Below are 72,089 nucleotides of genomic sequence, written 5' to 3'. Positions count from 1 at the left end.
CCCATGCATTCACTAGATGCGCCTTTATTCATGCTGGAACCTTGAGCCTTTTCAGCAGTGACGCCGAAAGGCGGACGAATCTGCCGACGCGTCTGTCGACACGGCTGCCGACGCGTCTGTCGACACTACTGCCGACGCGTCTGTTGACACGGCTGCCGACGCGTATGTCGACACTCCTGCCGACGCGTCTGTCGACACGGCTGCCGACGCGTCTGCTAACGACAGTATGAGGCATTAAAGGCTTTCGCCTTAATAAATTTGGTCCTGCACACGGGTAAACTCGAAACCGCGCGGCCGGACAGCGCACGTTGCAATCTCGCGTCACCCAGCGGCACGCGGGATGAATTGGGCCAAACGCGACGACAGAGTTGACAAAGCATCCACACATTGTGCAGAAGTCAACTCCTCCGCATCGTGTAGCACGACTCCTGCTCACAGTCCACTGGTACACCCACTAATATCGCGCTTTAATTTCATCGAGTCCGAGTATACATGTCTATTAAAACCATGTTTTCAAATTAAAACACTCCATTTTTCGACATGTGCTGGCGAATTATTAAAAAGAAAGCGCTTGTGACTTGTGACATTTATAACAGATGGCGCAACCTGCACACAGGGCCAATATTTTGTTAGTACCTGGTTGAAATACGTCTCTGTGCAGTCCTCATGTCACTAGCAAGCTGTGTCATTCACTGCAACATCATTCTGGCTAGAATAATGCAAGAATAATGCGATTTACAATAATTAACTGCTTCTTCAGAATTTATTTCTTTCTGTTATACGCCAAAACTCGAGAATTTCGACGCTTAGTTCTCCCACTATGCGACACCGTCCTCAGTGAGCCCTTCGACCTCTATGACGACGGCGGCATTCCTGGGAGACACTGCCGCTCTTTGTATAACCTCCGCGATCTCTTTCACAGAAGTCGATGCTACGCTTCAGTGGACGTCGTTTCTATCGGGAGGTGACTTCCGCATTCCAAATCACGCTCGGAAGAGCACCGGCTTTCTGGCCTCGCATAGCACGACACGTCTCTCATTTTGTAGAACCTTTAAATTGAACTTCGCCATCCCAGACTCCTCCGTAACGCACCAGGGATTCTTGAGAACCGAGACGTCGGTCGTCGTGAGTAAAATGTTTCACTCATACACTGACAAGACTTAGCACACCTGATAAAAAGTTCGGTAGAGTCGCCCTTTCTTCCAAGTGTCCGCAATGACTGCACTTTGAACGTTACTCTTCATATGCAGCCAGTCCTCTGAAAATCACATCCTTCTGACAAATAGGTACCACTTTTTGGCAACAATTAACGTTACTTTTTTTCTTAACTCACCCGAATATTGTGCTCTATGAATTCTCGTGTCCATTTAAAGTAAAGAAAAAATAGTGTCCGGAATTTATTACCATCTCTCCCTCCAATAAAAGGAAATGCGTAATACACAGGTTACTCCATCTGTTTCGAGCCGCCGCGGTGGCGCAGTGGTTATGGTGCTCGGCTGCTGACCCGATAGACGCGGGTTCTATACCGGCCGCGGTGGTCGAATTTATATGGAGGCGAAATTCTAGAGGCCCGTGTACTGTGCGATGTCAGTGCACGTTAAAGAACCCCAGGTGGTCGAAATTTCCGGAGCCCTTCACTACGGCGTCTCTCATAGCCTTAGTCGCTTTGGGACGTTAAACCCCATAGACCAACCAACCAACCATCTGTTTCCTAGGCCTAAAAAATTACATCACCCATCAATGGCCCGTGGGTGGCAGAAAAGAAACTGAGATCAGTGCGGCGACCCGCATTGGAGCAACGCGAAAGCAAAACGTCCGCACACTATGTCGACGTCCGTGGCTGTTCTGACGTCCATTTACTATATCGACGTCCGTGGCTATTTTGACATCTAAGTGTCTTTTTTCGCGTTTAAATAATTGACTATTGCACCTCATCAACGAAATTTTTCCCACGGAAACATTTTATCCCACACTACCTTTCACAATCCCACTTTCACACATTTATCTTCAGAGAACGACGTAACCGTGCGGACAAATTTGCGGGCACTTCTTGCTGACGAGACAGAGCCATATAATGCTGTCGCGTTGATAACATTTGTCCGTCTTCGAATGATCGAGCGTTGGTGGCGCGTCAACGAATCCACGCCGACAAAAAAGAGGCTTCTCTTGGGATGCATGTGTCGGAGACGGTGGCGATTCTGAACCACTGCACGCACGTCTTCCCATGCGATCGGAATAACGCTGATAGGAAGTTTATGCGCCGCAGCGTACGCTAAAGAACCTCAGGCTTCCTAACTAAACAGATTAAACTAAACAGAACGTTCCTAAAGAGGAGAGAAAAGAACATAATTGAGTAGAACTGAATTGAAGAGAATGTCACAGAACTGATGGGGACAAAACTAAGCAGAACAAAGCAGTAATTAGCAGAATACAACTAAACCGAGCACAGCAAAAGAGATAACACCTTAATAAAACTGAACCGAAGGAAACAAAAGAACTGAATGGTATTGAAGTAAAGTGAATTCAACTGGAGGGAAGTGAGCTGAACTGGACTGAACAAAATACAGTCATTTTACACCATCATGGTGTAACCGCAGAGCTTGCCTTAAAGTCTTGGGAATGATCATGAAGGGCACTTTTTTCAATAATCAAGGATGGACTCAGATTAGTTTGAATGAACAGCTCACACTGAGGCGTGAGGAGCGTTGGCTTGATTGAATGAGTATAGTGAGCATTGCCTCCTCGGGTCCCATCACCAAGCACACGAACCACTTAGCCTGCGCACACAACAGAACGTAGCACTGCTATTCGCAGCGTATTTTCGCTCGCCTTTGTACTACTTGGTGTAATAACACGTGTCGACGCTAAACGCGGAAGCATGCCGGACGTTAATCACTCTGTCAGCAAGGCTCCTTCCCAAATGATCCGTTTAGTGTGGGCAGCAGCTTACGCGTATCAGGGGCCACTGCTGAGCAAGTTTACAACTTTCCTGCACTCCTCCTCTCCCTTTCCCCTTCCCCCCGTTGCATCCTCTTCCTGCCACTGCTTATGCTTACCAGAGCAGTAGTGGGCCTCGGTCGCCTTCGGTCGCGATATCTCGGCACTTGCCGTCCATTTAAGGGCGGAGAGGGCCGGATGAGAGAGGAGGCGGCCTGCAGATGTGCACGCATGTGAGCTTTAGCTGAAAGGAGGTGCCGTACGTGCAGAGCGCGTGGAGTTAATGAGAGCAGCGCAGTTAGAGACGACTGCGGCGCCCAGTCGGCCGTCCCTGTTCACTGCGTGGTATGAGGTTATTGTGTTGACTCCGTTGGCCGTAGGCTGCTAAACACTGTTTCTTTAATCCCGGGAGGAAAAAAAACACGAAATAAAATACAGAACATTGTATACATAGTTTACGCAGTGGGTTACGTATTTGCAAAAAAAAAGAAAAGAAATGGCATGTCGTTCAAGCCGTGTCAAGCATGTAGCTTAAACGGTGCGAGCGCTACAGGGCGGCACTGTAAGCTAATGCGCATAGTTGGGCCACTTTGTTGCTCGACATCAGAGACCTCCTAACTAGAGCAAAAGACAGCGGACGTATACGTCCTGTCGTACTTGTCTCTATTTAATTCCCATTTTTTCGTGCAGCTGCGTTTTTTCAAGGTGGATCAATACCAACTGGCCCAAACTTCGACGCTTTTGCACAGCATTTCTTCTACACTCGGCTATTTCGTATCTCACCACACAAGACAGAGTCCTATTGTAACGTGTGTGAATTTAATCGCAGGGACCACTTGCCAGTGCCGGAATCTTTCTTTCTGCAGCAAGCAAGGAGTCGTTCCCCTCGAAGTTCAAGCACTGCTGGGACTTGTGTCGCCGTCTCTGGGCCATTCAAGAAGACTTTGTAAGATAATGAAGTCCTAAGCATGGCGTCAAGTTCGACTTTAGGAGGATTGGCTTCGTGTAGCAGCATACGTCCTGTCGTACTTTTGTCTATTTCGCCCCCGTTTTATCGTGCTGCTACGTGTTTTCAAGATGAATCAATACCAACTGCCCAAACTTCGGTGCTTTTGCGAAGTATTTCTGTCACCCATGAGCGGCAGTCTTGTCGGAAAACAAAAGAATATAAAACAAAAGGATTAGTGCGGTCATACAAACTGCGAGCTAAGAGAAAACTATAAGCTCTCTTGGCATCAAAGATCACATGGCACGTGATACACGAATAAAGCGGTGAGAGAAAAAAAAAGAAACAACGACCGTAGATGGATTTTAAGATACGATAAACAAGAATTAATGATAGAAGTGTTAAAATCAGGTTGAAAAAAGCACTTGAACTAAAAGCACGAATTGGTCTATAAAGCAGCAAAAATGCAATTAGTTAAAAGCATGACAAAGGTATTTTCTTTTTTTTGCAATCTTTTCAACCATTAGGCTTGTACATGTTTTAAAGAGGTACAGACACAGAATTTCGAACGCAAACAAACGGCATGATTTTTTTTTTCATGGGAGTTAAGAGATGCCTTGTAGCAAGTGTCAGTTGCAGGCGTTGAGTGGAACATATTTGAATATCATACTGAATGTTGTCCGAGCAGCCGCTCGAAATTTCTCCCTGAGTGGAGTGACGTCAACGTGAACTTGCCCCAATTATTGTGACGTCTACGAACCCAGCGGCTGTCTAAAGGAGCAACCAGTCCTAGCCGGCGACGCCGACGTCAACAAAAGTGGTAACCCAGGTTGGTGGTTCGACTGCGACGTCAAGGTGCACTCCAGAGCTGGCTTCAAGCGAAACCGAAACTGCAAGCGCAGAATCAACTGCAATGAATTATGCACGCAGCGCGCTGGTGTTTTGAGCCCATTTCCATGATTACTAGGCCCGTAGGCGTCTTTCATAGCCAGGTAAACATCTCAACAAATTACGTCTTTACCCGCTAAATTAAAGCCCTTTTAGTGCTACTACTAGGCGCAAGCAGCAATTTCAGCCGTACGTACAGGGTTGGTCAAAAGTTCACAGGCCACAGGGTCTGCTTTTCATCTGTATATCCTGGCACTTAAGATGCCGATAAAGCCATGAAGGTTCTCAGAGGTTAGAACAATACTTCTACCGTTTACAGATGTTTCGTGCTTAGGGAAAGTTTTAACTCCCAGACTATACAGCTCGAAAACAGATCCTGTGGCCTGGGAACTTTTGACCAACCCGGTACATAGGTACGTACAGTCTTTGTCAAAAGTAACCAGGCTGCACGTTTTTGCTTCTCAGGTGTATATTAAAGCTATTATGCCAGCCCTCAAGCCCTAAATCTGTGTATGGTAAGAAGAACCCCTGTCCTCACCTTCAAAGAACTTTTTGATCTTTATGGAAGCCATGAGGGCTCTGTTATACGAATGAGAAGCAAACGATGGAGCCTGGTTACTTTTGAAAAAGACTGTACGTGCCTGAAGCCTACTTCGTGGCAGGTGGCCCACCTGCCCACCGGGTTGTGGACAACTGGCCTTATGTGTACACCTGGCAGTCCTTTAACCAAGTTGTTACCCAAAGGCCTTTAAGGAAAGGTCTTTAAGCAAAGGTTTCATGGGTTTGTGGAGGAATTAACGTCCCAAAGTGACTTAGGCTATGAGAGATGCCGTAGTGAAGTGTTCCGAAAATTTCCACCACCTGGGGTTCTTTAACGTGCACTGACATCGCACAGCACACGGGCCTCTAGAAATTCGCCTCCATCGAAGTTCGACCGCCGCGGCCAGGATCGAACCTGCGTCTTTTGGGTCAGCAGCCGAGCGCCATATCCACTGAGCCACCGCGGTGGCGTTTAGGCAAAGGCCTTTAGGCTGAAAGCCTTCATGATAAGTGTCTTCTGGGGTAAAGACCTTTATGTATAATTCCTTTAGGCCTTTATTATACAGGCATGTAGGTCAAATGCCTTTAGCATGTAAGAACTTTAAGTGCCCACTCTTACACTGCTACCGCACGACGGTTCTGCGCTTAGCCATGCTAAACTGTCTGCTATTTTTTGTTTGTTTCTAAATTCTTTGTGTACATTTAGTTTCTTGATTGTAAAACATTTTATTCGCCGGGAAGAGCTTGGTAAGAGGTCGCGTTAAGTGGTCGAGAGTACATAGCCCTCGACGACTTTGTCAGCCCACTCCACCGCCAAAACTTGCGTTCTGGGGTCAGAGCTAGCCAGCACGGTCTCCCACCGCTCGAGAGAAGGAGCTGTAACTAGATCACCCGGAGGTGGCTCTATTTTGCAGTCCCACAGGATGTGATCGTAGGTAGCACGTTGGCCACAGTGTTTGCAGTTTGGGTTGTAAAGATCTGGATAAATGCGCGCGAGGAGTGATGGGGTGCGTATCGATCTCGTCTGTAGACGACGCCACGTAACCTCTTGTTCTTTACTAAGTCTTTTGTCTGGAGGGGGGAAAATTCTCCTCTCTAGTTTAAAATGATTGGTGAGATCATGATATGTGATCATGAAATCCTTCGTGAAATTCAGGGAGCCAGACTCATCCACTGCCCGGTCGACGAAACCTCGGGCTTAATTGTGGGCTGCCTCGTTCCCCGGATTCCCCGAATGGGCTGGGACCCATATCAATTCGGAATAATTTGGTGAGAATTTGGTTGCGTTAAGGATTCTAAGGGAGGTGTTTGTAATTCGCCCTTTAGCGAAATTATTGATACCCATTTTGGAATCGCTGAAGATGATGCTTCCTTGGGTATGCGCTAGGGCGAGGGCTATAGCCGCCTCTTCTGCCGTTTCAGAGGATTTCGTTTTGATTGTCGCCGAGACGATGTGGTCACCATTCTCGTTCACAACCACAATTGCAAAGGCGTTGGTATTTTTGTATTCTGCTGCATCTACATAAAGTGTTCCAGCGCACTGTCTGTATTTGTTATGTAAGGCTTTGGCTCTTGCTTGTCTTCTACCCTCATGGTGTAAGGGGTGCATGTTTTTGGGGAGTGGTTTGATTAGTAGGGCCGTCCTATAGTCGCGGGGTAAGTCTACTTTAGCATCGTTATTCGTAGGTTGAAAGTTAATTCCGAGCCTGGTAAGAATACTCCTGCCAGTTCTGGAATTGGCTAATCGCGCTGTTTGAGCCATTAAATGGGCTTCTTTCAGTTCATTGTAGGTGTTATGTATTCCTAACCTCATAAGCCTTTCAGTTGAGGCATTTAGTGGGAGTCCTAACGCAGCCTTATAGGCCTGCCGTATCATACTATCCAATTTATGCTCCCTTTCAGCCTCTCTTTATAGCCCGCGCTATTCATGCATGTCGAATCGTGCCCTCAACTCGTGCCATCAACGTCTTCATCAACTACTATCACCCTGATATTCGAGCTTTGAGCTATGCGGCGGTTTCGGCAGAAACACGACTTTAGAGCAATACGCATTGACGTTGACAACTTTGCCTCAGAAGCGCGGGAGGGGAGCATACAATGTGAAAAAAAAAAATTGCACCCTTAAAGGGACAGTGAGGAGAGCTGTATTAATATTTTTTTTTTGTATAGCAAAATCCAATAGTTCGGCATTTCGTGGCTTTGTTGCCACTTGGCCGGCAGCGAAAGATGCATTTATTTTTAATAAATTTGGATTCGAAGTTGGAAAAGTTTTTCCCGCCGCTCTGATTCAAACTTGGGACTGTTTTAAGACGACGCAGGACTAATTGACGTGAAACATGACGTGAACATGACGTAACGCAGACTCCGTGATTTCTGACTGCAGGCAGTGCGGCCTAGCAGCAGCCAAAAAGAAAGCTAACGCCGGCCGCACTTTGAAGGTATCTATCGGCTATTGTGGCCGTCGCTACCGTTGCTTCGTTTACGTTTGCACCGGTGTTTTGCCAGCGTTACGATGGATCCCGTTCTCGAAGTTGTCAACGAAGTTCTCTCAAATAAACACCTTTAGCATACCGTGTACCTTAGCGCAATACCGGGAGACCGCCTATACCGCCGATGAGCAGGCGCTGATTGGTCCCGATGCTGCAGGCGCGCGCTTAGCTGTCGGGTACGTGGCGCCATCTGGCGACGTAAAGGAGATTTTCGCATGCATTGGCTGCGCCTCAGTGATTTGTGGCCTCTCGTGTCAAAGTGTTGTAGAAGCATTGGTTCTAGCAACACAGTCTTGTCTTATGACGTCATCACGCTTGTACTGGCGAGTTTGGCCTGTGGCGGCGATACCTGTATTTTGGTTCTTGCTCTTATCTACGTTACAAGAGCTTTGTTGTCAGTAAGAGTGGCGTTTTTGTAATCAGGAGCTGGTATTCTGTCGATACAAGCCGATTTCAATTTCTCCTCTTAAAGGGCCACTGCCCAGGGTCCGGACATTTTTGAAAAACAAGCCCACTGCATAGATGAGGCATCGAAGATAACCTCTGCAAAATACTAGAGCCATGCGCGCCCCGAAAAGCTGCGAAAATTCAAATCAAAGCCCGCTCGTTCTTTCCTTCAACAAAAACGGGCCCGGCCCACTACTCTGAACCCCGCTGACGTCATGGGGGGCTACTTTCGCTAAAGGCACTCCATTGGTGCATCGTTCTGACTGACGGGAGAAGGTTGGGCGTAGCCTTGGCGTCGCGTCGTCTGCACAACGCTTTCCGCAGCGCCTTCTGTTCTGGCTCATGCCTACAAACCCGCATGAAGGAACAAAAAAAAACTGCGGAGGGAGCGTGCGGCGACAGCCTTGAACCCTTGCCATAAAAAGTAAAAAATAGTAAAACTGAGGGAGTTGGTTCGCCCCCCCCCCTCCCCCCGCCGTGATCACCTCACGAGACGCTCTGCGTACGCGCTCCCTTCTCAGATTTTTTTCTTCTATGCAAGCCCCCCAAAACAAGGTTTTAATTACTAGTGCAGCAGAGCCTTTCCCTCGCTCGCCCACTTGACCGCTCCGCACACACACCGCTTATCTTTCGTGCATCTTGCGTACTCCTTGACTCCAATGAATGACATATGCTTTGGAGCGGAGAAAAGACACAAACACGCATGGAGAAAAGCAAACGGGCGGTTGCCGGGTCCGCGCTTCGCCGTGTGTTTCGAACACAACCGACTTCCGCCCCTCCGCTCGTGAAACGGTGGGGAGGCCTAAAAGAAAATGAAAAGGTGGCTCGTTAACTGGGAATGACAAACAGATGTATGAAAGGATGCGCTTGCTAACAAGTCTAGGTGGTCGAGCCGATCGCGCCTCTCGATCGTTCAGTGTGCGGAGAAAATGCAAAAACCAAGCAAAAAATTCTATTGAAGGCGGGGCGATGACGTCGCCCTGTGACGCACTCCACAGACACCACGCCTCCGGCTTACACCGGAGAAGGAAGGGGTGATTTTGCCTTGCCGAGCCTACTCGACGAGGAGGGGGAGAGAAAAATTTCGAGGAGGGAATGGAAGGAGAGGAGGCTCGCTCAAAGTGAGGTAGAGAGTGTTTGGGACGATGGGGTGGGCAGGGGCCCTTTAAGGGTGCATTTCCGTGTCTATAACTCGCACCCTTGCACCCTCCCAAGAGAGTGCAAAGTATGCTTGTCACAACCATATTAAGAATGGGAACTTTACAGTTGCACTCTTTTTTCGGCTGCTTTATTTTCATAGGTTTTGACTGCTTTAAAAGACGCTGATCTTTTTATTTTTATGGGTGCACTCTTAGAGGGAAGCTAAACATACGAAAAGCTGCCGACGACCTGCGTTGCACTACAGTTACGGTATCCGGAACTCTAATTATGATACCCATATGTGTTTTTCACGGTGTTTCTGAAACTGTTAGCTGTGTATTCTCATTTTGATGTCCGCATGATATTCCTGGCGTAATTTTTTGGAGTATATTAAAAAAGGAAGCTTGGTAAAGAAGGCTATACTTCCACGCATGGGCGTCCGGAGGGGGGGGCAAGGGGGGGCGGCTGCACCCCCCTGGAAAATCACTCACTCGAACCGTGAGTGATGGCCGCACACCAGGGGCCGTGGTGCGCTCAGCCAAAAGGGTAAAAGCAGCCCCGCTTCCACGCTTTGGGTCACATCTGCGAAATGCCGCGTCCGGGCGGGCGTCGTTCCGCCGTTTTCAAACCACGCCATCGTTAGCTCTACTAAAAGGCGACCTGTTGCAGACATACAGCGGCACCGGCGAGCATGTGTTTGAGCCTTCTTACGATCGGTGTCTGTTTCTTTGATCTCTAGAGAGATAGCGGCACGGAGGCAGACAGTGCACAGAGCATCTTGTTTTCGCCTTCGTCGCTCGCTATAATCAGGATACGTTCGTACGCCGGCCACCGATTAATTCTTCAGGAGGGAAGGACAAATCAGCCGTATCCACCCCCGCTTTGTCGGGCTGCTCAGGGTCAAGCGGGCGGTGGGTTGGCGCCGCAGCCGCCGCTCGCTGTCTCCTCCGATCCACGGGAGAGCGCAGTTCGGTAGAAGCGCCGCTTTCAGAATCTTCGGCAAAGGGGATTAGCTGCTTTTGTTCACGGCGACGCAGTCTCCAGAGGCGCCCCCACACCAGCGTTTCTTGCGTCTTCTCCGAAAACCAGCGCCTTTGGTCAACGCAGACCGATGGCGCCTGCCTGGCTCGCCTGTAACCTCTGGCTGGGTCTCAAATCACAACAGCGCCCATGTACTGTGCGTGTCAGTGCACGGTAAAGAGACTGTTAAGGTCCTAGTACATGGGCCTGGAAAGACTACTTCCCGACGTGTGTCATCGGGAAGCAAGATGCGGTGTCAGGATCGAAGAACGCAGGTCTGGGAGAAATTACCACCAAACGTGGGTCGTCGTTAAGCAAGATGCGGCGAAGGCTAAGCAGCGGCGGAGGCAGCTGGCACACATATGTCTCCTGGGTGCCTGAGAGTACCTGCTTTCTACTCGGCGACCGTTGCCCCAAGCCTGCCGTCATGGACCACACAGGGGACCCAGGTGACAGCTGATTCCATTCACCGAGCCCTTCCCGGTCGGAGTACAGAACCATAAATAAGGGGTTGAAGTTTTAGCAAAAACAGACCGCCTTTCCGAAGTCTCTTCAAGTGTCGCCGCCGCCGCCGCGGGGAGACCGACGTTATCTTCCCTAATTGCTGCGAGCGTGCACGGGGACAAAGGGCTTGCTCTTTGGCGTGCCAAGCACCGCGACGAGCTGGCGGGCACCATTTTGAACATCTGCAAGGACAAAGGACCACTTTCCGGCCTTTTCCTGACCTCTTTGTTCCGGCCTCGAGCGGCGGATGCCATCTGAGGAACAACAGATGTCGGTGACCCGCGGGACTTTCAGCTGGCCAGAAACCACCACCTACCGCATCAACGCCTCGACGGCGGCCTTCTTTCCTTCGGAATCAACACGTGACAGGGGCGTGACCCTAGGTGCGGTGTTGTGTTTGTGCGCAGAGGTGAAAGTTATAGGCCCCTCCCAATCCGGCGTGGGCGTCCTCAACCTAGGGAATTTGGGGACGAAGAAGGGTATAAAAGTCGACAACGAATGCGGCAGAATAGTCTCCCACTTCGGTCTCTCACTCAGGTCTCTCACTTCTCTTACGCTTGTAAATATGTGAATAAACCTTCCGTACACTTTCCTCCTAAATGGAGTTCGCCATCTTCCTTTGGAGCCGGGACCTGCTGCCCTGAACGACCCTCCACAACTCGCTGGGCCCCTCCGTCCACAACAAGACCCAGACCCAGGTGGTCGACATTATCCGGAACTCTGTACTACTCCGTCCCTCATAGCCTGATGCGTTTTGGGGCTCTGAACCCCATAAAAACACAACAACAAATTTTCCGACCGGAGTGGTGAGTGTTCCTTCCCCTCGGAAGTCGCGCGGCGTTCCTTTCACCCCCCAAAGTGCGCATTCGGGGATATTGCGGCAAGTAAGCCCTTGCACGTGTGCGCGCCTCTGTGTTTGTGCTTCGGTGTTTTTAGTGGCCGGTTGTCAACGAAGGTCAGAACAACCAAGACAGCGGACGAGAAAACGACGAGCGGCGAGCAGTGTGTGTGCGGTTGCTCGACTGTGCGGATGCGCGAGCAAGATGGAGCGAGGTGTATGAAGGGGCGAGCGTGCATTTATCTTGTATAGAAGTTTTTGTTGTATATATAGTTGTCTTTTGTTTTCAACGTACGCGTTCAACCGTTTTTCCATTCAATGTGTATGATGAGTATGCACCGAGAGCGTGTAGTGAAGCACAGAAATGAATTTATCACCCGTGTAATTACACAATTCGCCCAGAAAAATCCGAGGCGCCTACAGTTGCTGTTCAAGGAAGACTGACTGAGTGACTGTAGTTGCGTGTTTGTGAACATATTGTGCTGTGTGCTGGTCATCAATCCGGATGAGTCGAGAACCCGTATGCAGCAAGACTGAGCACTCTTCTCCACGAAGTGATAGTATCTTTTTGTATTTTTTATTAATTTTAATTGTTTTTTCGTTGATAAACTTTAATGTATCTCTCCTAGCCGCGCTTTAATTTGCTCTTTGTAATTTTTCTTACATGTGCGTATTTTACTTATTTTTTTATTTATATATAAATAAATAAATTTACTCCGCAAATAGTGCCTTTTTGCTACGAATATACCCCCCCCCCCCCTCCGGCGCCAACAACCAATGGGGCCCCCCCCCTGCAAAAAATTTTGCGGACGCCCTTGCTTCCACGAAACCTGCTCGCACAGTAACAAGATGCTATTACATGCCCCGTAATTAAGCAAGAGGAGCACAAACAGGTATAAACGTGACTGCAATGACTCATACAAAGCCACTTAGGTGACATGCAGAGTACAATACAGAAGACACCACTACTGCGCGCAATTCTTAATTACCATGACGCGCATACTTTCTGCAAGTTTATATATGCCATTTCAGCGAGCCCCTATTTAGGGTCTGTGACGCTTAGCACTTAAGGTAAAATAATTCATTTGATATTATATTAAGGGGGTGCAAATCACAGCCATAGCTGTTCGCATCAAGAATGCAGCTGTAATTTAATGGAAAGCTCAAGTAGCTCTAAACACGTTAAAAGTGCGCTGGATTCAACTGCTTTAAAGGTGTTCAAAAAGTCAGAGAACACCTACACAGTTTTACGCACCTTGGCACCCAAAGGAGCTACAACACCCTTGCACCTTTGAATGGTGCATGGGGGCATTAATTGTGCTAACATGCCGAAAGGACCCTTCTTCAAAAAAAAACAACAAAAAACAAGGGCGCGGAAAAGTGCCTTCATTACTGTCACACATTTAAGGGTACACAATTTTTTTTTACTGAGCAGTAGGCAGCTGGACTACTTCGGAAAAACTCGCTCTGATGAAGAAAAAGATGAACACGCGCATAACTGTCTCCCTAGATCAGTGTACACCGCAGTCGCGCTTTCGGGTACGTGGCTATGGTTTCCCTTTGCGTGCTTAGCGATGCTAAGCGTCCATCCATTTTTTTCCCGTCATATATCTGCGAGGCTTCGCGGCAAATAAAACGTGACACACTTTGACCAGATCACCATTATTTTCACGAGCGGAGCGGTAAGAGCAGCTCAATTATTTTTGCTCTTTCTTCTGCTTTTGTTTAGTCCAGCAATGAGGGCTCCAATTCGTGTTTCAGAATGTCTACACCCGAGTGGTAAACATATCTAATGAAGACGAATCCCATTCAGAATGCAGTTGGCTGCGAGACTGCTTTCCCGCTTTTACGGGGCCGCTCAAAAGCCCTGCAAGCGCTCGTTCCTCTAAATGCACCTCGTAACTATGAATCACATATGAGTGCTCTCCTCGGGCATGCAGGCATTAGGCTCGCTCCAGAGAGCGCAGCGTAGTCCTGCAACTTGTAGAAAAAAACTTTAAAATTAAGGGAAATATTTTATCTTTAATTTGGTTTTTACTTTTATGTGCCTGAGTGCAATCACTCATTTTTCCCCAATGTGAGTGCTCTTTGCATGCGAGCATTCATCTCCGCACGGAATGGGATACCCTTGAGCTTCGAAGCTTGGCAGTAATTGCTAGCGCTACCCAAAGAAGGCCAGGCGGGACGCATTAGCGAGCGCGATGCGCTGTTTTGTCGCTTCCGAAGGTATAGTATGGCTTTTGTAATATACGCTCATTAAAATCTAGGAGGCATCTTTCATTCAGTTTGCACTCATTGTTTCTTCTTTGTCCATCTTTTTCTAGAGCAATTAAGATTTCATTGCTTCCCCTCAATACGACTCAGGAAATGAAGAAAGTACAGGATTGACGCACGAAAATCTGTGTCCGCAAACTTGAAAAAAGCATCACCACTGGTGACATTTTCGCAACTGAGGCAATCGACAGAACAGCGGTCTGGGCGTGGTTTAGCGGACGAACATGGTAGTGATAGATGAGTGCCGTGGTTGGTATTCCGTGTAGGTTGCTCTTTAATTATCTGGGATGCATAACCAGAACTAACTTGAAGAGCGAATGGCAGCGGGGTCTCTATGCAGAGGTCCTCGACATCTACACTATAGAAGGTGTTCAAAGTTGGACTTTCAGGATTTTTAAAACAATTACAAACAGGCGATGCGAACGCAAACTTTAAGGATAATTGTCATCACAATATCAGTAATTAATTAAACGCAATAATTAACTTTTTTTATTCACTGCAGATAGCATGCATGTTTGTACTGAAAACTTCGAGATAGTGGCATTTGTTGACTGTTCTGTTTTGCACACCTTAGTAAAGAGCCAGTGATCTGAGATACGCACATCTAAATATTCAGCCTACCGGCCGCGACAGTCGAATTGCGATGGAGGCGAAATTTTAGAGGCCCGTATACTGTGCGCAGATATGCGAGAACTAGGTGTGGGATTCCTCATAAATCAGGATATAGCTGGCAACATCAAGGAGTTTTACAGTATTAACGAGAGAGGGGCAGCTATCGTAATTAGGCTTAATAAGAGGTACAAGCTGAAGGTGGTGCAGGCCTACGCGCCTACATCAAGCCATGATGACCAGATAGTTGAAAGCCTCTATGAGGATGTGGAATCGGCAATGACCAAAGTAAAATCACAGTACACTGTACTGATCGGCGACTTTAATGCAAAGGTAGGTAAAAAGCAGGCTGGAGACAAGGCGGCAGGTGGCTATGGCATAGGTTCTAGAAACAGTAGGGGAGAGTTATTAGTAGAGTTCGCAGATAGAAATAATTTACGGATTATGAATACCTTCTTCCGCAAACGAGCAAACAGGAAGTGGACGGGGAAGAGCCCCAATGGTGAGACTAAAAATGAAATAGACTTCATACTGTGCGCTCACCCTGGCATCGTAGAGGATGTGGAGGTCCTTGGTAAGGTCCGTTGTAGCGACCACAGAATGGTAAGGTCTCGTATTAGCTTAGATTCGAAGAGGGAACGGAGGAAACTGGTGAAGCGAAAGGCTATTAACGAGTTAGCATTAAGAGGGAAGAAAGAGAAATTCAGAATGTCGCTGCAGAACAGATTTTCCGCTTTAACTGAAGAAGACGACCGTAGTGTTGAAACAATGAATGATAATTTCACAGCTATCGTTACAGAGTGCGCCGCAGAAGTGGGTGGTAGGATGGTTCGACAGGATACCAGCAAGCTATCTCAGGAGACTAAAGATCTCATTAAGAAACGCCAAAGCATCAGGACGTCTAACTCCACAGACAGGATAGAACTAGCAGAGCTATCGAAGTTAATAAATAAGCGCAAGGTAGCCGACATAAGAAAGTTTAACATGGAGAAAATCGAGCATGCTCTCAGGAACGGAGGTAGCCTAAAATCAGTGAGGAGAAAACTGGCCGTAGGAAAAAACCAGATGTATGCGCTAAAAGACAAACAGGCAATGTCATCAGCAATATGGATAAGATAGTTGAATTAGCCGAAGAGTTCTACACAAATCTATACAGTAGCGAATGTAATCGTCAAGTTACTGAGGGAGGCAGTCGAGCACAGCAATGGGACATCCCGCCAGTAACGAAGGAGGAAGTAAAGAAAGCCTTAGGAGCAATGCAAAGAGGGAAAGCAGTGTGTGAGGATCAGGTAACAGCAGATTTGTTGAAGGACGGAGGAGACATTGTGCTACAAAAACTAGTCACCCTGTATACGCAATGCCTTGTGACCTCGAGAGTAACAGAAGCTTGGAAGAACGCTAACATTACCTTAATTAATAAGAAAGGAGACGTCAGGGACTTGAAGAACTACAGACCGATCAGCTTACTGTCCGTTGCCTACAAGGTATTTACTAAGGTAATCGCTAATAGAGTCAGGACAACCTTGGACAAATGATCAGGCAGGCTTTCGTAAAGGATACTCGACAATAGACCACATTAACACTATCAATCAGGTGATAGAGAAATGCGCAGAATATAACCAACCCCTATATATAGCCTTCATTTATTACGAGAAAGCACTTGACTCAGTGGAAACCTCAGCTGTCATGCAGGCATTGCGGAATCAGGGTGTGGAAGAGTGTTATGTGAAAATATTGGAAGATATTTATAACGATTTCACAGCTACTATAGTTCTCAATAAAGTCAGCAATAAAATTCCAATACGGAAAGGTGTCAGGCAGGGAGACACGATCTCGCCAATGCTCTTCACTGCCTGCTTACTGGAGGTATTCTAGGGACTGGAATGGGAAGAGTTGGGGATAAGATTTAATGGAGAATACCTGAGTAATTTGCGATTCGTTGATGACATTGCCTTGCTAAGCCACTCAGGACAAGAACTGCAAAGCATGATCAATCAGTTAGACAGGCAGAGCAGAACGGTGGGGCTAAGAATTAACATGCAGAAAACCAAAGTAATGTTCAACAGGCTAGCAAGGGAACAGCAGTTCGCAATTGCTTCTTTAAGTGATTGCTATTAGAGTGGGTGATAAGACGTGGTGCCGCTCTAGCCTTCGCATGCAGTCAAGCGCATCGATGACGCATTGCTGGCCAAGAGCGAAAAGTAATCACCGTCGCCTGCCACTCCATAGCTACGTCACACCAGGGAGCAGCTTCATGCCGAGAGCAGCGGTCTCAAATGCGTAATTAAACGGACTGAGCTGAAATTTCAGACTGCCACATCTCAGGACACAAGCACGCTGCTAAAATTGTACAAAATGGAATATTCAGCATATGCCGCTATCTCTACGTTGTCAATATAAACACGCATGCTAACTGCACTGAACAGAGTGTTTGTGGTTTATTAGAGTATTCCTTTTATTTCTCTTCACACTGCAATATTGCATAGTGATGAAGCCGATTTTGCATTCTTAAGCGTTATTTTTAATGATCTTGATTCCATTTATGAATTGTTCTTGCCAATTGCATTGTCGTTGGTTGATGCAGTTGCGACTGTTTCTAAACAACTTAAACCTTGTGATACCACGGCTTGTACCTCCCTGTTTCTCTCCCTAATATCTTTATTGTGCAACACATATTTTTATTGCAATGTGTAATGGTAGTTTTCTTTGTCCCGTAATGGTGTGGCGATATGTTGATCTAGACGCGTTGATTATTATTGAGAGAGAGAGAGAGAGAGAGACTCTTCAATGAAATACAGAGAATTTAGCCGGCGTTTAAAAATCGCTGGCATGCTACTCTGCGTAGGGAGGGGAATTTGGCAGATAAAGACAGAAGGAGAGCAGCGTGGAGAAGGTAAAAAAAAAACGAAGATAAAATGCGGCCATGAAATGGGTACTAAGGATGCAATGGCGAGTATTGATGCAACCTATGGAATGATGGAGTGCATAGTCCGACAAATGGGCTGACGAAGTTCACTGCGTGAAGAATGCATGATGGTAACGTGCAAGTGAATTTAAAGCTTATCGAGATGTCCAATGTCTTTTAAATATGTAAATAGAAATTACTGGAAAAACGTATTCGGCATTGTTCTTGTGTATCACTTTGCAACCGCTCACTCCCATCTCTAATTCCCTCCGCATGGGCCAGAGGCAACTTGAAATAAATAAATAAATAAATAAGTCTTGCATTTATCTCATTGTTGATATTGCGATGAAAATTATCTTCACAGTATGCTCCCGCCTGGCCGCCTGGCTGCATATTCCATGTACAAAAACAACTAGGTGTGGTGTTATTTGTATTTAAAAAAAAAACTCGAAAACGTAACTTTGGACTGAATTAGTTTTTTTTTTATGGGGTTATTATTAGTACAAGTATTTATGCATCACGAGGCATACTATTGCCGATCGGATGGTCCGCTCGCCGCAAAGCACGGAGCAGAAAGTATGCGGGTGGCCTGGAACTATTTTAAGGATTTTTATCAGCGTTACAACTAGGAGATCTAACTAACTACATCGAAGGGCAGTACAGTGATGCGCACTGTGTGTACGTATGAAACTTTGAAGAAGTAAAAAACAGCGCAGCGACGACGGACAAGACAGAAGAAAGAAGAAGGACAAGCGCTGACTAACAACTGAGGTTTCTTGGAAAAAACATGTATTAACACCCTCCAAAAAACCAACCAGGACGCATGCTACTACGCAAACACTTGTTTTGGAGGGTATTAATACATGTGTTTTTTTCCAATAAACCTCAGTTGTTATTCAGCGCTTGTCCTTCTTCCTTCTTCTGTCTTGTCCGTCGTCACTGCGCTGTTTTTTACTTCTTCAATATATGCCCCGCCGCGGTGGCTCAGTGGTTACGGCGCTCGGATGCTGACCCGAAAGACGCGGGTTCGATCCCGGCCGCGGCGGCCGAATTTCGATGACGGCGAAATTCTAGAGGCCCGTGTACTGTGCGATTTCAGTGCGCGTTAAAGAACCCCAGGTGGTCGAAATTTCCGGAGCCATTCACTCCGGCGTCCCTCATAGACTGAGTTGCTTCGGGACGTTAAATCCCAATAAACCAATAAACTTCTTCAATATGCACCAACTCGCTCAGTTTTCGGTTCTTCTGTATGACACTTTCGGTCCGGCTTCAGAGAAATCAGCCTAGGGTTCTAAGAACTGATTCTTACTGACATCTGCACTGACATCTCCTCTGCATTTAATCCACACATCTTTAATTGTTTCAATGAAAAGCTGTATGTTCACGCCCTTCAACCTGCCAAATATAGGGGCAGCAACCTTCGTCAAGCTGCTAATCAGCAGCTTTTTTTGCTTGCCCTCGCATTTTTGAACTGTTGTAAAAAATGCGAAATAAACTGAATTGAATTGAATTGAATTCATGCCCTCTCTCTTAGTGCAACCTTCTTTGCAGCTAATATCAAACAGAAAGCAAAACACAAATTCGTCGATGTTGGTTACTACACAGCCGGTAATTGATTACATATTTGTAAAGTGGGAACGGTCTAGCGTAAGGTCACAACCCGGGACAGCAAAAAATAAATAGCACGCTCATTGCGCAGTTTTAAGCACATGCTACTTAAATTTCCACCAACTTATGCGCAAGGAAAAAACAGTCCCCCACCTGCCAACTGTGCCAAGTGACTCTTCCGTTAAAGGGGTAGAGACACCACATTTTTGTGTAGTACCTCTGGGTTGTAAATAATGCGTAGCGATTCAATGAGCATGAAACACCATGTTAGAAGCATGAACTTGCATTATATAATTAATAATCGTATTATTTGTACCCAGCAGTTTCGGTTTCGGTTCGTAGTTGCCAGGTTTTGCCAGGCTCTTGCATGACGTCAAAAACCAGACAATGCGTTGTCACGTGCGTCCGGAAAGCCGAGACGTCGTTGTCGGCATGTCGTCTGCTTTACACGCACGTGGTGCGCGCGTAAACATGGAGAGCCGGGCGGAGGGCAAGTCGCAATGCCGAATAGCTCCGAGTCGGACGCTGAAGAAGAGTTTTATTTCGGCGCAGACACCGATTATGAGGAATCGTGGGATGCCCCAGAAGAGGAAGAAGACGCCGCGGTTCGAACCCTGACAACCACTTCATTTTTGATCCGCTGGCCAGCGATTCCGAAGAGGAGGCAGGCGTCAGGCCCGACTCAGCTCAGATTGAGTCAGCGAACGCCGATCGTTTAGGCAACGTCAACTGGTAAAGGCGCGTTCACACCAGGCCGACGGTCGGCCGATTTCAGTCTGGCGATGGTCGGCGGCAGCGATTTTCGTGCCGTCGGCGCGTTTGTCACACTGCGCAGACGCCGACCGAGCGCCGATCGTCGCCCGACGAGCGCATCGCCGTCGCGTCGCCGAGATAGCAGCCGTCGGCCGACCCGTGTGTCACACTCTGCCGACAACAGCGCCGACCTCACGCCGACGTTGTCCTATCCCGACAGCTCGACGCTGCTGCTTCGTGCGCGCTGCTCGTCTGCTAGCTCCGTTGCTGAAGGCGTCGTGGAAATCGAACTTATCTTTTATTATGGGACGAGTTCGCACTAAAGCGATGTGAAGAGTAGGCCTTTTATTATAGCACAGTCGACTTCCAAAGCGCCGTCAACTGCGGCCGACCAAAAGCAAGTAGTGAGCTCAGAGTGCGAAGTGCAATCATTATTTAGACAAATAATGCACGCGCAGCAACATTCATCAAGCCATATGGCCACTTGGCCGACGCGCCGCACCGATCGTCGCTTGCGAACTGCCGCCCCACTGCAACATGCACTGCAAGCAGGGACACACGGAGCGGTGAGCATCGCTGCGCCACACTACCCAAGCTCCGCCCACAACCGGTGTCGCACTTCGCCGCCGTGCAGCAGTGCCTGAGCGCTGCTTGGGATGGTGTACAAATATCTCATAAGAAAAGACAAGATCGCCTTGTTATCAGAAAGACTGCTCGAGCAGCGACAAAGCATGCCTGCTTATGTTTCGAGCTTTCGGCAACGGCATCGCTCGCGGGCGCTCCGGGCGACGAGCTCTTCTGCTACCTGGCTGCCGTGGTCGTCGCTAGGCCTATAGCCTCTTTCGCGTCGAAGCCGCAGCGGCCGGCGCTTCGGAAGTCGCCTGCGCTATAATAAAAGGCCTACTCTACACATCGCTTTACTGTCCGCAGCATCATCTCACAATAAATAATAGTATGGTAAATCTCCGCGACGCCTTCAGCAGCGAAGCGAGCGGGCGCCAGGCAAGCCGGACCCCAACGTCGTGCCAGCGGCAGCTGCGAGGCGGTTGTGGCAAGAAGTTTGCTCGTATCACAGTCGTTACCTTTGCCAGCACCTCAGTATTGGTCAGCGATTCTCAAAAATGACACATTTTTCACATTTCTTATCCCAGGGTTTATTATTTACTTCAAGAACACACTTTAGCTCGTTTTTATGACGCCGGCAGACGGGATCCAGGCTGGCCGGCCGGCATGCTCGGCGTACTTCACGTTCGCACAAGAAAATACATAACATCCATGATACCAGAGAATGCTTCCTAGATTAGGGCACCGGCAATATGACTGTGCAAAAGTGGATCTTTCGGCAACGACACCGCCTGCGGCAACGGCGGGCGTAAAGCACCGTCGCACTCGCGAGCGTGCAGAAAAAAAAAAAAGACTCGTGAGCACTCGTAACCAAGGTTGCTAGGCCGCGAAACCGCAAAACTTGGTCCCGTACGTCAGCGAACTGTGCAATGCCGTAGGAAATACTTGCTTGTGTTTTCTTCTCTGTTCCTACGTCACATTGATGCACTAGCGATGGCTCAGACTTCAAGAGTGAGCATTTTCACAAACTTTAAAATGAGATTAAAATATGTTCTAGACCTCCCTTAAATTTAATACTTCGCTCTTATGGTCCTCACATACAAAGGAAACGTATGGCAGTCTTTTGTACAACCTTGGAATTTGATGTCTCTACCCCTTTATTTAACACCCCGATACGAAGGCTATTCTGCTAGTGAGGCACTTAGTGCAAATGAGAGTTGGTTGCGCAAGCACTTCGTTTTTCAGCACGGTTTCGGTTCTTAGATTCATTGCGTACGGATGCAAGTTGATTAAGGCCGTGGCGTGCATAGCACAGCTCGAGAGACTTTCAGTTTTAGCGCGAGAGATGTTCGGCTGCGGTGATATTCAAGAGTTAGATATCCTGACTCCCGTCGCAGCGATGGCGCTGTGATCTGATAAGCGCCTAAGTGATAAGTGGATAAATGATAAGCGGCAAAATGGATCTGTTCGCGGCGTCGTCGTTTCGGAACCCACTCGCGGTGGTAAAATAATTTTTTTTTACGTTATTAGTGCTCCGGGGCTTCATCCCCAGAAAAGATGTCTTTTTCGCCAACAAGACGTTTAGTGATGGTGCACTAAAAGCGTAGGGAGATTGCGCGGGGTGCCTCTAACTGTCATTCCCTATAGTGGGTAGCACCGGCACATCGAATAGAGTATCAGTACAAGCACGTTAAAAAATGGGCCCTTCGTTTTCGAATTTGATTTTTTGCGCGATTCGGAGGAAGAAAATCGGTCGATATTCTTCGAGCTGAACGAAATTCGGGTACAAATCGTGTATTCGGGAATACTTTGCGTAGTTGTTTTTTTTTTTTTTGGGGGGGGGGGTCATTTATTGCAGCAGAAGGGAGTTCGATATGACATTCCGTTTTCCTGTTGGACATAAGTTTGTCAAGCTTTCGCTCATTTTTTCATCAACAGCATTTAAATCGCGGGTTTCACAAAAAAAATATTTAAATATTAAGGTCTTTTTTTCTTCACATCTATTACCAATGTTTTTTTTTTTTTTTTTGCGTACGTTACTAATCTTCTCCAGAGCACTCCCGCGTCTGAGGAAGACCGCCTTTCCTTCGCACACTGATAAAACATTCAACATCACAGCAACCATTTTCAACCAGCAAGGTTTTTTGATCAGGTTGTCATTAGCGTTGTTGGGGTTTAAAACTGTGATTCCTACAAGACATCTGGTCGGTAGTACTATGGTTGCCTCTAACTTCTAAATCGCCCTTTTCGGAAGTGTCTTCAAAATCATTCATTAACCTAATGAAAACAAGCGTTGAAGAGGTAAAAACCCCACTTGACTAGATATCCACAATTTCTCTCTTGCGGTGTGTACAGTCTTGTGCACTGAAAAACCAACACTGCCGAAGAGGTTCATTTTCAGGAAATACCGGGTTTAATCTGATTTTCAAGAAATGCGTTCGGGCTGCAAAAATCAGGTGAAATCGGATGTTAGCTTAAAATAATGATAAAGCACTAAGCGTTGTACTGTGCTTACTGGTAAACATTGCCGTATATTTGACAGGGGAGGGGGGGGGGGGGGGCTGCGTTTTTTCTTACAGCACTCAAGGCGGTAATTGAAGAATTCACCACTGTTCCCAGTCCTGGCATGCGATCCGCGCTTAAAGCATAAAAAGCACCCATATCAATGGACGCGAGAATATGGGCCAGTAAAAAGTCAACCAACAAACTTCCCAGTCACATTTTATATATAAGCAACCTGTCACACCTGGGAGCAAAAAGAAGAGCGCGTGGAGGAAAATTAACAGGCACTTAAAAACAGCCGCACTTTCAGCATGCGTATGGGGTTCCTTAAAGAACACTTTCAGTGGTGAGTTATCGGTGACACGTGACAAGCGCGTCACAGAACTTCCACAATTATGCTTATTTGCCACGTCTAACGCATTCAGAAACAGTAAGCAACGCGCCTCGTATGCTGCAAACACGCACACAAGGTCGGTCACGAAAGTGTTCCTAATCCAAAGTTCCGCACATGCGCAACAATTCTGGACAAAAGTATTGTTTAGCGAGAAACCATTGATGATCGAACGCGATTTTTCATACAAGATTTCACTATAACAATCAATATATCTGCAGATCGCCCGACGGCAGTCTTGTATTTTTTTGTATTCACTTGTTTACTATTGTCAAAAGTGTTCCTCATAGGTTTTCTATGGGAGTCTTAACTGTTCGATGCGATTGATGGAAACACTTCAAAAGAAAGATTTTCCTACATATGAGAAGAATGGACCATTACCTTCAATATTTCCATCAACAGTGCCTGGTTGACTCATTGCCACAATCAGTCCAGATCTCAATATACGCCGATGATATCTGTATTTGGGCATCAAGCGTGACCCGTCCCCAAGTTCGTGCGAGACTACAAAAGGCGGCAACGATACTGACGTTATACCTTCGTCAGCAGGGCCTAAATATTTCAACCGAGAAATGTTCCCTCGTGGCGTTCACGCGAAAAAAATGACAAGTTACCTGATTTTTACCGGCCATTATGTTTATGAAAACCGCTTCCCCATTCTTGTTATCTGTGAACCGAATCTACCCAACATTTTGCGATTATCCGGTTATGAAGCTTTTACTTCCCCCACGCGCAACAGAACCAGCAAAGTCATCGTCTACATTCGACGTGAACTTACATATGTGCATCATTCGGTTCCCCCACACAATGACAACCAGTATGTTTGCCTCACAGTGAAGAGCCGTGACCTCACGTTTACGCTTTTGGCTGAGTACATGGCGCCGTCAAGCCGCTTTGACGAAAAAAGGTTGAGTGATTTGATGCAAGCCACCTCCGGTCCATGGGTGATTATAGGTGACTTCAATGCTCACCACACCATGTGGGGAGGCGTTAGGATGAACCTTAGTGGAAGGAAACTCGTCTCCTTCGCCTCTGACCACGGCCTCCAGTGCCTAAATGACGGAACCCCGACGTATATTCGAGGGGTGACCTATAGCAGCTGCCTAGATTTGACTTTCGTTTCGCGATGCCTAACCAACAACGTCCAATGGTTTTCGGATGTAGAAACCCATGGCAGTGACCACATCCCAACCTACCTGATTTTTACCGGCCATTGTACGTCCCGTTCTGCCACACGTATGCAGCGCATTGATTGGACAGTTTTTAAAGCGCGTATGGAGGATGCATGCATGGAAGGATTCTCGACAGGTCTTGAACAAAAAATTAAGGAGGTCATGGAGAGCGCAACGTGTTGCTACAACCCCGTCGCAAAGTACTCCGACTTTGATATTGAATTACAACGACTGCGGGCACTACGGCGCAGGGCAGAGCGCAGATACCGACGCACAAAGTCGCGCTTAGACCTCAGAGATGCAAGACGCCTGCAGAAGAAAATCCAGCGCAGAATTCAAGCCCTGCAGAAACAACGTTGGAGAACATTTTGTGAGACACTTGACCCACGAAAGCCTTTGTCACGCGTTTGGAATGTGATCCGTGGCCTTCGTACGTCCCCTCAACAGCGCCACCCGTTTAAATCCCTCGCGCTCCACCAAAAACGCAGCGAGGTCGCGGTAGCCGAAGAATTTTGCGCAAGGATAACAGGCCAACCGAACCCATCCACAACGCTGCACTGCAGTGATGTTCCACCCTCGCGGGATTCACGAATGGATAACTTGTTCTCTATGGAGGAACTTGACGCTGCGCTGGCTTGTTGCAGAAGGTCGTCATCGCCGGGGCCCGATGGTGTGACATACTCCGCGCTCGCCAACCTTGGCCAAGAGGCTCGACGGGCTCTTCAGGACTCATACAACAAGTCATGGTGCGAGAGCATAGTTCCTAATGCATGGAAGACCAGTCGTCTCGTACCACTCCTTAAACCGGGAAATGCGCCACTCGACATTTCAGCATACCGACCAATTGCACTCTCCAGCAGTGTCGGGAAAGTCATGGAAAGAATGTTGTTAACACGCGTGGAATGGTACCTAGAGCGATACCAAATTTACCCTGCATTTATGTCTGGGTTTCGACGTGGCCGCTCTTCCATTGACAATGTGGTTGACCTTGTATCGTCCGTCCAGCACCAAAAAAACTTGAAAAGATTGACTGCGGCACTATTCTTGGACATAAAGGGCGCCTACAACAACGTAACGCATCAGGCCATTTTGGACGCATTAGAAGCTGCTCAGATTGGAGGCCGCATGTTCAGCTGGATACGCAGCTATTTGTCAGGGAGGTCGTGTTTTGTCCAGACTGAAGACGGACCAACCTCTTCGCATCTAAATTCGCGCGGAGTCCCGCAGGGTGGAGTGCTGAGCCCAACTCTTTTCAACATAGCTCTCGTCGGCCTGGTTGACTCATTGCCACAATCAGTCCAGATCTCAATATACGCCGATGATATCTGTATTTGGGCATCAAGCGTGACCCGTCCCCAAGTTCGTGCGAGACTACAAAAGGCGGCAACGATACTGACGTTATACCTTCGTCAGCAGGGCCTAAATATTTCAACCGAGAAATGTTCCCTCGTGGCGTTCACGCGAAAAAAAATGACAAGTTACCCCATATATATTAATGGCAACGCCATTCCCTATGAGAAAAACCATCGCTTCCTTGGCGTTGTTATTGATAGGAACCTCTCGTGGAGTCCCCATCTTTACGACATGCGAAAGAAACTGACAGCGATTGTTCATACTCTCTCCTTCCTCGGGGGAAAGTCCTGGGGTGCATCTGTACGCTCGATGCTTCAACTGTACTGTTCGCTGTTCCTGGGATACATGCGGTATAGCTTTCCCATTTTAAACAATATCAGAAAGACAAACCTTCAGACACTTCAAAGTGTTCAAGCGCAAGCTCTACGAATCTGCCTTGGGCTACCTAAATGTGCCTCAACGGCAGCCACTATTCTTGTCGCTGGGGAGCATCCTGTTACTTCACACATTGCTGTTGAAACCATGAGAACACACATTCGGCACCTGACGCGAGTTCCGAGTCATCATCTTGCAGCTCTTCCCGTACTCAGACCACATACTGCATTTGCAAATGTAATTCAAGCTCACCGTGCCTATCTTCCTTCGCAGTTCGCCCACCCATCAAGATCATGCTCACCCATATGGAGTCTCCATGAACCCCGGGTGCACCTATCTATTCCTGGAATTAATAAGAAATCTGATTTATCATTGCCTGCTCTCAAGCAACTGGCACTGCATCATTTGCATTTTAACCATACACACCGCATACATGTCTACACAGATGGCTCAGTGACTTCAACAAGCTCTGCTGGGTCTGTGGTGATACCGGCCAGGTCTATTTTAATGAAGGTGAGGACTACCTATCTCACCTCTTCAACTGGTGCAGAACTAGCTGCCCTACGGGCTGCAGTTCAGTTCATTAGTCAGGAATCTGCACATGACTGGACAGTTTTCACCGACTCTAAAGCAGCCCTTCAAGGCCTGCAAACTGCACTACGCCGTGGGTCACACGAACGACTCGTTGCCGAAATCCGCAAGCTCTACCATGACGCCACATTGAAAGGACATAACATAATTTTCCAGTGGCTGCCGGGCCACTGCGGCATTCATGGCAATCACCAGGCTGACGAAGCTGCCCGTTCTGCCCACAATGACGGAATCCCCGTAAATATTCCCGTAACGAGAGCTGACGCAGCGTGTGGGCTTCGTTCCTTGAGGCTGGAGCTCACACTTTCAGCGTGGAACTCTGGTGTGTTGTGCAACCGTCGCCTCAGGACTTTGGACCCTGGACTGCGCCTCCGTCTTCCGTGTAATGTAGCGCGTCGTGAAGCAACACTACTGTGTCGTCTATGGCTCGGTGTTGCCTTCACGAATAAGTATGCCTTCCGGATCGCGATGGCCGACAGCCCCTCTTGTGTGAACTGCGCCTGTGATGAGACAATCACCCATATCTTGTGCGAGTGCCCTGCCTTTGTAGCCGAAAGACATAAGCTGCGATGTGCTCTGGACCGCCTGGACCCTCGCCCTTTCACAGAGGCCAAGATCCTCGGTCCGTGGCCACAACAGTCAACAGCCATCAAGGCTTACAAGGCACTCTTTCGCTTTTTGAGAGCGACTGCCTTAATTGACAGACTGTGATTATTTCCCGTTACTTCTCTCTTTCCTCTTTAATTCCCCTCATTCCCTTCCCCTGTGCAGGGTAGCCAACCGGAATCCTTCTGGTTAACATCCCTGCCTTTCCCTCTCTCTCTCTCTCTCTCTCTCTCTCTCTCAAAATTTCTGCCCGAAAATGCTTGACATGTCTCCTTCTTTCGTTATGTCGTTGGCAGAGCTTCACTTCAGCAACCTACAAGTCAGGGACTTAGCTTGAAAGCCGGTAAAATTGTGCTGTTACGAACAAACGCTTTCTGGCAGCTGCCTCTGCGACCGGCAGGCTTATGCACCGCTGCTTAAGTTTTACCAGACGGAAAGAAAATTGCTTGGGCGGAATTTGTTCTCATTAAAAGCTAGTACAGCGAGACAAATTATTTTTGGAAACGTTAATGCGACAGCGGTTGTTCCAAAAAAGAAAACTCGAAGAAACGTCGCTTTAAGTTCCGTGTTTTTCAATATGCCTGCTGTGTTTCATCGCTTGTGTCTTCGCCTATTTTACCTTCCTCTTACTTCGCCCTTTTTTTGCTTGTCCTGTCGTTAATGTTACAGCTTACGCCAGCTAAAAGGAAGCTTGCGGGCCTTACCACTCTCTTCTGGGAGCTAATGCCTCTCGCATACACTTTTTAACTAGCATTTCTTTGCTTATTTGTTTCGCTTCGGGTAGGCCTATCTATTCCTTCCGAGTGCTTCCTTCTCTTTCTGTGTTGAAAATGCCTTTAGTTTTTCTGAGGCTGCTTTCCTCATGTTTTTTTTTGTTTCTTTCCGTCCGCATTTTTTTACTCTTACTATCATTTTCTCTTCTTTCTTTTGTTTTTATGAAATCCCTATTGCCGCGTAGTGGCGAATCTCTCATCATCTTTCAAAACTTGCACGATTCTTCGTTGTTTTTTTTTTTGCATGTGCGGTTGCATTCGCTGCCATCGTTAGGTCGGCGGGCGCCGCACGTGTGACTTTCGTGCGGAAGTTTGCACTGACTTTCTAGGCTGACCTCATTTACGAACAGGGAAAATAGGGGCGGAAGTGAAAGGCGATCGTAGAGGCAGCATAATCGTTTTTCCCGCTCTCGGAGTCTTCTCGCGGAAGTAAACACGGAGCCGGTGCGGTACCAGATTATACGCGATAAAGAAACGAGAGGTGTACAATAACAGGAAAGCAATCCCCCCCCCCCCCCCCCCCCCCCTGTTCTCCTTTCGCTCAGGGGCAGCCTAATGTGTTTTGCGAGTCGGAGCGCTTTATCGCCTAACACTCTGTCAATACTGTATCGGTCCGGCATCAAATCTCTGTCTATATACTTTGGTTTAGTTTGGTTTGGTTTATTGGGGTTTAACGTCCCAAAGCGACTCAGGCTATGACGGACGCCGTAGTGAAGGGCTCCGGAAATTTCGACCACTCGGGGTTCTTTAACGTGCACTGACATCGCACAGTACGGGTCTCTAGAATTTCGCCTCTATCGAAATTTACCCGCCGCGGCCGGGATCGAACCCGTGTCTTTCGGGCCAACAGCTGAGTGCCATAACCACTGAGCCACCGCGGCGGGTGTCTTGGAAGTTATGCACGGAATATATCAACGGCGACAAAACCACAACACCAAGGTTTTTTTTTTTTTTCTGCGCATTGCACACTCTATAGCATCATTGTGTTCCCTCACCACGCCTTCCATTCTGCTCAACTGCTGAATGGGGAAATACATCTCCGAAAAATATGCACTCTCAAAACGATCCCAAAGTAGACGAAGAATTATTATTTTGGGAGTCGCGCGGCTCAAAAGCTAAGCTCGAGCATCGAAATTGCTTTCCAGTTCATGCAATTCCAATTTCGATACACCTTCGCAACCGTCACCATTTTGCGTCCATTTGAAAGCTTCTTTCAAGCCCTTTCATTTGAAACCTTTCGAGACGGCAACAGAGCAGCGCTAGAAACGCTAGAGTCGTTATCCTGCAACTCGATTTGCCGCGAGTCAATAAGTGCACACAGACTCCCCCTTCTTTTCTTCTTTCGCGATTTTGATATACAGCCTCTGCCTTGCGGGTTTTTTTCTCTGGTTTGCCTTAGTCAACTGAAATGAGTTCGGTGTAAATTTAAATGCGAGGAGTCTGGTCGGCGGGAAATAAATTTTTACTAGCTTTTAGATTATGCGTTTAATAAAATCAGTTGCTGTCCTGAATTACCAATCAAACATATTTGTAGTTGCTGTTCATACATTTCTTTGCTGACGCATTTTCGCTGAGGCGAGAGTATAAACAGCATCGCCTCACAAAGTGCTTCTTAAGGGATTCAGTTCTGCAAACATTTCTATTCATTTATAAACATTTTATGGCTAACGACCTGCAACAAAAATCCAAACAGAAGCCACGGATCTTATAACTCATAATCTATTTGAGATATTCAAAATTTAATGGTACATATCGACTCTACACGAAAAGCGCTCCCTCGTGTATAATAATTAGGATAAGAATTGTGACAGAAATTAAAAAGCAATTTTAGGACCAGCATCTTCTCTTTATGTCTCTTCGTTTATGAGAGTCTATAGTGCCGTCGAAGACGCAAAAAGAACTGTAGTCTTTTTACCGGTTGTCTTACATTATCTAAGAGAGCATAACTGAGTGATTTAGGACGTACGCATGGGTTTGCTGGTAATGATTAGACACACAACAGGACACGTCACCTGCAGAGTGAAAAACCAAAACACATGAGCTCTGGTTTCTTCCGTTTTATGACAGATATGCATGCTGTACTCGAAGAGGTTTACGGCGCTATGAATTTACTGCTCAAAAAACCCAGCGCATTGGCCGCGTAGCGAAGGCAGCCTCATGAAACTGCTTTAGATAGCTACGCTTTCACAGCGGAGCGTTCTAATGCGATTGGGCTCACGTGCTTCCATATGAGGCAGAGGAGAGATCTTGCTTTACATTTTGATGAACGCTGTGAAATGTGCCGTTCGTATTCACTAAGCATGAGACCTCTTCCGCATGTTCGTTTGTTTTTGCTTTTTGCAGCCATTGTGTGCGTGTGAGTGCTTGTGTGTCGACGCAAATATCCGAGTACGCATCTGAACTGATGTCAGTGGCAGTTTCGCAAGTAATTTCCTCGCACAACGCAGTACGGAGGCCTAAACAGCTCTTCCGATTGGTTATATATAGGGTATCAAGCGTTACGGTGTACACTCTGCTAAGCGACGCACTGGTGTTTATCCCGATTCTGGCAGAGTGCGGCCCTTCTGTTCAATTTCGCACACAGTATACAACACGGAAGCTATTCCCCCATACAATTTCACGCTCTATCTATGGCGCCTATTAGCATATACCTTGAAAGCTCTGTCGCATACGTTCGGTGCTTGGGCTCGGCTCGTAAATGAAGTCATCTTCAGCCTCATTCATAGCATTTTAATTTCCTGTAGCTTCAGAACTTCCATGAACAGCGTTGAAAGACATCGCACTCCCCGAATTGCAACTGCGCAAGCAGGTGAGCTAACGTGATGCTTTCCTTAGCTGTCCTGTCGGCAACACTTCGTGGTCGACCGTTGCTGTCCAGTACGAGTGCAGGAGTCTCAATTCTGCTCTGATTGGCACACAGCTCCGCAGAGGTGCATGCTGGGAGATAGCAATAATGATAGGAGCAGGAAGTTGTCGTTATCCGGCAGCTCCCCGCGGAGCGCGTCGCGCAAGGAAACTGATATACGAATGAAACGCAGTTGCTATTTGCGAACTTTTTTTTCTGCTAAATTATCGGCTCGCAAATTTGGGACTTCAGCCGATAGACTACCGCGGCCCTTAGTAAGGTGAATGCGTAGTTTTAAAAAACCACAGACAAATTAGAGATCCAAGCTTGTAGCCCTCGGTGTGAGTGCTCTCAGTAATTCATTACCACTGACTGCATACACAGTCTCCGGAACTCTTTCTTGCAGGGATATTTTCATCTTCGTCTAGCACTATTTCCTCGATCTTTACAAGCCGCGGTGGCTCAGTGGTTAGAGCGCTCGGCTGCTGACCCGAAGGACGCGGGCTCGATCCCGGCTTCAGCGGTCGAATTTCGATGGAGGCAAAATTCTAGAGGTCTGTGTGCTGTGCGTGTCAGTGCACGTTAAAAAACCCCAGGTGGTCGAAATTTCCGGAGCCCTTCACTACGGCTTCCCTCATAGCCTCAGTCGCTTTGGGACGTTAAACCCTAATAAACGAAACCAATCTTGACCTTGTCTTCCAAGCCCACATGAAAAAAGTTATAGGGGATTAAGGTAGCTAAACCGAGTAGACGTGCTAAAGCAGGCGTTCATTCTTCCACTTGATGGGACTCTTAATATCCGCCTTAAGGGTACGTTGCGGTAGCTTTAGCTCGTTAATGCCCCTATAAGCAGAATTGCTCATTCTCTACTTAGAAATCATAGATAGCGGCGCAATCATAGACAGCGCCTCGGTATAGTAATTGACTCGAAGCTAACCTGAAGCGCTCATGTTCAGTACGTCGTTTCGGCGTCGATAAGGAGGCTATCGCTACTTAAACACCGGCTGAAACATTGCACTAGTAGGACTAAACTCACTGCCGACACGGCACTCAATAGACCATTGCTCAATTATGCCGATGTTGTGTGGGATCCCCACACAAAAACTGACATCAATAGCATTGAAAACGTGCAATAGAAAGCCCTGATATTTATTTATAACACTTACAGTAGAAGAGCCTCGATCACTGATCTCAGAACAAGGTCCGGCCTCCCAATATTAGAATTTCGGCGTAGACTCCACCGCCTACAAACTTTGTTTAATATAGTTAATAAACAAAAAAGATTCCGACATCGGCATCAACTTTAACAAAAGAAGAGAAACAAGAGGCAAGCACAGCAAAACAATTGTGATGCCACAAGCTAAGACTAGCGCTTATCGCTTCTCGTTCTTCCCTCGAACTAAAGCAGAGTGGAATGCTCTACCGCAGGAAGTCGCCAGTATGCCCTCGATTGAATCCTTCGCATCTGCCGTGCTCTCTTTCAATGAAGCGCGTTAATTTTATTGTGTCCAGTTTCCTGTTTTTGCAGTTTGCAGATGTGTGTTTTTTTGTTCTTTTTAATGACGTCAGTGTCTGTCTTTTTTTAATTTTGTGTAAGCTGCCTTTGCTCACGCAATAGTCTGTATTGCAAGCCATTTCCTTATGCTTTCTTGTCACTCACATTCTTGTTTACCTGGATTTGTAGTGCCAACTTTGACTTGTCTTTCCTGTACTCACTCACTCCTGCCTGGACTGCCAAGAGGCAGTTGGCAGTATCAAATAAATAAATAAATAAATAAATAAATAAATAAATAAATAAATAAAGTCCTACCACTACGAGCGCAGTGGCACAGCGCTTAAGCGATGTGCCACTTGCACATGCGATGCGCTGGCAGGTGGGTCTTTCTATCACTTCCACTGGTAGGGATTAATGTTCCTCTTTCCCAGTAACCTCTGGCGCAGAAGACAAAGTGACAAGGTGACAAGATTCTAGCTCGTGGTTGGTACGTGTGGAGTAGTGCTTCAGCACTTAAAGCAGGGATACCTTTTTTTCCTAAGGGAGGGAAGGTGTATGCTGGTCGTGTGAACCGTGAGCGGCCATGTATACAGACAGCTAGGTTACGCCTTCAAAGACTTGAGGGCTCTTTACTCTGAGTTCTGCTGTCCGGACGCTAATATGTCGCACGGAAGTAAGGACTCTCAAATGGGTGAAAATCAAGCGTGCATTCCCTAGACTACAGTTATGTATTATTTTTCGGGTACATTGTTAACTGACTAGTGCATTAGGTTTCTTTCTTGTGTTTCTGTTGTTGATGATTCTCTTTTTATTTTCATGCCGTTGTTTGTGAGACATTGTATAACTTGTATTAACGTTACTGTCTGCGGCTCTGTTCATGTTTTTGTTTTTGCCCTTTACGCTTCAATGTTTAATTTTGTGTTTTGTATTTTTCTTCCAATGACTCATATGCTTTTATCTTTCTTGGTGGAACAGCGCAAAACATCGGGACAAGAGGCAAGCGCTGTGTCTCTTCAGCGCTTGTCTCTTGTCCCGATGTTTTGCGCTGTTCCATCAAGAATGAATAACCAACATGCCCAAGCTGCTGTCCATGCTTTTATCTGTTTTGTTGTAGTTTCTTGAAATTGTGGATTATTTATTTACTCTTGATTACATGCCTGTACCCCCCCTTATGCATTACCCTCGGAGTGAGGGTATTTTGGGGTATTTTGTATAAACAAATAGATAAAAATAAATAAATACATGCACCATTCCAAAAACAAAAACAAATGTAGTACAAGCTCATCGAATTCTCCAAGAAAGAAGCTTGAAGTCACACTGGTTAAACAAGTAAAGTTTTCATCGAAAGTATAGACTCCAAAAGCATTATGATAAACTGTATAGTGGGTCTTTTGCAGCATCTGTAGAAGCTCTGGCTATAGAAGTGGTGAATATGAGAGTCCCTCTTGCCTTCATGGGATTTGGAACGCCACAGAGCACTGTGTGGACGGAAACTCGTTGAGCTCTCTACGTTTTACAATGCCTATACGGAGGAAAGCTTCGCTGCTGAACAGGAGTGCGCTCATCCGCGATAACCCTATTACACAGGCAAACAGCCAGCACCAAAGTGGCTGGCCGCTTTAGCGCCTCCTTTTTTTCTATATTTTGATCGCAACCTTCCGGATGGCACCCCTCTTCGAGCTGCAAAAACTTGAGGTATACCAGGATGTGCCGCCATTTCCTCCAAACCATCTACACACTCGAAGCGCTTTCGACAGGGGAAACAGGTTGGTGAGTCGATTTTCCTTTTCCCTGTATATTTTGTTTTCCTTTTCGTTGTTTACTGTTCTTCTCATCCTCTTTCATTTCACTGCACCTCTGCTGAATGTGAAGATCCGGTTGAATGACGGACAGCTTCAGAGCAGTTTTGAAGTACAGCTCGGACACAGCGCATACTGAATCCGGAAGACCTTTTCTTGAAAAAGCCTTCTTGGAATTTTTTTCCAGAATCTGAAAGAGAAAAACATGTTTCCGTGCATCCAATTTTTTTTATGATATCAGCCTTTCTGTATTTCTTCCCTACGAATAGAAGTGTTAGCTTAAAAGTAAAGAAACTGAGCCTCAAGTTTGGAAAAACGGATTAAGAATGGCAAGGGGCGATACACGGAGAACGGATCGCCATCTTTCTGACATGTACTTATCACGCCACCTGCCTACCACAGGAGTCTCTTTTTCTTTACAATCATTCAATAATTCTTGAAAAGCCGAAAGGGAACGAATCGTTTCTGGGAAAACCATCTCTTTTCATTATCACAACAATTTTGCATTTCATATTGAGAAATAGGAAGTTCTCATAAAGAATCTGTGGCTGAGGTTTCGGAAATAGGTTTATGGGAGGAGAGGACACTGCGAGGGGGAGAGATGCCCCTCTTGTTGAAACGTTTACTTATCACTCCACCTAAGTAAAAACACTGAATACTTTTTGAGAAGTAAGAAGGAAACCAATATTTTGGAAAAATTTATTCTCGTAATCACAACAATTTTGTGTTCCTTTTTTGAGCAATACAAACGTCGAATCAATGATAAAGAAACAGGGGCTGTGGACTGGGAAGGGGATGGATACGAGGATAGCAGGTGCCCCTTTTCTTGACATGTACTTGTCTGGCCCGTCATAATACTTGCAAGCGGTACAGCTCAAACGATTTGCATGCATCGCATGCACCAGTAATGAATACTGCTTGTGACAGCGCCTGACACTCCTTTCGTACCTCTTGTTCTTAATACAGCCAGCGAGGCGGATCGAATGAAAGCGATGATCAGAGGACTAGTAATCGAGCTTCCACCGAAGAACTAATGCGTCGCAAGGAATAGAAACGCGTTGGTGCTGTAGCGTTGTGCGACTGACAGCCGGGAAGGAGAACGCAGATTCAAAGACGTTATTCGTTCCTGATCCGATGTTGCGCTCAGAGAGCGTACACTTCCGCATGTAGCGTGTATACCTTGCCTCTCATTGTTCACTTCGCAAGCGCTAATGACAGGGGAGTTGCCGACGCCGCTAAGAATTGGATCAACCAGAAAATACGTGATCTGCACGCCTAACGTGCTGGCTGGTATTTCGAGAGCAGGGTGCATGCTGGCCAGGTTATCTTAAATGAGCACGTTCGGCGCACTGTGAAGAAGGCATTAGGTTTCGTTTGAGGGAACAGCTTGCATAGACGGAAGCGAACGTGGCCGAAGAATTAAGATGCTAAAAGGTAAAACATCGCGAAAGGCTTCTAAGGACCAAGAAAGTTCACAGTGAAGTGCGAAGCCAGAAACATGGAAATACCAGATATAAAAGGAAAAAAAATGAAATGAAACTATGCACTACTCCCACGTCTGAGCAGCAGCCCTGAGATTCGAAACTGCGCAATTTACGAAGCGAAAGACCATGCACCTCTTACAGGTATATAGGATGTGCCAGTTTTTCAGAGCTGGCAACAGTTTAAAAAAAAAACAAGCGTTCTTCCTCCGAGCTGACGCCGATATTCTGCATTTTCGAGTTCAGGTGGTTATGTTTTTGCGGCGCAGTTTGTTTCCACACTTAGTTTCATAAATATATGAAACAAATATATAAAAAAAATTCGTTCAAAGGAAACTGCCCGAAAAGTAAAGGAAATAATGCCAATCTATGTTTATTGGTTTCTTGTGGTTTAACGACCCAAAGCAACTCAGGCTATGAGGGACGCCTTAGTGAAGGGCTCCGGAAATTTTGTCCACCTGGGGTTCTTTAACGTGCACTGACATCGCACAGCACACGGGCCTCTAGAATTTCGCCTTCATCGAAATTCGGCCGCCGCAGTCGGGATCGAACCCGCGTCTTTCGGGTCAGCAGCCGAGCACCGTAACCACTGAGCCACCGTGGCGGGGCGCCAATCTATATGGAACCTGAGAGCTGGGATACACCGTATTAGCCCATATCTATATGTGTCGTCTCTTCCAAAAGTAATCAGTCTGCGGGATTTCCTTCCAAGTCGTATAGTGCAACATTTATGACACCCCTCAAGCTGTAAATATTTGTAAGGTAACGAGAATCCCTGTCCTCACTTTTCATTACCTTCTGTTCTGTAGGGAAATCGTAAGAGCTCCACTAAACAAACGTCAGGTAAATCATGCAGCCTGGTTACTATTTGGCAAAGACGGTACCAATAAACCGGGTTTCAAAAAGATAAGTAACGACATTTTTAAAAAAGACGGAGTGCCCTAGGAGAGGAAAAGCAGGTGAGTAGTCATTTCAAATATTCTTGGACGAAAATATTGAATATTGGAAAACTGTAAGATACTGTTACGAGAATGATTCAGGCAATGGTTCATTCTTCCTATGTATAGCGAAAACTTTCCTTTTAAAGTTTTGCCGTGCTCGCATCGAGTAGTTGCTGATTTGATTTGATTTATTGGTGTTCAACGTCCCTAAAGTGACTGAGGCTGTGAGGAACGCCGTACTGAAGGGCTCCGGAAATTGGGCCACCTGGGGTTCTTTAACGTGCACTGACATTGCACAGTACACCGGCCTCTAGAATTTCACCTCCATCAAAATTCGGTGGGATCGAATCGGCGTCTTTCGGGTCAGCAGCCGAACACCGTAACCACTGAGCCACCGCGGCGGACCATCGAGTTGTCGAGACTACCGAATAAAACCAATAGGGAACGTTTATCACGATAGCAAAAACATTCACTAAATATGAAAGCCTCCCGAGGGGAGATCTACCAGTATATATTGATTGTGTTAGTGAAATCTTGCAATAAATGAAAAAAATGTCTGAGGCTTAGCTAAGGTTAAGCCTAGTCAGATGCGAAGCATATTGATGGCTAGGCTTGGTAATACATGGCTTTCCTTGGTTGAAGACTTGGTCATTTTAATACAACCACTAGAAGCCTTCGTCGTGGGGGAAGACAACGGCATGGCTACAGCGGAACGCCGACTAACCCCGAGACGCGTGTTGGGTGAGCGCCTGGATTGCCGCGGAAGCCGCGTCTGCCTGCCCGGTGGAGCGAGCGTTTCACCTACACCGAGTGTGAACGCGCGTTCGAAATGCGCGGGAGTGTGACGTCACCATACCACGTGATTCACACGGCGTGCAACCGCAGCGACGGCACAAGTTGGAGCCCCGTCTGTCATCTCTCGTGACGTCATTGTGTCACGTGGTGTGACGTCACCATACCACGTGGTCTGCACGGCATACAACCGCAGCGACGGCACAAGTTGGAGCCCCATCTCTCATCTGTCGTGACGTCATTGTGTCACGTGGTGTGACGTCACCATACCACGTGGTCTGCACGGCGTGCAACCGCAGCGACGGCACAAGTTGGAGCCCCGTCTCTCATCTGTCGTGACGTCATTGTGTCACGTGGTGTGACGTCACCATACCACGTGGTCTGCACGGCGTGCAACCGCAGCGACGGCACGAGTTGGAGCCCCGTCTCTCATCTGTCGTGACGTCATTGTGTCACGTGGTGTGCACGGCGTGTAACCGTCCCGAAGGTCTTGGGTTATCTATTGCAATATGCTTCGCATAAAAAATAAATCAGCTTTTCTACAGAGCAGTTTCCCCGACGGTGCTTTGCATGTCGGGCTTCCTTTTAGGGCCCCTAAATACAGAGCGTAAATCGTACCTTAGTGCCACATGTCCGACGTTCTTGGATAAAAATTTTTGAAAATTGGAAAATTTAAGACACTCGTATGGAAATATTGAAGGTAATGATCCATTCTTCTGATATGCAGCAAAATCTTTCTTTCCAAGCGTTTCCATCTATCGCGCCAAAGAGTGAAGACTACCATCGAAAACCAATGGGGAACGCTTTTCTTGATAGCAAAAACGTTAAAGGTGCTCCGAAGAGGATTCTGAACTCGTCTTTTTGCCGCGGGAACTCGATCTACACGTTCCGAGCATTCTTAAAAACTGCGACTTGTAGCCCTGTGTAGCCGATTTCCCTAATGAAATCGAATTAACGTCCGGCTCCCGCCTTTATTTTTTTAATTCTCCCCGTGCGGTGGGCGGAGTCGACCAACGCGTGAAGTGCCTTTCAGCCAGCTCCCTGGAGGCTTTGCATTCGCTTTATTTTGTGTTTTAGGTTCCATGAATAAGTAGTTTCATTCGCAGATAATATAGCCGCAAAATAAGCCCGCAGAAATAAAAATACGCGCGGACTATTTGCTACTACGGACTACTACGTATTGCTCCACTGATGGCAGAGCGGCAAGCCGCCACGGGACTGGCTGAAAGGCACTCCACGCGTTGGTCGACTCCGCCCACCGTACGAGGGAGAATTCAAAAAAAAAAAAAGGCGGGAGCCGGACGTTAATTCGATTTAATTAAGGAAATCGGCTACACAGGGCTATAAATCGTCGTTTCTAAGAAAGCTCCGAACGTGTAGATCGAGTTCCCTTGGCAAAAAGACAAGTTCAGATTCCTCTTCAGTGCACCTTTAAGAGAAAAAGAAAGCTTCAAGACTGTCTTTGGGTAACCTGCGGATATATTGATTGTTACAGTAAAATCTTATATTACATGAAAAATTGCGTTTATTAACGGTTTCCCACTCAAAAATTTTTTTTCTCCAGTATTGTTGACGACACTTCAGGCAGCGGTTTTATAGGAGGATCTACAACTTCTAGTTTGAGACGTTAATCAAGAAATAAATACTTAAATGTTGGCTGAACAGCCACTACTAATTGACACTGCAGACTCGGACATGTAACTCTCACCAGCTCTCAGTTGGGTTCGCTCGGCTAGGGCACTGCGTCTGTTTAAAGATCTAGGTTGGTTTTTCCTGGATCACCGGTATATCTATGCTATATACCAAACATACGCCCACGAGTGACTGGGGGTCATATAAACACTGCAGAGGCGCATTACTGAGCCACAAAGATTGCCGGCAACTCCAGTACCGGCATCCAGTTTGTTTATCGCGTCCATCTCCGGCGCAGCCAGCGTGAATTCAGCCCACCAGTAGCGCAGAAACTGCACCTTTACTGCAAGACTCAAGTTTACTCTAGACCTGGCCTTCGCATACCTGTGACAGCGGGATAAGTAAAATAAACAGCACCGTATTGACCAAACCTTAGGGCAGGCCTTATATTTAAGTGCACCGGCGGCATTGATCCGGACATCAAAGCTTATGTAGAGCCACGGTCAAGAATACACAGAAAACAGGGTTCGTTCTTAAGCCATGCCATGGAAGTTTGGTTTATTAGGGTTTAACGTCCCGAAGCAACTTAGGCTATGAGGGACGCCGTAGTGAAGGGCTCCGGGAAGTTTGACCACCTGGGGTCCTTTAACGTGCACTGACATCGCACAGCACACGGGCCTCTAGAATTTCGCCTTCATCGAAATTCGGCCGCCGCGGCCGGGATCGAACCCGCGTCTTTCGGATCAGCAGCCGAGCGCCGTAACCACTGAGCCACCACGGCGGGTCCATGCCATGGAAGTGTTAACAGTAGAACGTCTGGCACCCTGTAAGCTCCAGAGGAGTGCCGATGAGAGTTCTGATCAGCTTCGAAAGATTTGAAGCCGGGGCGATCCAATACATGTCAAACTGCATGTTCGATATGTTCAGGTAGTATACCCGGGTGGATTGTGCGTTTCTAACATAGGGCCGAATACCACGGAAGACTCCCCACTACATTTGCAACCACCCAGCTTCTGTCGCGGAGCTGTTGTTGAACCGGTCACTTGATGGTGTGTCCCCTTATTCAACTATGCAGTTCTGTGTCTGCAGTTCACTTCAGCACCACCTCCATCGACCACTAGCACTCTTCATTTTTCCCGGCATTGAACTTTTGTTTCTCTCTTTCTCCATCACTAGTGACGCTTCATTTGCTTTCTGGCTTCTTTCAAAGGCTTCCCTCGAAGCCGTTCGTATTATATTGCCTCGTTCAAATATCTTTACTGAATGTAACTCGAATCGTAGGGACAGTTTGTGCGTCGGTTTCATAGGAAAGGAAAGGAACCTGACGCCTTTTTTTGATGTACTCTTTCTGAGTTAATTTGGTTCACTACAGAAACAGCCAGGGTTTTTATACCAGAAACGAAATCAGCGTTGCATCTTAGTAATCATGGCTATAAGCCAATCTCTACGTAAACGCCCGTCCTGTTAGTAAACATGCTTGCCAATTGTTTTTGATCTCTTGGTATTTTCTTCAGTAGTGAATGCAATGTGATTATGGCTATTGGCATACTCTTCTGCTATTAATAACCTGTCACGCTGCTCAAAGAGTGAGCACAAACTCATTTTAATGTATAAGCAATTCATAAAGGTGCACATCTGCGCGAGGTGAGCTCCAAATCATTACAGCCGCCGAAGCAAGAATGGGGAATTCGGTGGCGAAAACGAAAAGCAGCGGCTCCTTTCAATGTTCTCCACATCTCCTTCAGTCAGTCGAACAAAATGCATCGCGATTCCTATTATGGAAGTTAACTACCCTTCTCTCACATTCCTGACCCAGTCTGTTGCACGTTTTTGTCCTTGTTCAGTTCTGCTGCTTCCTGGATTTATTCTCGAACAGCTCCTTTCCAGCCGCCACGCGTTCCCGTTAAAACTACTTAGGTTTTCTTCATGTTGGCACACACGCACTGGATAGCCGTATTACGGGGATGAAAAGCACGGCTGAATGTGCAGTTCCATTTTGTTAATTTATTTTTGTCATGGCTCGTATCCCTGTCCTATCTTTGAAACCGCAAACTACCTGCGAACTGCTTCGAGAAAAGACATGGCTACGTTACTAAAGTTAGCCAGTAGTGTAGTGCGTGCGCTCGAGTCCTTAAGAAGAGATTCGCATACACCTGCGTTTGTCTCCAAAGGACCCTGGGGATATTCTAGTCAGTCCTCAATCGCCTACATCGCTGTTCGAAGTTCGCCCGAGGCAACTCCGTTAGATTTCCTCGAACACACAAACACTCCGACAAGTCGCCCTCGCTTCCCTTATCCTGACGGTAGCCGGGCTGTTTCCAACCAGGAAGACGAGCCCGCAGGCACGGACGTCGAGCCGCGTGCATCAAACGGAAGCAGCATCAGTAGCGCCGGTGACCGCTATTACGCCCTGGGCCGAGACCGACGCGAAGGAGGCAAGGAGCGCACCATAACAATGTGACCTTGCACACCTGACTGACGCCGTATCGTAAAACGGTTCCACTTGCACCCAGGTGCGCCCGGGCGGGGAACAAACTTTCCGAGCTGCGCCCACGATGCGTGTGTTATGCGGGGCCCCGCGTGCGTCCACTACCGCCTCTCCTGATGCAGCGGAGTCGAGGGGCAATCTTCTTGGCTTCGCTCCGGCGCGCCGACGGAAAAGCCACCATTTGTCTCGGCCGCCGACCAAGTGCTTCTTCCAAAGAGGTGCCGGCCCAGCGAGATTCGGACGAATCTCCGGCATTCTGTCGACGCTCTTCGCCAACAAGCCACTCGCCAACGTCCCCCCTCTCCCCCGTACAAGGCTTCACCTCCTCCTCTTGTTCTTCTTCCTACTCCTATGATCTGCAACGCCTCAAGAGATCCTGACGTGTCTGCAGGAGGTGGTGGTCGCTCAGCCGATGCTTGAGGTACGTTGCCGGACTCCTGGTAGACGCGGCGTCGGCCTCGCGAAAGAAGGAAAGGAGGAAGGGTGCAGAGAGGGTCAAACTTGAGCTTTCCGCTCAGGTGACTCCGTTTAAGGGGCCACGCCAGTGCGCCGGACCTTTCTTTCTTTTTTCCTGGCGGAGAAAACGCCGCGGTGCTCTACGCGCTCCTCCTTCGCCCTCAGCTCCGATCTTCGCTCTTAATCCTCCTCGCCTGCCTTCTTTAACTCCTCGCACTTCGTTTTCGGCCGCTGCCGGGAGCTGAGAAAGGTGGGGGGGGAGGTGGCAGGCGCGGGCTGGCGGGATTCAGTTCAGCGATCCATTTTATTCAGGGGCCGTCGATAGAATGAACCGGTTCCCCGCTGCGAAGTTGAGGACCGCTACGCGAGAGGTGCGTGGCCGTCGCCTTTTGTTCGCGTGCCGTCGACGCAGTGGCCGAAACCTGTTTCGACGCGGCGATGCGGACGGAGCTGTCCGTGGAGGGCCCAGCGCTCCCGTGGCGAGAAAGTCCCGTTGCGCCGAGCTGCGAAGGTCAAGGCGCTGAGGTGATGACCCGCGCCGGAGCCGATAGGCCGGAACCGTTGAAGCGAGACGAGCTGCCGGTATTGCATTTGGTGCTCCCGGTAGAGAGAGATGGGGAGGAGGGCGACGCCCGGCTGCAGCGTTGGTCGTCCGAGGAAGAACGTGCTATCGAGCGCCCTGTCTGTATTCAGCTCCTGCAAGATGTAGCCCCTCTGACATCGATGGCACCCAAAGATGTCAAGCCTTGGTGCTGAAGAATGTCGTCTTCGAGAGCGGCAGCTCTTGTGTGTTTGTGTGCCAGAGACCAGCGCGGACACGTGTGAACGCGATATGCGCTCCTGACGAAGTTCGCCCGGGATATCCATACAATCACGTTTTATATTGTGCCGAACTCTTCAAGCGCAGTCACCGGGGAGAGAGCCAATCCTATTGTTTTTTCAAGAACTACATACCGAAAATCCTGTGCCAAAGATCATCACCGCTCTCGAAGAGGCATCTCGCTACAGGGTAGTAACCTGTCATTTATTTCGCAACATCGTTTTGGGACTTCAAGCAATGCTGCTTTATCGATATTGATATTTGCCAAAGAAGACAAGACTTTATTAACGTCCCTTTCACCTCTTGAAAGGTAATACAGTGTCAAATCTGTTTATAATTCTAAGCGACCAGCGGTTTTCTAGCGTTGTTACGCCTTCCATTGTTGCTAGCCGACTGCGACTTCAGCAACTCTTCACGGCCATAGAAGTGCATCAAGTAACCAGGGCAGCAAAAATGTGCCTAGTTGTTTTCCGTGGACAGATTTACTCGTGAGAACGAAGCGAGATCTTGATCATTCTTTTTACCCTTTATGTTTTCACTAACTTTCAGCGCCCATATATATTCTACTGTTTATTTCCCGTGCAATATTCTCGACATCGAGCACAGTGCAACACGCAGCCTTCCATGATTTGCCCTTCGTGCGCCAAACCTTTCTGTGCGACACATTGAAGCAGTGTGGCAGCCTTTGCTCGGAACTCATCGAGTCACGGTGAGGGCGAGCCAAACTCTGTGCGGTGTGTGGCCCGTCATCATTCATCGATTATCCACAGCCCTCCTCGAACAACGGAACTAGTCTCAGACTGGAGTGGACCCGGTCTAACCTACTCCTGCTCAGCGGCGAGACATGATGGAAGGATGCTCGCCTTTCTCTACGCCACGCTCTTGCTTCTGGTCACGATGGGCGTAGCCGTCGCGTCCAGCAACGGCGCAGACCTGGAAGTCTCGCGCCACCACGGAGGAGACCTGTTCCGGGACTGCATCGGATGTGGTCCGGACGCGGCCCAGGCTCCCGGCGGAGGCCAGTGCCAGTGCCAGTGCGCGCCGTCCCACCATACTTACCGCGAGGACATCCGCATGTGCGTGCGAGACCTAGGCGAGTGTCGGCTGGGAGCCTTCGTGAGGGCCGGGGCTCCCATGGAACAGATGCCACTTGTGTTCCTTCCGCTGGCCGGACAGATTGTCCATCCCGGAGCACACCTCAGCCTAACGGGTAAGCGCTCTTGCTACTAGCAACCTAAGCAGCGACTCTGATTTCTTTTACCGTTCATCGGTGCGAAGCATTTGCATGGTTTTATTGCTATTTTCCCTACGTTATTTTGCAATACAGCTTCTCTTCGTAGTAGTAGTAGTGGTAGTGGCTTTATTTGCATTTAATATGGAAGCTAAAAGAATTTTTGCTACCCCGGCATCTGCTATCGCGGCTGGAAGCATCTGAGCTGGGGCAGTGGAAATAAAGGATAGCAGGCAGTGTGTAGAAGTGAAAAGAAATAGGTGAGGGGATAGCAGAAAGGACAGGGGGAGTGTACACTGAAAATAAATAAATCTATTTACACATGTACATCATAAATATAAATGGTCGCGCTCGCGTGAGGGTCTGGTAGGACACTTCTCTTATGCAGAAATGCATTCTCCGGCTTGCCCATCAGATTTTAGCACGCGCAATGGGGAGCTCACAATACGGGTACAAAATTAATAAGTATTTCCACGTTTACTAGAAATATTCAGGGGGCACTTTCTTGACCTAAAGTGCGGTGAGGCGAAAGCTTCGCGTTTGGGAGGCATCCGCCTGGTTCGACGCCTTTCTGCAAACACTGCCCAGCGTCCTAGACAAGGATAACTACATATGCGTTGGCAGAAAGTAGCGTAGCCATTAGTACGCTCGGCTGCGGAACGGAAGGGTGGTGGTTCGAATGGCTTCGAGCACAAAGTTATTTTTTCTGGTCTGACTACCTCTGCTGACAACCTTCTGTCGACAATGAAGTAGCATTAAACGCTTTCACCTTAATACACTGTACACAAGGCCGGGTAGCTAGAAGGCCACCTTTAATTCGAAGCTTGCAGTGACATCACACAGAAAGCGGCAGTTATCGAATTTCGTCTCGATCGAACTGCGGCCGGCCAGGGCAGCGATTCGTTCCCGCGACGTTGTATTGGGAAGCTGGACGCCTCATCTATTGCGCCACTGCAACCGGTGAAGGTAGAATGCGAGCGAGTACTGAGCCATTCCAAAATGCCTGCCTACGTCCGGCAGTACGGCTTCCATTAAAGCAACAAGATCCTCTCAGATTTGGACGCCACAGTGTGGTCCAGGGGGGCCGTCGAAACAACAGGGCTGGTAGCCGAAGAATTAGTCGCTGAAAAAAACAAAGGCACAAAGGCAGGCCTCGGCAAAGACACGCATCATCTACTCCTGAGTCCTATTTCGATGTAGTCCGCTGTACTGCCGGAGGAAGCATCCGTGTTTTTCCTACCGTAGTTGAGGAAGCTTTCGTTTTCAGACTAATTACATGCATGTATATATAGCTGGTCGCGTCATCCTTGAATTCTCCTCTCTTGTCTGCTTTCTTTACCTGGAAGACGCAGTGTACTTCCTTAATTTCCGTGCTGGAAGGAACGCCTTTGCATTAACGAGTTTTCTGGCAAAAAACCTAGACTAGAAAGTCGTTGCTCTGTGAAATAAACATATCATGAGCATAAATCTCTCACCTAATAAACGCATGAAAATTTAGGCTGGTGCCTGTTCCTTCGTTCACCTTGTTTAGAAGTGGTGTTGTCCTATCAAGACGCTGAATTTTGAACTTCACATCCTCGTATGACCCAAAACAATATGTCAGTTGTTCCAAAGAGTTAAATGCATAAATGATACCACTTGTAGCAAATCTCATGGTCGCGCAGACTGCGATTTTTGTATCACAAGTTCGTCGAAAAAAGGCTTCCTATTATACAGCCAAAAACGGTCTAACAAAAGGGCCGTTTATTTATTTAAAAGGTCCACTCTTCATTCTTGTATTTCCTTACGTTTACGGCTGCGTGGCTTATATTGTAATGCTATTTTGAAAGCCGTTTTCAGCAATAAACAGTTCTGTGTGCACTTCGTCATTTGCACGTTACATGCGTTTCCCTCTTGACCAAGGTTTTATTCGCTCATCGAAATGTTATGTCCACGCCAGCCGCAGCGGTGGCTCAGTGGTTAGAGCGCTCGGCTTCTGCCCAAAAGACGCGGGTTCGATCCCGCGGGTTCGAAAATTTCGCTTCTCAACCAGGCTTATAGCCAACGTGAACGTAGCTTCGAAGGAAGCGCGACTTGTGAGGCTCGCCGATTACAAACGGCAAGCGCCGATCACTGCCGTCCATGATGGCTCAATGACGGCGGCCAAGTGAAGATTGTCGTGCTTTGTACGGTGTAGCGCTATGCAAGGCATACTTATTCGGCGGCCACATGTGGTAAAGAAGTTTGGTTGGCATAGTGCTCGCCAAGCCTGTATAATTGCTTTTTCGGCTCGCCACATGCTTTCCGGGGTAGGGAGGATTGTGCCAAGGTTGCTGTGAGACGCTGTTCTGTCACCGCTTTATCAGTAAGCCTGAGTTTCTCGACTGCAAGAGCCAACTTTATGCAAGCCCTCGCTCAATGTAACCGCGCTCTGCGGCCACGCTTTTGCGCGTTGTATCCAAGATGCCCTTGTCTTAATACTTAATTTGATGGTTGCAGCGCCCTCCTTCGTAAAAACGGCGGCGTTTTAAGTGGGCTTGACTGTGTTTACTTGCCCGGCAGGTGACACGCACGTATCTTCAATAACTTCTCGCTGAATACTGCCAGAAGCAAAAAAAAAATGAACGATGTCAACTTTCGTGTTAAAAGTTTTATAAACTGCCATGATCTTCGACGCCTAACTTCAGTTGTTCTAACCGCAAGGTTCAAGAACAAACAAAAGAGAGATGAGTACATGTGAGGGTGTCTACTGTCGAAGAATGAACCGCGCATTAAACATTAAAGGGACACTAAGGAGAACCCCATCCAATTTATATACCTGGTGAAAACTGATTCCCCAGGTCTTTGTGGCTATGCTGCCGTTTCTACGGCAGAAAGAGCCGCAGTTATCGGGGAAAAAATTGAATATAAGAATCTTCCCGCCAGTCGATTCAAACTCTTCACGCCCTTGCCAAAAAGAATGGATTGCCACCGTGCTGAATTGAAAGGCAGTGTAACGTGGCCTCCGGGATCCGCAACGAAAAATTGGCGTCGACGTATGCATTTTATTTGCGAAATCGGACTGTGATGGCGAGACCTGTCTTTCGTTTTTTTTTCTTCTCTATTTTAGCTCATGAAAACTCCCATTTTCAGAGAAAGTGGTCTCTTTGTAATGAGGACTCTATATTATCGATACAAGCCAGCATTATTTTTGCTTAGTGGCGCTTTAAAACATGTCTGGGATGGCGTGTGCTCCAAAAACAATACGGAGACGGAAAACAACTTCGACGGCAATAAACAGGCCGCCGGCTGAAAAAGCGGAAAGGAAGCAGACTAGAGTCTTTTTCGGCTGTGGCGTTCCCGTTTTAGAATTTTATTGCTCTGTGGTGTCACGCTCGCGAAGCCACATTTTTGTTTCCTTCAGGAAACCCACAATTGCCTTGCAGGTCTTACAACGTTTGCTTCAAAGAGTGCCGAAGACAAATTTAAGTTGGCGCATACAAACTAACCACCGCGTTCTGATGACAATAAGGTACTTTCGCTGGAAACGGAGCTGTTATACACGAGCTATAAAAACCAAGAAATCTAGGATAGGTAAAGCCGCAGCAGGCCGTTTTCACAAGTAGAATGCGCTGATGGTATGTGCAGTCTTCTCGCTGATCTCTGAGGCCAATCCACAACGCTCACTTCTTTTAGCCATGACCAATACAATCATGATCATTTTCACCAGTTTAAATAATGTGAGAAAAACATTCGGTTCCTAAACTTCACCTTTCTCGCCAATAAATGTGTCTTTCACAGCCGGACAAGTGCTGCATACAAAAATCGAGAGCAAGCGATAGCATTGCTTTAAAGGGGGCTTGTTCACTTTCTACATTAAAACAATCTACTTTCACTAATAACAATTATTGATGGAGACTTTCCCGCTGACTCTTCTTAAGACGTCCTTTTCCGGCGTGAACTTCGCAGGCAGCCTGGCATGCCAAAGCCACAAACTTCTTTTGGCGGTTTGGGAGGCGCTACTCAGGAAAGCGGGTGGAGAGTGCCTGCATTTGAGGATATTCTATTTTTGGTCGTTGATTCAGCGGGGCCCTACCACACGGGTCTTTGAGTGGCAGCTTTCATGAATGGATATGCTGGTATTTCATTGAAGGTGGATGATCGGAGAACTGGTGGTTGGCCAAGTGGTTTGAGCACCCGCCTCATATGCGGACGGTAGTGGGTGTTCGATCCGCAGTGCTGCCAAACATACATCCAGTTTTCCAATGGGTGACCGCTTCGCCCTTTCATGATGCTGCCATATAGTTTTTGTGTTTAGTTCTATTTCTAGAAGCATTAAGCATGCGAGGTGACACACGAAAGAAAATGTTTAAGCACTGTTTGGTCAAGCTTCAATTGCCACATTACGACCAAATCCACGTTGTCCTCATCGTCTCCAGCAATGAAGAGCAAACAGAAGAGGTTCCCGTGCAACCGTGCCTGTTGCTTCTTTGCTCCAGCACAGTCCAAATAGGCTTCAGGTTTTTTCGAGGAGAGTAGTGCGGGATGTTTCAGGGAAGAATAATTATTTTCCAAAATAGGCTTCTTGGGGTAAAAATATGGCTTTTGCGGCATATTGTTACCGGTGATGGCGGACACCGCAAAGCCGATGAATTGTCTTAAGTAGTAAGTTGGTTAACTAATTTCTGATAATTAACTCTATCTATCACAGCTAGGCAACTGGTTGTAAATAGAGATTTGTTGCCGAAAAACGCGATCATCCTCGGTGTTGTAGCTCGGCAAAATTTGGCTACATCGTGCCAAAGTACATGCGCTTTCGGAAAGCATGCAGACAAAGTAACCTTTTCATTGCACGCAACTAGTCAAATAGCCAAATTTTGTCGAGCCGCAGCGTCAAGGGTAATCGCATTTTCGAAATTCTAATAACTGGTATGCCTATTACTAACGACAGCCTACAAGCGACTCTAAATGCAACTAGATGCCAAACTATAATAGTTAACAAATAAAATTAAAAATTAGTCAACCAGCTTACTACTTCAGACGATTCACAGCTTGTGTGGTGCCCACCAACACAGGGAATACTGTGCTGAAAAAGCCATATTTTTAGCTCAAAAAACCTATTTTTGAGAATTACTTCAAACCTTCCCTGAAAAGCCTTGTATATAGGACTGCCATAATCAATGATGCAGCCGTCATACTTCGTAATCGGAAGCCGGCGTAGGCGTATTGGTGGATGTAATATACCACCGGTATTAGTCGAAACGAGTCGACACCAAGAATGTGACCTGTACGGTTTCTTAAGTATGGCCCATTTGCGGGCCAAAATGAGTAAAGGATGAAGACACTCTCAATCGTAAGGCTAAGACTGGACGCTTTAATCTTAGCTTTTATGATGACCATTCTCGAAAACGCGTTTTCGGGGCCATGTCTCCTTCACAGCAAATTACGTGGCTCGTGCTTACCGATAGGTGCTCTGGGGAATGTGCCGCATGCGTGAAAAAGAGACAGGAGGGAGATTAGAAGTGCAAATGCAGGGAGATTACCCAGAAGTTCTTACGGTTGGACAGCGCTGGATTAAGAGGGGGGGGGGGGGGGGGGGTGGGCTGCCTGGCCTCACGTGCAATAGCAGGAGAAGGGAGCCCATTTATTCTAACTTGCTTAGTATATAGAACCATGGTCATGGAACTTCGAGCGACACGTATAAAGCGAGAAAACCAGAGCGAGGAGACGGGCCCCAACCTGATGTAACTTTGTTTAGCCGAATCAGTTGGGGAGAGCTTGTGGAGCTGAAAAAACAGGAATCCCCCGCCACCTCGAGGGTGCCCCCTTCCTTACGCGGCAATGTGCGCTTGCTTACGGATTGCGGGAGGGTTTTCGTGGTTTCCTGTCAATCCCCCATTCAGTGGCTTCTGAAGGTGTGATGTTGTAGGTGTAGTGTGTTTGAGATTCCTCGAGTCGGCATAACAACCGCTTTATATATGAAAAGTTATTTCATCGCAGCTGATTTATCAATATAAGATAAAGTCACCAGAAATTGCAAATCACAACAGGATTTAATTCACGACGTTACCAGCCTTTTTCGAATGTACTACAGTATTCGACACACGCAGCTTTCAAAGCACGCGTGAGGTACGGGTATAGCACAAAGCGCAAATGGAAACAATAATTTCTGGTGTCTTTATATATATATATATATATATATATATATATATATATATATATATATATATATATATATATATATATATATATATATATATATATATATATATAAACTAAGGAAGGGGAATGAGGGGCTCGTTATAAATATGAGAGAAGCCAACAGCCACAGAAACCAAGGAGCACAGGGGATTTTTAAATTTTTTTTTGTGGTGTTGATCAAGTAAGAATATTACTGAAAAAATTAGGAGTCACTTTGGCGACTAAAGTGGTGCAAGGCGAAAGCCTGAGTACAGCATTCTGCCACGAATGTGGTTGTGAATGATGATTCAAGTGCTACCAGCGAATGACGCGTCCATTGGCTGTCTGCGTGTGTTACTGATGTGTGGTTAACATGTTAAGCTTCGCCTGTAAGAGTGGAACGCGACAGCGTCTTGCAACGCTGCCAGGGAGTCCACAGAACACCATCGCCAATTCGGCTGTGCGCCTTGCTGGACGGTAAATTTATTTTTTGAGGAAAGTAAATGTATCTCTCTCGCATATCTGGGTGGACACCTGCACCTCGCTGTAAGGGAAAGGGGGAAGATGGGAGTGAACGAAGACGCCGTATTAGCTAGACGCGCCTTTGTTCATTCCAAACCATTCAGCTGGCATTACGGAGTGGCTAGCGTGCTCGTATCGCACTCCGGAGAGCTTGGTTCGATTCCCCAACACGACCAATTTCGTTCTCGGTTTTATTGATTTATGCGGTCTAACTAGAAAGGTTAATTAGGCTATTTCATATTTATATCATTGTATTTCTATCTATCGTGTTCTGTCATTCACCTGTCAAATGTTGGAACTGTCTAGGATGTTCGACACAACGTATATGAAACGAGCAACGTCGAATTGAGTGGGGAAGTGCGTGGTGGTGGAGCGAACGCGGCTTCTTATTTATCTGTTTTTTTCAGCAGCGTGTCCTTCCGCGGACGCTGTTGTCGCAGCGGCGCGCGTCTTTCTTTTATTTTCCTCTGTCTTCTGACCTCTTCATTCTCCTCTATCTTAATTAGGCTAATTGATTAATTAAGCAAGTAACTAAACTCTGTCCCACTTAGTTGGAGCATCACTATACGATCCCTTTGGTTGGTTGCATGGTTACAAGCCAAAGTACAATTGGCCCCATTTGAAATTCGCGCACTGTGACGTCACGAGCATTTCGACCAATTGAAAAGCGTGACATTTTCTGTCGACAACTCCTGCTTACAACGATGAGGCATTAAAGGCTTCCGCCTTAATATGTTGTCGCTTAAAGCTAATTGATTAGAAAAGCAGAAGAAAAAACAACCACATGCCGCCGGTGGGATCCGAACCCACGACCTCCGAATTACGCGTCCGGTGCTCTACCTCTGAGCTACGGCGGCGGTTGTCAAACCTTCTGCTTTCGGGGGTATTTATGTCTACAAATAACCTAATCTTGAGAGTGTTCATCAGCGCCACCCACGTTCGTAAGCGGCGGACGTGGAACGTCCTGAGTTACCGCTGGTGTGACGTAGAACGCCACCGAACGGCGAGGGTGGCAGCTGTGTGAGTACCCTCTTATGCTTCCTATGGCATCAAGGCTGCCAGAACCGAGGCCCTCGCTAAGGAATTAAGCCAACTAAGGAAGGGGAATGAGGGGCTCGTTATAAATATGAGAGAAGCCAACAGCCACAGAAACCAAGGAGCACAGGGGATTTTTTAATTTTTTTTTTGTGGTGTTGATCAAGTAAGAATATTACTGAATATGTTGTCGCTTAAAGCTAATTGATTAGAAAAGCAGAAGAAAAAACAACCACATGCCGCCGGTGGGATCCGAACCCACGACCTCCGAATTACGCGTCCGGTGCTCTACCTCTGAGCTACGGCGGCGGCTGTCAAACCTTCTGCTTTCGGGGGTATTTATGTCTACAAATAACCTAATCTTGAGAGCGTTCATCAGCGCCACCCACGTTCGTAAGCGGCGGACGTGGAACGTCCTGAGTTACCGCTGGTGTGACGTAGAACGCCACCGAACGGCGAGGGTGGAAGCTGTGTGAGTACCCTCTTATGCTTCCTATGGCATCAAGGCTGCCAGAACCGAGGCCCTCGGTTCTGGCACGCTGAGCTGAGCAACCCTCGGGTGGTTGTTTTTTTTTTCTTCTGCTTTTCTAATCAATTAGCTTTAAGCGACAACATATTCAGTAATATTCTTACTTGATCAACACCACAAAAAAAAATTAAAAAATCCCCTGTGCTCCTTGGTTTCTGTGGCTGTTGGCTTCTCTCACATATATATATATATATATATATATATATATATATATATATATATATATATATATATATATATATATATATATATATATATATATATATATATATATATATATATATATATATATATTATGGCTTCCTTAGAAAGACAGGGGAGCTGCCTTCCAGGTGTCGCTCGTTACCGCATTTCGGTGACAAGCGTTTACCCCTGCCATAGTCTATGCTCCTGCGCAACGAAGGTTCAACATCTCAAGAGAAACTCGATGTCTCGTTGACATGCCTCGCTGGCATTCCTGCTGACCCCCATCCCTACTAGTTTCTCTTGAAATGTTCCCTTCTCGCTGCTTAGAGGTCAAGCGCTTCACGCTTGTCACCAAAATGTAGTAATTAGCGACGAAGCCTCAAGGGTCACTCCCCTGTTTTTCTAAGAATGTCATGACTAACACTTGTCAAAACGCATTTTTCCCATCTACCATTCATGACTGGAATCGCCTGTCCCATGAAATTGTTGAGTGCCGTTCAGAGTCTATGTTCCGCGCGTTGCTGTCGGTTGTATGGGTGCGCAGTTGGCTTTCTTTTTTTTTTTTCGTCATGTCTTTTTGTTGTTTCATATTTCATTCATTTTGTACTTGCTGTGTCATGCCTTGTTGTATTGCTTTTTTTTTTCTTCCTCTTTTTTTCTGGCCTATTCTTCTGTTATGTATCCTCATCCCCCCTGCAATAATGCCTTCGGGCGCTGCAGGTATTTCCAATAAATAAATAAATAAATGAGGTAGTGGGAAAAGTAATTTTCCTTCCCCCCTTTTTATTTCCTGTCGCTGCCTCCTTCCAAGCATCTGCATACACGTTAGGGGATCGCCTTTTCAAGTTGGCACCAACGTCTCTATTTTTCCGTCTTTTTAATCCCCCCTTCCTTTTGCACTGGTGTTTTGCGCTATTCTTTTACCTCGCGCGTGCTTTAAAATCTGCATGTTCGTTATATATATATATTTTTTTTTTCTTCTTCTTCTTTTCTTCTTCTTTTTTCTTCTTCTGCTTTTCTAATCAATTAGCTTTAAGCTACAACATATTCAGTAATCTTCTTACTTAATCAACACCACAAAAAAAAATTTTTTAAAATTCAAAAATCCCCTGTGCTCCTTGGTTTCTGTGGCTGTTGGCTTCTCTCATATATATATATATATATATATATATATATATATATATATAGAACAGTCATGGAAACCAAGGCGCGTAGGGGAATGTTTCCTTTACAAAACTGCGGTACTGATCAATGTGGGATTAATAGTCCGATAGTCCGATTGGACTATAAACCAATCTCATTATTCGTGTCTAACTAATCCAGACCCCAAATTTAAAACAATAAACATTCGCCTATGCTCTTTTGTTTCAGTGACTGTTGGCTTCCTTCACGTGCGCATATATACACATACCCATAGATAAGAGGTGAGCCATATAAAGCACGCGGCTCACCTGTTATGAACAACACACACAACGACAAACAGCTCACGTAGGAAGGTTTCATGACGCAAGAATTGCGAAACCCCCTACTAGCGCACATATTCGCATTTGGCCTAACGACGCAAATCGGCTCCATTTTCTGCCTTCCGTAAGTCTTTTTGCTTTATTCCTTGATGGAATCCTCAAGCAACGAACAGGGTCGTTAAAAACCCTGCATGACGTTTTCAGCGTGCGCAGCGCTGCCGCTTCATGCAGGGACCAAACTGAAACTTACCCACTGAAAGAAACAAAAATAGCAGCGTTAGAATGGAGCATGAATGGGCGCCTTTAAAAGCGGGGCTGGTACTCATGCACGGTTCCGCCATCCGGCTTAGTGTTTAGTCTTTGCTGCGAAGGCTGCACGAACCACTTTTACTTTTCGGTGACCGGATCACGCTGAAGCGGTGCGCGTAAATAAAACGATATTGTCCGAGGCCCACAAAAGAACTTAATTAAGGCAACCAGATTGCCTGGCTCACGCTTTTGCTCTGCGTCGGTCACGTTCCAGCAGGAGATTCCCTGTAGTGAGGTGCATCCCTCTGCAGCGTCATGAATGCTTCAACAACGCAATTATGAGTGATTTGTCGGTTTCATGCCTTTAGTACTTTCTTGGCTATTGTTACTAACTGGCGCAAAGAGGCTGGCGGTTCATGGACCAACGCTTGCGTGCTAGCTCCTTTGTCAATTTGACGGCTCTTTAATAGAGGGCAACTACACCACTACAACGTTTACTTGTGAGTTTGAGAGCGAAGTAAATAATGTAAGAGTAAATGCTGCGTTGGTTAGGTGCCAGAGGCTACAAATTATCTGAGGGACTCTTTCTTGTATTTTTGTCTTTTAAATCTCGTTGTATTCTTCTTTTATCTTTTTCGCTTCCGATCGCCGCCTTTTACCTAGAACTGCAGGTCGATGATGTACAACAGGCTTAGTAAAATGCCTGCTTTTTAATTAAAGAGCTCTCTCGTTTATTTTTCTTCTCTCTGCGGACTGCTTAACCGCACCGTCACTCGGTGGGTTCCCGAACATTTGTTATTAGGAATATTAATTGTTCTCCCATAACACATTTTGCAATAAAAGTTCGATTTTTCTACTAGCAATTGCAGAATGACGAAACCTGAATCTCTAAATTACAAACGTTTAGTCAATGAACTAATTTAAAGCAGTCGGGATAATTAGTTATCCGGGTCACATTACAAATGATAACATTACAAAAGATATGCTTAGACAGTAAGTTCATTATAACTGTATTTTGTTGTTCTGAGCTTGTTATATATGTTGCACTCAGCGTTCTTATTTTTTCAATCGATAATGAACCGCTTATCACACTTAGTTCGTTATGCCCACTGCAAATAAGTTCAGTCTCATTGTTCCTTCTAGAAATTTCGAAGCATATTTGGTTGTTTGCTGTCGGTTATTCGCAATTATCGCTTCTTCATTTCTTTAATGTTTTATTATACTGATTAGCAGTCACTCATTTACTGATTTTGTTTTGTCGCCTGCACTTACTATCTTTCAGTTGTACTCACACCCGATGTGAGTGGGCAATTATTAAGCAAACACATTTTAAATGCACAACTGATCACTTTAATTTTTTCTGCAGCCTTCTAGAGCTTGCTTTGTTTCCTGCGCAGTTAACACAGCAGAAGCCGCAACTTCACCTAAAATGGCGCGGCAGGATCAACACCCTCTTTTTTAGGAAAAAGCTCAATAGCGGCGTTAGCTTTTATTATGCCAGTTCACGACTCATATTCCCCTCGGAATCACCGTTAGCACGCATACACACATTCTAACTAAACACTTTAGGGCTCTCTGCGGCCGCTTTGAAAATAATGCTTCACAGATATAGAATTCTTTTTTTTTTTTGTCCACATCGACGCACTGCGTACAACTCTGCCACTATTATGCATTAGTGTAGGAAAACAACACTGCGACCTTTTCAGTTTCCCTTATATGACGGCGTCCTCACGGGGCATTATTATTCGCACTGTGATAAAACACGTTTCCAGGCACTTGCCGCGAATCTTAGAGCTTCTTCCTCGTTAACTAATATCAAGTCAAGAAGATTGCAGGTCGAATAACACCCATCGCAGCATTGAATGGCAACCGGACGTTAAAAAACCTCGGGTGGTAGAAACTGATCAGAGCCCTTCATTACTGCGTCTCTCATGGTTCATGTGCTGCTTTGGGATGTTAAATGCACCTACCATACATTAACATATAATACCATACCATACCGCCATGCACACCCCACCATACCTTACTATACTACACCAAACCATAGCATAGCATACCCTACCATACAGTACCGTATTATACACTACCATGTCACTTCCACTGACATTTAAAAACACTGGAGTAAAAAAAATGATTTCCTTGCACCGCTTCTTATCATGGCTTCCATGAAGTTGTTCTAAGCTGTAAAATACAGCTTCCAGTAGGCAGAGAAATGCTTCTGTCAAATCTACTATTATGCGGCCAACTTGAGGAGCTCATTGCACATCTGCAAAGCGACGGTTCATACTTCACTCATTACTTTTCATGTCGTGCTTATGATTCAGTTCAATCCAACTGTACTCAGTTCATTTCGGACATATATACAAAATATGCAACATGTACATAAGATAAGGCAACAGGAGCTTCATACGTCTGCTTACGAGGCCTTGATCACGGGTTTACACATAAGACAATCAGTTCGTGGAGATTTCATGTACATAAATACAATAACAATTACAGTCATTCACCCATAGACAATTAACATACATAGAAACATTCAAATAGGGCAAGAAGATAAGGCGAAAAGTGTAACAAGGCCTTATTACACAATTAAGCAAGCAAGGCACAGCGCATCAACTGAGGCAAGCATTAATCAATTAATCATTGAAACATGAGGTATTCTTGGACGTTTTATCTGATTTGAATAAAGCAGGAGGAGTCGCATCACTTCTTTAAAGCGAGAAATGGTTCTTTCATCGGCGTGATTTCTGGAGGATGGGTACATACAACAAAGGAAAATTATTTCGTTACGTATAGTTTTGGCTTCATAGTTAGTTCTTTCTTCTTTCCCCACGAGAATGACAGCGCGTAGGTCATATAATTACATCTCTGTTGATATATCTGCTTGAAAAGGCGACATAATTATGTTTTGCATGGCCGAAGATCTCAATAGCTAAAGAAAGACTGCAGAGGTTTGAAAATAGCATTATGTTTAATATCTCATACTAGAAGCGTTCAGATGAAGAGGAATAGGAAGATACCATCTGTAAGGCTTTTTTTTTTTCAGATGAGAAAGGCGTTCAGTCTACTTTGTTACAAGTCCCTCTGATTAGATGACAATGTGTAAGGTAATAGGGGTTAAAGGAATAGTATAGCTGCTTTCTAGCACAATGCGAAAAAATGTCTTCCAACCTTAATATCAGTGCAATAGACGCAAGCTTTTTCGCACGGAAATAAATTGTCTTCAAGCCAACTAAGCAATGACCTAAAGACGACTCTTTAGTAGCGACAAGTGTTTGTAAGAAATATTTCCAAATATCTAATGAGGCATGCACTTTATCGTGACTATTAGTGGTGGTGTATTTTTGCCAATTCAAAACATTTTTCTCAAGTTGTCTGCGGTCGTTCCTCCAAGTGAATGCTAAAAAATCCTTTTTCTTTTTTCCACCCATAGCTCCAGGATTATGTAGGGCTCGGCTGCAACCCATGCAAGAAGCATAGAAAAATAAACAGCGGCATCGTGAAGGCATGCAGGGCAGCTTATGGCCATTAAAACTCTAGAATTTGCCGCTGATTATCTTCGCAAGCACGACTTAGGAACAGCTCCTCATGGTCCACCTACCATGCGTGGCGCCGCGTGCACGACCCTGTGTTAAGTGGCCTGTAGTTACTGTGATGCACCTGTAATTATGCGATGATTGTTCGAGGCCTTAACCTAAGCGTTCTTCACGCCACTGCCTAATACACTCCCACCGTTGGTAGCGCTCTACGCTGCCCATTACAACATCATTACACCAATGAGTATATTCCATGCAGTGTGTGTTCTGGAAGTGCTGAATCAGCTTTGCATTAACTTCCTGCCTCTGGTTAGAGTTGCAGCGGTGCTTCTAAGTGCATGCAACCGCCAGCTAGTCGTTGACGACACTGCTGCAATATACTCGCGAAAAAAAGTTCTTACTTGGCCTTCTTTAGCTATTCGAAACCTTGAGAAAGCTTCACTAGAGATAAGTAAGTGCGTCATGGCGTTCCCATGAACACCCGTCTAAAAGGTTGTGGCTGTCTTGAAGCACCAGCATGCGTACGCTGATATAACTGCTAGAAGTTTACAAATGTGCCCCAGTAAATGGTCATTAAGCCTGTCTTCGCCATTCACATGATTATAGCGTGGTCATTTATTGTCTATGGCTGGTGTGTTGGTCATGCTCATTCCCTTTGCGTGTTAGGTGCCGAAAGTGTTTTATCATTTCTTTGACAGGCGTCGAAAGTTTCGTAGCGCACTTGAGCTTTTGTTATTCTGATTGTATTTTGTCTTCAGGGTCTTTAACCAATGGAACCCCTATACAATATTTAAAGTGTGTCTTTGCACCGATAATTCGAGGTATTCATACATGGGTGAACGCTGCTCTTTAGTGCGCCTCTTCGTCGGACAACTCTGTCTTCCGCATTGTATGACACTACGTTTTGTGTCAACTACTTTTTGGCTAAGCTAATGCGAAGGCTCGTGTTGCGATGATTTCAGACTCACTGAGCTCATTTCATCATCTGCGTGCAGTCTCTGAATCTCTGCTTTATATAAACTCTTCTACCCGAAATATCGATTTCGTCATGTCCGAATGTTATCATCCGGTACATAAACAGGGTAAGAAGGCATAGAGTATTCTGCGCCTAGTGCCCTTCACGTCCTCGTAGACGAGTGCAAGAGGTGGCTTTAATGTCAGTAAGTGTAGAGAAGATTCCCAGAGAAGCATGCCTCTCTTCTAAGTCCCGACAAAGTGGCAAAGAACGCAGATTGACACTCATTGACCACACTGCAGATTGGCCCCACTGCATGCGGTCTCCGGCACGTTATGCATATGTCCACACACACAACCCAAGTCACACATCGCACACATTACTGAGTGACTGACTGCCGCAAAAAGTAGCGATCCACAAATCAGAACTTCAGATGGTCGTGCACATATAGATCTATAGTGTCATTTTAAAAGAGAGGTCAGCTTTGGATGCTTATATTCTTCAGGTTGTCTGCAAGACCCGTAAACTCTCGAGTTAATTATTTTCTCACCGCAGGCATGGCTCCCATCGACCCGCTCTGGTGTCGCGTCAACCGGACTCAGTACTTGAGCCCGGAGGGTTGGCAGGAGTCCCGAGACCCAACATCGTCTTCGCCCGGAGGTCAGCCGTTCGCTTTGTACCGCGCCAGCAACCGAACGTTTCTGCAGTGGCTCGGCGGCGAATCTGAGAGACGCAAGCTGCAGCACAAGCTAATCCTGCTTCGCGTGCGTTGCACGGACAACTCCGGTGCCGTGTTCGAACCCTGCATAGCATTCCGCGCCGGATGGGCCCCGGGCATCTCTCCTGTGGAGCGCAGGACCACAGACTACACGGTAGTCGGACTCTGCCTGGGTGTTCTTGGACTGGCCTACGTCCTGGCTGTGCTCGTCTACCTGCGAGTACGGCAGGCTAGTGTGAAGTCTACATTCCGCAGCTACTTGGAAGAGGAGCAAACGTCTACGGTGAGATCTCTGGTTGCCGTATGCAGTTGGTGACTATCTCGCAAAGACACTTTGTGCAAACTGTCTGATAAAACTTTTACTGCACCTGCTTTCACAGTACGCGTTTGTTTCAGTATGAGTGTCCTATTGGCTGTATTGTTTGTCGCATGCACACCAAGTATTACGGCGCCTCTCCGTACCCTCTGCTTTACGGGCAAGTACTGTAGAGGCGGGGGAATGAAATTCTTAGTAGAGTCTAAGATTAAGGCGGCACCGCGTGGGATTTGGTTCCACTCTGCTGTGACGTTGTTCCCTTCCTTCTTTCTTTCTTTTCTTCTTGAGTTCATTCTTTACAAGCACGGATGTAATGCCCCTCTGTGCACACTGAAGTGTCGTTTTCCTCAAAAGTAGGTTCCCGCAATCTTCTTTCTGACCAGCAGTTTATTTTCTCGAAGCATTCCACCCTCAACTGACCACACTCTAGTGTTTCTGCCTGTCATCTATGTTAATTTTAATATGCCATTCGAAAAACTACAATTATAATCGCCATGTCATTGTGGGTGCGTTTTTCACGACGTGCACACACGTACGGCCGCATTTGGGTTTTTATAGATGCATTCTTGTCTAAAGCATGGTCGACATACTCACCTTAAAGATGAACAACATTAGGGTGATTGCAGACAACAAAAACTCCCCCCCCCCCCTTTGCATGCTCTAATTGCTAGAGCTAACAAATACTATACCAGTTTTTTTAGTTACGTTGACCTTACTATTTGTCGCCTTGTCACACACCGCCGCTATTCTTCAGCGTGCGAAAAGCCCTGTGAAGTAAAGGATGATGACTTCGCCTACTCGTAACTGTTCTCGAAGTAATATAATATAAGTAATATAATATAATGTTATTAAGAGAATATCGACTGCCCAACGAGAATGGCTTTGACTCCATGACGAAAGCAGTTCCGCAGTCAGTCTTTGCCGACACTAAGGCTGCTTGCTTTTGAGTTCGGCTTTATTTCATGCAATTTTTTGGGGCAAGAGTAATGGACTTGTTACAAGACTAAAAATCAGGGAAGACGGACACTGGAAATAGGCCAATGCAATAGGTATACAATAGCGTTTTCCTTACGGGAACACAGTATTCGCACAGTGGATCACGTAAAGGCTCCATGACAAGTAGGAAAGCGCTAGTCTGGGAAAACTTTGAGGCTGTTCTCCAATGAGCACGAAATATACTCTCGCTTACGACATTACGACTGTCTTTGGTATTTGTAGACTCTTCCAGCCTCTCACGAATCGTGCTCCCCCTCTCGGCCTTCTCAGGTCGTTGGGCAGCCAAGCCAGGAGCAGCAGCAGTACCACGCGTACGATACGCCTCGCGGCTCCGGAAGCGACTCGTCGAACCGTGACGTCTTCTTCATGCGTTCCGGCAGCCACCAGCAGCAGCAATGCCTACCAGGGGGCAGCACATCCGGAAGCGATGGTCGCCGCCCACAGCACCTTGAGTCGCGTGGATCTGTGCGTCGCGCAGCGCTCCAAATGAACCTTGGACCCGAACTGCTCGAGCCGGAGATGCTCGCCTGCCCACCGCCCCCAGCGCAGGAGTTCCTCGCCAAGGTGCGAGTAGGACCCGTCCTTCGGAATAGCTGGCTGCCGAAACGTCTTTCATGATGCGAGAACAAGCCCGGGTTTCCTGAACAGCTGGCGCCATCTATCGGCCGAGAGTAGCGTATACCACGCAACTCGATAGGAATATTATCACATTTATATTAACAGGGAACTACAGAGTCGAGCAAAATTCTGCGTGAACATGTTGATTGGGTTGGCCTGCTCTTCCTACGCTTTGCAAAATCGACCTTGTAGAACAGCTCCTACTCTCGCATTGGCTAGTTCTAACGGCCACAGAAAAACATAGGGTAGGGTATAGCATACAGTCAAAATTGCAGCGTTCTTTTTTTTATGTATTCAGCGACACGCGATGGAAGCGCAGAAAACTCGAAACAATTCTGAGCTTTAAGCTTGTCCTGGATAGCTCTGAAGCATTGGCGGTGGCATGGAAACACTAACTACTGCACAGCCTGAGCCACAAGAATAGCGCTGATGGTCCTTCGTCGTGAGAGCGAAATTCTGGCTCGTAATTTTGAGCGGGAGGTGTCAAAGTGTAGGTTGTAGGCGCAGTTCACAAAGCACCGCGCAAGTACGATAGACTTGTATGGGCGCCTCAACGCCGGGGCATGTGCAGTTTCGAATGTTCAGTGTGCGACAGCCAACACGCTGGTCAGACCAACGTTGGGTCAGACATGCGTCGTTGTATATTGAGTGCTGACCGTTTTTTTAGATTCTCGGTTCAGACAGTCGGCTCGAAGAGCGGCAGGAAGATGCGTGCAGTTGTCTCGGCTAGCTTAGATGCAATCAAAGGTATACTGGCGAGTAAAAACCTTGTTGTGAATTCCACTTGGTGATTTGGATCATTTTTTCGTTCTTGCGAGAAACCGAGAATCATTTTTACTGGGACGACTTGGATACTGCTTGGATTCAGATCCTCAGCTCTGATTAGACCACGACGGTATGGTCCCTAGGCTGCCTAGTCATCTTGCTCTTCCGCGGATTCTGAAAGCGCTCCGGATCGCACACTGGAATTTGTCATTAGCAGGAATGACGGATCACCAGCGCGGCGAAATGGCAATGGGCACGAACACGAAGATAACGAGAGTGCCAGGCTCTTCCCATTCTTGATTCTGAGGGGGGGTTCAGAAGAACCAGACCTGGCGCACTGCCTATAGTCAGCATACAGACGCCTCAAAACTTGCGAAGCGGCGCTCTTGACAACGGTACCTTCCTGCCGGCCTGCAGCCTGTGTTGCGAGCGTGGCCACAGATCAGCACTGTTGCTATTAGCGTGCTCGCATGCCTCAGAGCATCGCGGCTCCAAATCATTTTTTTCTCCCGACTGTACACTCGAGAGCAGCTCAAAGACAAAACATAAAACAGTCATTAAAAAGGGTTCTTGTAACTGCTCCTAATCTTCAGGAGCAGCGACATGTATAATATGCTACAAAGCAAACAGGGAAACAAGAGACAAGCAAAGGAAAATTTCCGGTCAAACATCGAGCTCACTGGTGTAAACGGAGAGGGAAGGTAGACATGAATGGAAAGGGCATCATTTAAATTTTACGTAGAGGATAAGTACAAGCGATAACGATTAATAAACTGTAGAGAGGTTTCCACTTCAAAGCAAGTAAAGAGCCTAATGCACTAAAACGTAGCATAAATCTTAAACATCTTAAAAGAATAAAAACCGTCAATGAAGCATAAATCCTTACCTCTAAAATTCTATGTCAAGAATTGCTTTGTAGTGAAGGGCGAGTAAAGAGCTCCTTATTCCCACCTGTACTTTTTTTTTAGGATAATAAAAGACTGAAAGCCTGAAACTAAACACAGAAGAAGGGGTCGGTTCCTTCCCTCTTCACGCACGTATCGAGAGCCACTTACCGAAAACAGTTTTATCGACATTGAAGGCGGTGGCTGCTAGAGACGTTCGAAACTACTTGCTGCTTTATACCCAACAATTCTGGACAAAGGCATTTTTGAGCGGGCGGTGAACGCAATTTTTTTCATATCATGTGAAATTTCACTATAACAATCATTATATCCGTAGATCGCCCGATTGTGGTCTTGCATTCTTACTTCTATTAATATTATTGCTATGTCAAAAACGTTCCTGATTGGTATTCTATAGCTCTATTAACTGTTCGATGACAGGGATGAAAACACTTTAAAGGAAGATTTTGCACATATAAGAAGACTGGGCCATTATATTCAATATTTCTGTAGAAGTATCATACAATTTTAAAAATTTTTGTCCGAGTATGTTGGGCATGCCTCGTAAAAAGGATAGATAATAGATTGAACATGTCAGAGTCACCGCTCTTGCATTGTCTTCGTCTTGCGCACGTTAGCGATCTGCGGACAGGGTCCCTAGAAAAATAACATGTTCCCGTAATTTTGATTTCTGTGTTCCACGACCTCTTAGACTGGTTTGGTTGAACTAAAATACTGGTATGTGATAGAGGCATGAAGAAATTTCTTGTGATATTAGAGAGTTTTAGCTTAGCGTGCACCGCCTTGAATTGCCTCTTAAGGCGAGCAGTCAATGTTCATGAGCAGATGACCCTTACGAGAATGGTGCGCCCACAGCTTGCCTGCAAATGGCTCCTCGGGGCTTTTAGCGCATGCGCATTGTCGAGTTGCTGTGCGCGGTAAGCGGTAACGCAAGGCCGGTACACGGTATGCAAAAACTCTCCATTTTAGCTGAATATTAAGGCGAAAGCCTTTAATAGCTGTTACTGTCGTCCGTCCATTAACAAAGCCTGTCACACGCGTTTAACTCGTGAAGTAAAAAAGATAGAAGAAAACCAATGGTTGATTCAGACAGAGGAGTAAAAATAAACCTAGAAGCAAAGTCTGATGACTGCAGAGCAATTAGTTAATAATTATAGGCAAAAACGTCAAAATTGAGTCGAAATAGCGCGGACGTCGATATAACCACCGGAACGTTGTGACGTCACATCTATCGGAAGTCGTTACAGAATGGTCATAAAAACGTCGGTTTTGTGTCAGATTGGATGGAAAAATGCGTAATTAAGGGTAATTAACACTTAAGATCCCTGAAAGATGTATAATTTGAGTATCAATATAGCCACAGGAACAATGTGACGTCACATCCACCGGAAGTCGCCACGGCATAATGTCCACGGCTTTCGCCTCTCAGCACTTAGTTGCCAAAGTGTCCTTGCAATTTTTTTCTCGTGATCTAAGTTGACCGTCTTCCCCAGGTCCGTGAGATGGTGGCAGCGGCGAGGGCCAGGCTGCGCAGCTTCAGGTTTCGACCCTCCCTGGTAGACATACCGGAAGACGATTATTACCACACGCAACTGCATCAGCAGCACCAGGACCTGCAGCAGGGTCACCACCAGTTCGCGAAGAAGTCGGATCTTTTCTCTGGCGCTTCCAGCGTATGCAGCGTCATCTACGACAGCTCCGTGCGGCATAACCCGCTGCACGGAGTCGACTGCCACAGGTGATGAAGACGCACAAACCCATAGTTTTGTTACGAAAGCAACACTCCGACAGCCAAAGCGAGACCTCAGGTGGCCGCCGTAGCTGCGCTGATCTTGTTTATATTGGTCGAAATGGTCGTGACGTCACTGTGCGCGAATTTGAAGCGGGGCCAATTGTACTTTGGCTAGTAACCATGCAACCAATTAAAGGGATCGTATAGTGATGCTCGAAGTAAGTGCGACTGAGTTTAGTTAATTGCTTAATTAACCAGTTATCCTAATTAACCTTTCTAGTGAGACCGCAAAAGTAAATAAAACCGAGTAGGAAATTGTTCGAGCTGGGGAATCGAACCAGGGTTTCCGGAATGCGAGACGAGCACGCTAACCACTCCGCCATTCACAGCTCGATGGTTTGGAATGAATAAAGGCGCGTCTAGCTAATACAGTGTCTTCGTTCACTCCCATTTTCCTCTCTTCCCGTTACGGCGAGGTTCAGGTGTCCACCGAGTTATGCGAGACAGATAAATTTCCTTTCCTAAAACCAGTTTACCGACGAGCAAGGCGTAGAGCCGAACGGGCGATGGCGTTCTGTGGACTCCCTGGCAGCGTTGCAAGACGCTGTCGCGTTCCACTCATCGTGGTGAAGCTTGATATCTGGTCTTAACCAGATATCAGTGACACAAGCAGCAACACCGCGCTTAAGGCTTTCGCCTCACCGCACTTTAGGTCAACAAACTGCCTTCTGAATTTTTGATGTGGTCGCAGACTTATCTTCTCTAGCAACTGTGCTGTGATCACTGTAGAGGGAAAGAAAATCGAGTACCGCAGGGAGTCGTCAAAGGCAGAAAAATATATGTGTTTATATGCTTACCACCGGCAATATTCATTATTATTCCAGTGAAGAACTCACTCTCTCCAGGTGAACCAGGGGCAGAGAGGGGACGCTGGTGAAAGGGGCGGAGGCGCGAAGGGGCTGCCAAGTTGCAACACTGCAATAACATCAGCTGGTGTACAAACAGTTTAAAGTTAGTAACCTGTTAGCCAAAACCAAACTATCAGTGGCTGTTGAAGGGGTAGCTACACCAAATTTCTCATGGTAAGGTTTGGCTTAGGAGTAATGCTCAAGACATTAAAAATGTGGATCGGTGTGTAAAATTACCTGTACGATGTAAATAACTTGTGACTGAATTTCTTCCCTTCGGCACTTTCTTTCTGTAGCTGGAAACTGATTTTAAACATCACAGGTAGGTTTTGGGTCACGTCTGGCATACAAAACCTGTATATAATCGTTGTTTTGTCGTTTTATATTGGTGCCACTGTTGCGCAAGCCTGCTAGTCAGAATGATCACGAGTAAATCATGTTCAGGTTTTTAGTTGCTCACGTGATGTCATACGTTTGATGCCCCCGCCGCCGTTTCTAATGCTCAAAGCCGAAACCGAAACTTCAGAAGAGAGTAAAAGCCGCCGCGGTGGCTTAATGATTATGGCCCTCGGCTGCTGACCCGAAAGACGCGGGCTCAATGCCGGCCACGGCGGTCGAAGTTCGATGGAGGCGAAATTCTTGGGGCCCGTGTACTGTGCGATGTCAGTGGACGTTAATGAACACCAGGTGGTCGAAACTTCCGGAGCCCTTCACTATGGCATCCGTCGTAGCCTGAGTCGCTTAGGGGCGTTAAACCCCCATAAACCAAACCAGAAGAGAAGAAAATCAAGTAATTTTTTTCTCGAGGATGGGCGACTTTCGCCTGGTAATGCGTGACGCACAACAGTGCTAGAAAGGACTACAACCGGTTGCATCGTACAAGGCGGACTTCTGCCACTTCATGGTCTTCTATCCTTTTTTTCGGGAAAGTGTGTGTGTGTGTGTGGGGGGGGGGGGCAAGGACCTATTTCCAAAGCATCTTGCCATAGAATTGCAATAGGCACTAGGCAGGGGAAATCTTGCACCCATTCGAATCCAGCCCTTGTCGAACGCGAGGCGAATGCCCTAGTTTCTGAGACAGGCTTAATTGGTCGAATATGGGGGCGGCATTTACCCTGCAGTCGACATAGTTATTCTAATGATAAGGAGAATGATGTGTGCCTTACCCATTGTTAGAAAGCATAAACACACTAAGAAGTAGGTGACCGAAATTGGCCTTCCCCTAAAGCACGTCTCACAATTCACAGTGTTGCTTTGTTGCACAGTGTTGCACGCAAAAATGCCTCGACCATCACCTTTTACGAATTTACGAAGTGGATGAAGGCGCGTCTAGTGAATGCACAGATGCCTAAGAAACGTATCTTCGAGATATTCACTGAGGCTTGCATGAATAATTTAATTGTGAGCATGTAAATTACAGATGTTCTAATTAAGCGAAAGCCGAAGTTGACCAGAACGCACTCAACGTTACAGACGGCAAGCCGCGACTAGTTGTCGGATACACCACAGCTTTCGCTCTCTAGCCTGGTTCAACACTAGTTGAACCACAGCTAATTTTTAACTGTACATCTATGTTATCTGTTCATATTGTTAGGCGCTGTGTTTGTTAAACGGCAGCAAAAGCTTTGGTATCTGGTTCTATACCGCTTTATTAGTGGCACGTATTGCAATACGACGAGCGAAGCGTGGCGCCGCACTGTGCAGCATCTACATACTGTTGCTGTTCAGGTCCTGTTTCACCAGCTACAGTCCTTGTGCAACGATGGTGTTTCTACACAATGGCATGTGACGTCTGTAAATAAACTTGACGATTTAAGGAGAAAGATTGTTAGAGCAGTCATTGTTCTCTTCGCCCACCTAGAGAGCCTTACGTGGGATTTCATCCTTCTTGTTTTGTTTTTAAGAAACACGTTCAAGTTCAACAAACCTAAACCCAATGTTTGCCATCTGTGCAGGTTCTTTGAAGTGAACGAGAGCTTCCAGGACTCGCCGCTTGAGGCATTGGCGCATCAGTCACCTTACCCTCCACGACCACCAGAACGACGCCGGAAAAAGCTGTTTGGCAAGGAAAAGCAGCAAGCCCGTTTCGACCTCTTCAGGTGGGACACTCATTCTATACTGTCTTTTGTGACTTTCTCAAGTGGCAAGCCGAGGTCCGTTGCAGCCGCAAGTTACGGGGCTTTAGTTTTGGCATTACGCGAGAGTAGCCAATGAATCAAGACTTACTTCACCTTTATTTGCCTCTTAAATGTGTTAAGCGATATCGGATAAAGATTTTGTCCTCCATCTCTTATTGATAAAGCTCGAAACTCTGTCAGCCGCTACATTTTGATGTAAGCGTTCTGTTATTAGGACAAGGTTGTTTCAGGAATATGTTCTCTTTACTTTATTCACGAGGTTGTTTCTGTTGTGATTTCTCCCAGCTGCTATATGAGAAAAGCCTTCGCAATAACCTATGCCTCATCATCTCATTAAGGCATCCTTAAACTTAACTCCCTCATCGTATAAGCTATTGAGCTTAGATTTGTTGAAACTATAAAAGAACTTGATCAATACTATCTTCCAGGCTGTTTTGGTGACTGAATGTTGTGTTTTGGTTCAGTGTTAAATAGATGCTGCCATTTTTTAAACGTGATTTTGATAAGAATGTACACATCTGAAATTTTTCTAGGTTTCCAAGGCTTTCAGTGGAACTTATTTGACCCGTTACAAGCACCTTGAACGTCCTACTGATTTCTGCTGAAAAACGTTTGTTCCGAAAATACCAACTGCCAGATGTAGCCTAGGCGCAACAGCTTGGAAAGTTATAATAAGTCGTTGATTCGAACTTTTGCTGTAAGACGTAGACCAAAGGAGCACAACTGTTTTTTCTGTTAATATGGAGCGTGTTTTTGGGTGTGGCCTTAATTCCATGTTCATTTATCTTGATGCCTCAGATAACTTTGCGACAGGCAGCTTTCTTACATTTGTGAGATGACCAGAGTGAATTCTTTCAAGCGGGTACTCAATGGTTGCGTTTGAAAAGCTTAGAAAGCACGTTGGCCTATCAATCAAATAAATTCGGCAGCAGTTCTACTATTGGTACCTGCATTTACGAGGCATTCTTTTCTTATATTAAGAAGATTCTTTATTACAATCAGTTCTACAGTGATACAATCTAATGGCTAACTGTAATGCTACAAAATTGAAAATTGCAAGATATTTTGATATTTGCGTGAGTTTAACCAAAACAATGCATCTGGAGATTGGTACGTGGTTTCTAAGAAACTGACTTTGCAACTGGAACATCACCGCAAGCAATATTACTGCATCTTAAATACTGTCTGGGCGACCTCAGACTGAAACTTAACCAATGTCGTAAGCGCTCTTTATTGCATCCACGTTGTATATAACATGACTAAGTATTTCATATGTGCGGATAGCTTCATATCTACAGATTTCATCTGAAAATTTGTATAGAGAAGATTGGTTTTATGGTTTTATAGGCATTAACGTTCCAAAGTACTACAGGCTATGAGCGACGCCTGGAGGACTCGGGATAATTTTGACCGGGCGGTGTTCTTTAATGCGCACTCTCAACGCACAGTACGCGGTCTCTAGCATTTCGCCTTCTGTGAAATGTGAAAGCTGCTGCCGTGTACGAACCCCCTACTTGTGTATCGAGAGGAGGAAACGGTCTTCTGGTGGAGGAAATCGGAGGCGTCGCTAATAAAAAACATACATGCATTTGTGTTCCAGGAAAGACCTGTACGAGAAGCTTCAGAGGCTCCAGGAAAGCCGTGCGCAACAACCGACCGGAGTGCGGTGTGAACCCGATGGTAACTCCGACAGCCCGTCCTACGAGAACGTCTTACCGGCGCCGCTGCCCAAGAGCTCTTGCCATGATGCTCCACCCCGGCCACCACCTCGCCTCTGTTCCTCACCGGTTGACCTGATCCGTTCCGATGACATGGACGGCGACAACGGCTCCTCAACGAGCATCGATCTGGACTCACTCTACTCACCCTGCGATTCCCTAAACTCGAGAAACATTACCAAGCTGTCGGTACCTCCAGACCAGACGCTTCTCGAAGGCCTCGACGAGCCGATCATCTTCGACTCCCTTCAAAATCCGCGCCCCACATATCTCATTAACTCTGACCGGGTCAGTCCGGGGATGATTGTGAAGGTCGCGAACTCGTTCAAGCCGACCCACTCCGGCCTCTACATGAGCGTGCAATCGCTCCAGAAGTGCATCAAAACCACCTCGCGGCTGGGCCCTTGCCCTCGAGGCTTTGACGCCATGGACGCTCTACGCCGAGTTACCGCTGGCGACATCGAATTCATGCATGTGTGCCGGGGTCAGCTCAAGCGGCGGGACAGTGTTGGCTGCTCGTCCGTAGCCTCGGACAGCTTGGTACCGTCCCCTTCCGACTCGGAATACGACCCGGACTACTCCGATCCTTCGCCGCAAACGGACGCTAGAGTGGTTAGCCTGCGACGCACCAGGCGTCGCTTCCGCTCTCGCGCGGAACGCAGCGGAAAGCATACGCAGCCGCCAGCGCCGCCTGACGTCACGATCATCGAAGTGGGAGATGCGGCTGGAGATATTCTGAATGGTAAAGGGAACTTTGTGACGCTAATAGAGCTGGACACCTCAGAGAGCTCGAACTGATGTGACTTCCGGAAATGTGGACTCCTCTCTGTCGGCAGCTGGACTGGTGAATCTTCCGTTAGGCGCCATTGGCGGTTGCCCTGGAGGTCATCGAACAAAATGATTTGCGCGGCTTCTAAGTGCCTCATTTGCCAATGTTGTGCTTCGGAACAGCTTCATGAAGCTTGTATGACTTGTGATCACAAAGCAGCAGAGCTCTGGAGTTGATTTTCCGATTGATGACAGCTATATGCATCTAGGGAGGATTATAAAACTTGCAGCACTAGTTTTCTTGGCGCCAAGCAGTTCACAAACAGAAAATTAACAGCTATGCACTACTGGTAGATAAGTCGGCTCCTCCTAGTACCAGTGCTGCATTTTGGTTTGTCATATCCTTCCTGTCATTACACCTGTTGGGGACGCAGGGCTGTGGCGCACACCATGAACATTTGTGAAATGTTTCGACCTGTGTATTTACCATTGTTTTCACGACAATAATAACGCACTGACTGACCTTTCTGCTCGGCTCATTACCAAAGTGATGAAGGTTGGAGAAGCAATAACATGGCTGTGGCAAATCTTTCGCTTCGAGCCCTCCATTGTTTCTTGTCGCGTTTATTTTTGGCAGAATGCTGTCAATGTGAGAATAATCTACGTAAAGACGCATCTGGACATTTGAACTGCTTCGCACGTACACTGCTAGGTGTTTTACCACGTATCTTGCAGCTCGATATGAATCGATGAGGAATGTGTTTTAATGACCATAAGCATGCGCGCATGTTCCTCAGGTGCAGAAAATTGAAGGCACTTGTACCAGCGTAATTACAGAGAATGAGCGCTAAGCGCCTCGAATACTTCACATAAAAAGGCTGGAGTTGACATCAGTGGATTTAGGGTAGATGCCATAATTTTTTGCCAAGGAGAGATTTCGACTTTGGTAGGAAATAATTTACGTAATAAATATAATTTTACACAGCGAACTACGTGGACTGTGGGCAGTTTGAACGGTATTTTTCCGTATTGCTCCACCATTATGACGGAGGTACGGGGGACGAGGCAGAGTGGGCTTACTTTGTAAAACGGGAGGCTCAGTGCGAGGTCGATCGCCTCTAGGAAGCGACCGAGATGAGAGCATTGCGCTTCGCACTTTTTGTAACTCTGACGGCGGGCTACAGACACCTCTACACACGAGAAATGTGTATGAACTTGTTTTTGTTTTCAGTTTCTTGGCGAGTGCACCCCATGTCTGAACTCTATCCTGCGCACGTCAAAAACCCTGCTTCCTGCACGTGTAACAATGCACATTGTTTGCGACTTCCCGCTCTTCCCGTTTTTTTTTAACGAATCCTGTGATTATCGACAGAAAGCTAATGCCAGCAACTCATTGCGAAGAGAAGTGCCTCTATCAGTGTAAGTAAAGCATGCAGAGGAAGAAAGCCTCGCTTTCCGGCATGTTCCATTAGACAAACTAAAATGGACCAACCTCTGATTTCTCTGCCTCCCCTGGGTCGAAATGGTTGCTGTCTCGCCTACTGCTGGTCATGCGGGCTGCCAAGGTAAGTGAGGGTCACCTTCTCAGAGCGGCATATTACACTCTTAATGCGAATACGACTCCTTTTCATAAAGGGAGTGCGCTAGGGGATAGCTCACTCATTTTTTACTCCTTTCAGTTTAGAGTGT

The 72,089-nt window shown here is 46.7% G+C and overlaps 1 protein-coding gene and 2 non-coding genes across 3 annotated transcripts; 1 reads left to right on the top strand and 2 right to left on the bottom strand.

Moving 5' to 3' along the window:
- Positions 1 to 43,829: 43,829 nt before the first annotated feature.
- Positions 43,830 to 70,430, top strand: sha (shavenoid). The gene is made up of 6 exons (XM_089554707.1): positions 43,830 to 44,184; positions 59,374 to 59,819; positions 61,119 to 61,412; positions 64,630 to 64,874; positions 67,732 to 67,875; positions 69,515 to 70,430. The coding sequence occupies exons 1-6, from the start codon at positions 43,830 to 43,832 to the stop codon at positions 70,428 to 70,430; spliced, it is 2,400 nt and encodes a 799-aa protein (XP_089410833.1).
- On the bottom strand, positions 51,651 to 51,722 carry TRNAT-CGU (transfer RNA threonine (anticodon CGU)). Its single transcript has one exon. It is a non-coding gene; the product is annotated as a tRNA-Thr (tRNA).
- TRNAT-CGU (transfer RNA threonine (anticodon CGU)) lies at positions 52,138 to 52,209 on the bottom strand. Its single transcript has one exon. It is a non-coding gene; the product is annotated as a tRNA-Thr (tRNA).
- Positions 70,431 to 72,089: the final 1,659 nt, after the last annotated feature.

The sequence above is a fragment of the Amblyomma mixtum genome, chromosome 7 (genome assembly GCF_055824585.1).
Source record: "Amblyomma mixtum isolate Tamu chromosome 7, ASM5582458v1, whole genome shotgun sequence".
Taxonomy (NCBI): Eukaryota; Metazoa; Arthropoda; class Arachnida; order Ixodida; family Ixodidae; genus Amblyomma; species Amblyomma mixtum.
The sequence above is the reverse complement of the archived record's forward strand: the minus strand, read 5'-3'. Positions and strand labels throughout refer to the sequence as shown.

What these genes read in the sequence shown, in the direction of transcription:
- sha (XM_089554707.1), top strand. Translation starts at nt 43,830, where the DNA reads ATGCTCGCCTTTCTCTACGCCACGCTCTTGCTTCTGGTCACGATGGGC. An exon ending in AGCACACCTCAGCCTAACGG is followed by an intron (nt 44,185 to 59,373) that starts GTAAGCGCTCTT and finishes TTCTCACCGCAG; the next exon opens with GCATGGCTCCCATCGACCCG. An exon ending in CGCAGGAGTTCCTCGCCAAG is followed by an intron (nt 61,413 to 64,629) that starts GTGCGAGTAGGA and finishes CGTCTTCCCCAG; the next exon opens with GTCCGTGAGATGGTGGCAGC.